The sequence below is a fragment of the Triticum urartu genome, chromosome 4A (assembly GCF_056163025.1).
Source record: "Triticum urartu cultivar PI428250 chromosome 4A, HENAU_Tu73, whole genome shotgun sequence".
NCBI lineage: Eukaryota > Viridiplantae > Streptophyta > Magnoliopsida > Poales > Poaceae > Triticum > Triticum urartu.
Window position 1 is genome coordinate 384236119 of NC_141876.1, and position 72089 is coordinate 384308207.

Consider the following 72089-nt stretch of genomic DNA (forward strand, 5'->3'; position numbering starts at 1 on the left):
CATTTAGCCTTTTTCTTCTCTGTTTCGTTTATTTTCGTCTATATTTAGTCCCACATTGCCTAGCCTTTAACCTATAAGCCTCTTTTCCACCTATAAATATAGACCCATAGAGCTTCCAAAAAATCATCCAATTTGGGTTAAATCAATATTTTTGGTTTGGCTAGATTCATTAAAGAAAAATATTTTGTTCCTCCGGTGGGACTTCTGAAAATTGTCACTTCTCTCCGAAGTCGTCTTTTCTCTACCTTATAAAGGTATCTTTCTTCGTTTTCTTTTTATACTTCCATAGTTTATTATTTTCTAGAATAGTATGGTAGAATAATTAGATTATTAATTAGTCTCTATATTGACATATTAGACACTGAATTCTTTTAGCCGTAGCTAATTTTCTTCCGTAAAATAGTTTGGCCCTGCTTTTTCAAATAATCATAACTTTTCACACGTTTATCCAAATTAGATGAAACCAACGCTTATAGATTCGTATTTTTTTCACCTATCGAGTGAACCTGTCACATCAACTTTTTGAAATTTTCGAATTTTGAAATTTGTTCAGATTCATATTTAAACTTCTTTTGAACATAACTTGAGTTTCGTAACTCCAATTTAGTTGATTCTTTTTGCAAATCGAAGCACTTGACCTAAACTTTCTGATAAGGCCAAATTCACATAATTTTGGTACTGTTAGAAATTGTTTTATGTTGCAAGAGTTATTTTCATGGTTTTGATGTTTTCCGAATTGTCTTCTTCGTTCTTCTGATCTTTTGAGTGATTGCTTATGTGTGGTTACTATTGCTTGCTTACGATGGATTGACCGAAGTGTGACGAGTAGAACTATCAGGAGTTATGAGTGTGAATCATCTTCATCTACTATACAAGGCAAGTTCACACTTTGATCATATCCCTTTTATAACTAGTTTTTATGCATTAGTTTCATCCTCAAACACTGCATGGTTAGGAATTGATAACATGTGGGTATTGGAAGTAGTTGATGTGGTAGGAACCTATTGTCCTGCATTCAAACATTGGGAGTTACTTCTACATTATACTTATACTACTATGCTATGCTTGTAGACGTGGATTGGTTGAGTGTATTCATGATAGATGTGAGAGTTATCATTAATGGTTCACTTAAGGTGGCTACTTTAATACACATCTGGGTGGATTGGTTGGGGCACCCTCGAGTACCCAGTGGTTTGCCCGGGAACCTGGAGAACCCAGTGCTTGCCCAAGGGGATCCCGGAGGACCCGTGTGATCACCCTATGGAATGCCACCCAGGCTCAAAGGGATCATAAGATTATTCATGCTAGAAACTTCCGTGTGCAGCCACAAGCCATTATGGGCTCTGGCATAGTTGAGTAAGTTCCATGAAGCTCTCGAAGAGGTAGACTAGCAGATGTAGTGGGTTGTAGGTGGTACTGTCTATCCAAAGTAGAGAGTTAATGCTTCAAAAAGACGGTGTCTCGAATCTCCGACCATGGATGTATTCGAGTCTTGTGGGGAGAAGTGCGCAAACCTTTGCAGATTGTATAAACTAATCATGGTTAGCCGTGTCCCCGGTTATGGACATCTTGAGTATCTGGTTCTTGGATTATTATGTTGATCTCATCACTTTACCTAAATAATTTGTTGGGTCATAATTATTACTTTGGGATTGATTTGGACGAACCTTCTCAATAATTTGCAACCAACTTTGTAGTTAAATAAAATATAATCCTTTGTTGTAGGGAAAAATTGGCTTTTCGCAAAAACATCATAACCATAGAGCTTTACCACCAGCCAAATATGCATATAGTGATAGCCATTATTCATCTTTATCCTATGGTGTGAAATTGCTAGTACATTCAATGTACTGACCCTTTGTGGCTGCAACATCTCATGTTGCAGGATTCTTACGACGAGTAAGTGATACGTTAGGGTTACGATTTCTACACTCAACTTTGTCGTTGGTGTTGATGGGAATCCACAACCTTGTCATTACTTCTGCTATTTTTGGATTGAGGTATTAGTTTTTGTGTTACTTTATACATGTGATTTACCTCGGTTATAAATCCTCGAGTACTGTGTGTGTCAGCATACCGATCCAGGGATGACACATAAGCACAGAGACTTGACCATCAGAGGTCGGGCGCTACAAGATGGTATCAGAGCAGGTTGACTATAGGACGTGACCCCTAGAAACTAGCAAGCCCATAGGAAAGATTTTTCTCTACAACTTCATTTTCAAAAAGATCTTTTCCTCTCTTCTTTTCTGAGCTTATTCAAATATTCCCTTTTAGTGAGACAAAATACCCTTTTCCCCTTTTGACCACACAAAGATTCGACCGATGAGACTACTCCAAGAAGTACAAGATATCAGACAACTAAGACCACTTCGGAATGAAGAGGATTTTACCGTGCATTATAATAATGGAAACTGCAACGGTTGAAGACTCTGAAGACTAGGAGAATTTGGAGGCTATGAAGAATTTCCAGAATTAGTATGACCTAGTAAGGCTACACTTATGGAACTTGACAGACTATGGAAGCTGTCAATACCCGAGATCAACGTGTGTTGGACAAAGACTAGAACATGGAGCATTAGAACTCAAAGTTTTGTCAAGAAACCCTAAGGCAGGAGATATCAACTACGGAATGATAGCTCATGGAAATGACAAGGGAAGAAACACAACTATCCATGATGTTATCGCCTGCTTACGCTATTGTCACTGTGCTGAGTTAAGCATGCATTTCTTCGGAAGGATTGCATGGTAGAAGGCTGATGGAGCATCTATTAGCAAGGGATGCACTTTTAACTCTAGCTGGTGTATCGCCAGGATCTGGAGTATTACATCAAGAATTTTAAGATGGACCTGCAAGAAGCCGTATATGACGAGGAAGCATTCTGTGAAGAACACGGGACCTAGAAGCTGAAAGTAGCCAAGCTGGAGCAGCAAAACCTCGAGATACCGGAGATTCGTCAAAAACTGAAGGATAGTAGGACCGTGGTTCATGCCAAGGATGTTGAAACCAAGAAGTTTGGAACGCAACTCCAGAACATTAAAGGACGTCACGAGAGACTTCACGTTAACAGAGTTGACCTGGCAAAAGAACTTGGGAAGGACAAGCACGATCGGAAGAAGCCATCGGAGACATGAACAAGACTTGAAGAGTTTGGCGGCGTTGACCCTTAGAAGACCAAACCCTTGTTATACACCTACGTTAGATGCGACGTTTGTGAGCTGTCATTTGTTTGATGTTTTTTTCGATAGCCACAAATAAAATCTGTCTTTTCAAAACTATTGTTTGCATTGTGTGTATCCCTCTCTGTCTCTCTCATCTCACCCCAAACCCATGGACCCAATAGAGGATGAATGGAGATGAACCCATATTCTTCTGGAACGATGGCTCAATTGGAGACGGGCCAATGGATTCGGAACATGGAAGATTTCATGAAGAATAGAACTATAGTCGGAAAGAATATGACCCAGCATGCTCTTGAGTGTTTTGAAAGAGGTGCTTCTACTTGGTGGAGGATGTACCAAACCATCAATGGATGGCAAGGAGTAACCACTTGGACAGATTTTAAGTTGACTTTGCTAAAGTCTCGGTTTGTGTCCCTGAAATTGAAGCCTTCTGGAAAGGATATGAAGAAACCTTGTGCATGCAAGATTTGTGGAGAAATAGGACACAACCATAAAGAACACAAGGATGAATGCCCTAATTGTGAAGGAAGTAACCTAGCTGAAGAATGCCCAACTAGGCAGATCACTTGTTTCTTATGTGAAGGGACTACCCACTACCCTTCTCAGTGTCACATTTACCCCATGGTACAAAGAACCATCCAACAGAAGAAGGAAGCAATGAAAGTAGCCCTCATGGAAATTTTAGAAGAATCTGTGATGAAGGAAGAGGTGGAGGACACACCCAAAGAAGACCCAATTAAGCCCTACACCAAGTCTTGCTATTCATGTGGAGAAGAAGGACACATCTCCCAGAATTGTATGAATGGGGATCTAGTAGAATTCCCGACGGAGGAAGTAGAGTATGACCCATAGGATATAGAAGCCCTGATTGGAACGGAAATAAAACCATAAAGGACCCAAGTATTGGAGGCTATATAATCATAAGGAAACCTCGGGACTTGTCAGAAGTAATATGTTTTCGTTGTAATGAAGCAGGGCACTTTGCCAGGGATTGTCCCAAGGAGAAGGAGACTTGTGATAATTAGTTGTGTCTGTGAGAAGTAATGTAGTAGTAGTAGTAGTAGAAGTAGTGGGAACAACTCTTTTGTATCAAGGTGTTGAGTTCAGACATGTAATGGAAAAGCGAGAGATTGTAATCATTGGAGAATAACTAAAGTTAGCATCGTTGGTACTGATATGGATTTTATGAGTTGTTACTCTATGAAGAAGATTTTGACCATTTTCAAGAATATGAGAAATATGGTCAATGGATGAATTTGTGCATTTCAAGGGTGGTAGTACCCTGCGAGGACAATTGACCCCTGGAAAAGATAAGGATATTCCACTGAGTGGATTTCGGACAAAATGAGTACGAGTTTTGTCTCGATATGTGTGATACCCCAAGTGTATGAAGGGATGAAGTACTATTTGATATCAAGGTGATATGATGCTGGTAATATGGAGCAATGATAATTCCAGGATGATTCTGAGTCTGAGTAATCACGTCTAAGTTTGGTGCCAATAGAAAGAAGGGAGACAGTATATTTGGATGGATTTAAGAATGCTAGGAAGCTGGATGTTGGAATAGTGATCAGTTGCCCCAATGATGAGTTCAAGGATTTCAAGTGATGAGATGGGCCATAACCCACAGGCCCCAGGACCTGCCAAGAATCAAGCACACTCTTGCTGAAGGAAAAACCCTGGAAGAAGTTACGACTTTATCAATAGACGATCTTATAGGAGTTTACGCAAAACCTGAGAGTTGTGAAGGAACGATAGATGTTTGTTCAGCTTGCAGAACTGATGGATTCATCCGAACTTGGTTCGTCGATAAGAGAAATTCTGCAACGCTTGTGAGGATGACCAAGTGTTAGATTGCGAGATTCGCTAAACCGTATACAAGGTAATGATTTGGGTGCGGGATGGATTGATCACCATACCGACTTACTCTTATTATTCGCCTTGCTATATGGGATGGTAAATCCGAGTGACTTACCCATAGTAGAGAGACGACAATCAAAACCTTGTTTAAACCTTAGAATGATATAAGTATTTTTCCCTTGTACAAGGCAGTTGTTGCCAATCGTAGGACATACGGTGAGGTTCAACCCAGACTCGTTTTCTGCAGGAGAAACCATAAATGGTTGACCACCATGAGATATCGACAGTTGATTAGTATTGGCGCCAGACCCGCCAGCTAAGAAGACCCAGTTATGGAAGAACCTTACCAAGATGAAAGGACAGAAGAATTGCGGTAAAGGTTATGCCACTACCGGAAGAGCCCAGAGAAGGAAATTTTTTTCCGAAAATCTGAGAAGACCGGCCCTGTCAAGAATAAGGATGGAGTATATGAGTATTGATGGGACCGTAACAACGTTTCTAAGGGTGGTAACACCCCAGACCCCGGAGATGATCGATGGATTTTGAGAAGACCCCAAACCTAACCTATTTCTTTCTAGCCTCTCCGAATCTCGAGGACGAGATTCATTTTAAGGGTGGAAGGTTTGTAACATCCCAAAATTCTAAATTTTGGAATGTTATAATAAATAGATAGATCTGATTGATTATTTGATTGTGGTGTGATTGCTTGAGTGAAATTGAGTGTAATTCGAAACTTTTTGAAAGTTAAAAGAGAGGGAATAAAAGGACTTTCCCAAGCTTTCATTTTGCATTTTATGATCTCCATGAATTCAAATACTTTTCATCACAAAATCCTGGAGAGAAGATAACACGACCTCTTCCATTTAAGTGAAAAGGGTATTTGAAAATATTTGAATTTCATTGGGAAATATTTCAAACTTAGAAACTTTATGCAACTCAATGATTTTCATGAGAGAAGATAAAATGCCTTCTTCAAAACATATCAAATATGAGTTGGAAGTTTTAAGAGAATTAAATTCAAAGTCCTTTTGAAATTATTTTTCAATTTGGAGTTATTTGGGTTTTATTTAAATTATTTTTCCTCAAAAATAAAATATATGGAAATAGGGTAAAATGATTCCCTGCATCAAAAAATTGGAGAGAAATAAATTTGAAATTATTTTGTTATTTTTTCAAAAGATTTTTATTGGATTTTATTAGAGCAGTAGTACTGTTTGATTTATTTGAATTTTTATGTATTTTATTTGACGTTAGAAAAATGTTCATGTTGTAAAAAAATCTTTTTCTGAAAACTGTAATATATAATATGCCTGTATATAATTTTATTATATTTTTGTTATTCGTTTTTCCTTCTGTTTTTATTTAAAAAAACTGTACGTGCGGCCCATATTTATTTATCGCCTACACGCGTAGCATAGTGGCAGTGGGCACCTCGTCTCTTTTCTTCTTCCTACATGGGCCAGGCCCAGCCAGCCTTTTCATTTTTTTTCTTAGGCCGAATTTTGTTTAAAAAAAACTACGGCGTGCGGCCGACCGAGTCCTTTAGGCCCGTGCGTGGCATTTAGCCGTTTTTTTCTCTCTTTCGTTTATTTTCGTCTACATTTAGTCCCACATTGCCTAGTCTTTGACCTTTAAGCCTCTTTTCCACCTATAAATATAGACCCATAGAGCCTCCAAAAAATCATCCGATTTGGGTTAAATTAATTTTTTGGTTTGACTAGATTTATTAAAGAAAAATATTTTTTTTCTCCGGTGGGACTTCTGAAAATTGTCACTTCTCTTCGAAGTCGTCTTTTCTCTACCTTATAAAGGTATCTTTCTTCGTTTTCTTTTTATAATTTCGTAGTTTATTACTTTCTAGACTAGTACGGTAGAATAATTAGATTATTAATTAGTCTCTATATTTATATATTAGACACTGATTTCTTTTAGCTGTATCTATTTTTCTTCCACAAAACACTTTGACCCTGATCTTTCAAATAGTTATAACTTTTCACTCGTTTATCCAAATTAGATGAAACCAGCGCCTATAGCTTCATCTTGTTTTCACCTATCCAGTGAACCTATCACATAAACTTTCTGAAATTTTCAAATTTCAAAATTTGTTCAGATTCATATTCAAGCTTCTTTTGAACATAACTTGAGTTTCATAACTCCGATTTAGTTGATTCTTTTTGCAAATCGAAGATCTTGACCTAAACTTTATGATAAGGCCAAATTCACATAATTTTGGTACTGTTATAAATTGTTTTATGTTAGAAGATTTATTTGCTTGGTTTTGATGTTTTCTGAATTGTCTTCTTCGTTCTTCTGATCTTTTGAGTGATTGCTTATGTGTGGTTACTATTGCTTGCTTACGATAGATTGACCGGAGTGTGACAGGTAGAACTATCAGGAGTTATGAGTGCGAATCATCTTCATCAACTGTATAGGGCTAGTTCACACTTTGATCATATACCTTTCCTACCCAGTTTTTATGCATTAGTTTCATCCTTAAACATTGCATGGTTAGGAATTGATAACATGTGGGTATTGGGAAGTAGTTGATGAGGTAGGAACCTATTGTCCTGCATTCAAACCTTGGGAGTTACTTCTACGTTATGCTTATACTGCTATGATATGCTCGTAGAAGTGGATTAGTTTAGTGTATTCATGACAGATGTGAGAGTTATCATTAATGGTTAACTTAAGGTGGCTACTTTAATACACATCTGGGTGGATTGGTTGGGGCACCCTGGAGTACCCTGTGGTTTGCCTGGGCACCTGGAGAACCCAATGCTTGCCCAAGGGGATCCCGGAGGACCTGCGTGATCACCCTATGGAATGCCACCCAGGCTCAAAGGGATCATAATATTATCCATGCTCGAAACTTCCGTGTGTAGCCACAAGCCATTATGGGCTCTGGCATAGTTGAGTATGTTGCGTGAGGCTCTCGAAGAGGGAGACTAGCAGATGTAGTGGGTTGTAGGTGGTACTGTCTATCCAGAGTAGAGAGTTAATGCTTCAGAAAGACTGTGTCTCGAATCTCCGATCATGGATGTATTCGAGTCTTGTGGGGAAAAGTGCGCAAATCTCTGCAGAGTGTATAAACTAGTCATGGTTACCTGTGTCCCCGGTTATGGACATCTTGAGTATCTGGTTCTTGGATTATCATGTTGATCTCATCACTTTACTTAATGAATTTGTTGGGTTATAATTATTACTTTGGGATTGAGTTGGAGGAACCTTCTCAATAATTTTCAACCAACTTTGTAGTTAAATAAAATATATTCCTTTGTTGTAGGGAAAAATTGGCTTTTCGCAAGAACATCATAACCATAGAGCTTTACCACTAGCCAAATATGCATGTAGTGATAGCCATTATTCATCTTTATCCTATGGTGTGAAAATGCCAGTACATTCAATGTACTGACCCTTTGTGTCTGCGACGTCTCATGTTGCAGGATTCTTACGACGAGTAAGTGATACGTTAGGGTTACGATTTCTACACTCAACTTTGCCGTTGGTCTTGATGGGAATCCACAACCTTGTCGTTACTTCTGCTATTTTTGGATTGAGGTAATAGTATTTACGTTACTTTATACATGTGATTTACCTCTGTTATAAATCCTTGAGTACTGTGTGTGTCAGCATACCGTTCCAGGGATGACACTGAAGCATAGAGACTTGACCGTCTGAGGTCGGGTCGCTACATAAATTCTGATGGCTCTCTTCATTAATGAAGAGTGGGTGGAGGGGTATATATAGCCTCCAGACAAAATCTAACCGTTACACACAAATCACGAAACTCGGTGGGACTGAATCATAAAACTCGGTCCGACCAATTTGGTTCATAATGTCACCGTTAGGCATTTCGGTGGGACCGACATGTCAACTCGGTGGGACCGATTCCATTAGGGTTGGGGCATAACGTAATCTCGGTGTGATCGATTACACAAACTTGGTGGACCGATTTTGGTAATAGACAAACAGATAGTTGGTCAGGCAAACTCGGTGGGACCGATTCGCTCATCTCGGTTAGACCGAAATGTTGCGAATGGGAAACAGAGAGTTTGCATTGCAATCTCGGTGGGACCGATCGCTCATCTCGGTTAGACTAAAACGTTATGAAGGGGAAACAGAGAGTTTGCAATCTCATCTTGGTGAGACCAAGATCCCTATCGGTGAAACCGAAGTGACTAGGGTTTCTGGCAGTTGCTATGTCAAGTGAACTCGGTGGTGCCAGATAGAAGATTTCGGTGGGTCCGAGTTTGACTTTTTGTTTGGGACACATGTGGATGTGAGAAAGTAGTTGAGGGTTTTTGGAGCATATCACTAAGCATTTTGAGCAAGTAACTCATTAAGAAACACCTCACCCCCTTTTAATGGTATTGGCTTTTCTAAGGACTCAATGTGATCTTGGATCACTAAAAGTAAAATGTAGAGTCTTGTGCTATGAGCTTGAGCCAATCTTTTGTCCTTAGCATTTTGAGGGGTCCACTTTATAATCCATGCCATGCCAATAATTGAGCTTTCCTGAAATATTTATCTTCAAATAGCATTAACTCAATGAGCTATATGTTGTTAGGAAATACCAAAACCACCCAGGGATAGTTGCACTTTCAAATGTCTGAACTAAGAACATGGTGCTGAATATTGTGTATATGATGTCTAAACTATGCAATGCAAGACACCATATGCATGTTATGAGCAGTATAACCATGCCAAGTTAGAGCATACACCTCGCTGGGTGAATAGGACTGGTCATCTGTCTCTGAATCCATTTAATGTGCAAACATTGTCGACAAATGGAAATGTAATGAAGAAAAGGATGGGCAAGATATCATTCAAATATAAGATGCCTGGTTAAACAGGATGGCATTGCATATTTCACATATATTATGGCTGGCTAAAAGAGATGAGACTTCATAATTCCCATATATGATATAGAAACTTGTTGGCGAACATAGCATGCAATTTCAAAAAAATTCCTACGATCATGCAAGATCTATCTAGGAGATGCATAGCAACGAGAGGGGGAGAGTGTGTCCATGTACCCTCGTAGACCGAAAGCGGAAGTGTTAGGTTAACACGGTTGATGCAGTCGAACATCTTCGCGATCCAACCGATCTAGTACCGAACGTACGACACCTCCGAGTTCAGCACATGTTCAACTCGATGACGTCCCTCGAACTCTTGATCTAGCAGAGGGTCGAGGGAGAGTTTCGTCAGCACGACGGTGTTGTGATGGTGATGGTGATGTGATCCGCGCAAGGCTTCGCCTAACCACTACGACGCTATGACCGGAGGAGTAAACTATGGAGAGAGATGCCATACACGGTTTGGAACAATTGGTGTGTCTCCAAGGGGTGCCCTACCCATGTATATAAATGAGGGAGAGGAGGAGGCCGGCCACCAGGGGCACGTCCAAGGAGAGGGGAGTCCTACTAGGACTCCAAGTCCTAGTAGGATTCACCCCCCCCCCCTCTTTTCCTTCTCATGGAGGGGGAAAGGGGGAAGGGAGAGGGAAGAGGAAAAGGAAAGGGGGGCACGCCCCCTCGCCTAGTACAATTAGGACTCCCTATGGTTAGAGGGCGCGGCCACCCCCTGTGGGCTGCCTCACCTCTCCCCTATAGCCCATGTAGGCCCAATACTTCCCCGGGGGGTTTCGGTAACCCCTCGGTTCCCCAAAATATACCAGAACCTTTCTGATACCATTCCGGTGTCCGAATATCATCATCAAATATATCAATCTTTACATCTCGACCATTTTCAGGCTCCTCGTCATGTCTGTGATCTCATCCAGGACTCTGAACAACATTCGGTCACGAAAACACATTACTCATAATACGGGTTCGAGAACGTTAAGCGTGCGGACCCTACGGATTCGAGAACTATGTAGACATGACCGAGGCTCATCTCCGGTCAATAACCAATAGCAGAACATAGATGCTCATATTGGTTCCTACATATTGTACGGAGATATTTATCGGTCAAACCGCAATGACAACATACGTAATTCCCTTTGTCATCGGTATGTTACTTGCCCGAGATTCGATCGTAGGTATCCACATACCTAGTTCAATCTCATTACTGGCAAGTCTCTTTACTCGTTCTGTAATGCATCATCCTGTAACTAACTCATTAGTCACATTGTTTGCAAGGCTTATCGTGATGTGCGTTACCAAGAGGGCGCAGAGATACCTCTCCGATACTTGGGGGGACAAATCCAAATCTTGATCTATGCCAACCCAACAAACACCTTCGGAGACACTTGTAGAGCATCTTTATAATCACCCAATTATGTTATGATGTTTGATTTCACACAAGGTGTTCCTCCGGTATTCGGGAGTTGCATAATCTCATAGTCAAAGGAATATGTATAAGTCATGAAGAAAGCAATAGCAATAAAACTTAAGGATCATTATGCTAAGCTAACGGATGGGTCTTGTTCATCACATCATTCTCCTAATGATGTGATCCGGTTCATCAAATGACAACACATGTCCGTGGTTAGGAAACTTAACCATCTTTGATTAACGAGCTAGTCAAGTAGAGGCATACTTGTCGGTGCACAAAAGGAGGGGTCCTATTTTGTACCCCTTTACCTGTGCGCGGGCAGTTGGAGCCACGCCCGCGGCCACAACTAGAGGGGTAGAGGAAGGAAGGAAAGCCGCAAGACAACCAGAGCAACACCAAGCCAGAAACACGAAGACCAGAAGGGCGAGGTGAACTCCCCCGACAAGGCCCTTGCCGGGGCGACCTCCACAGCTCGGGCAAGAACCTTGCCGGGGCAACTTGTCCAACACCAGCAGAGCCGCCACCCTTGAGACCAAGAGCTCCTACACCATCAAACACTTTGGAACCGAGGCTCGGGAGGAACCTCCATGGTGGCATGCAAATCTTTGTGGAGACCAGAAGCACACAAGACTAGATGATAACTAGAAGATGACGATCCTCGGCAAGATCCTTGCCAAAGATACACACGAGACACGTGGCATGACCCTTGGCAGGGATGACCACGATGCCATGGCAAGACCCTTGCCGGGTTCCCAGCAAGACTCTTGCCGGAGACATCCGCGGGGCCGCTGCCAGGCCCGCATCTCCTAAGACTTCACCGCCTTTCCAATGTAGTTGCCAGCCCACCAGCTAAGCAGGAAGCTGCGTGGCGACGTGTGGCCTCTAGGCCGACTCGGCAAGCACCTGCGTGGTGGCATGCAGATCTTCGTGAAGACTCTGCCTCCGCACCAACTCAGCAGCGAGCCAGTGTGGCGCTACACGCCTTGTCAGTTCGGACGCGTGTCAAAGCCAGGCGAAGCAGTGACATCTTGCACGAGCTTCCTTGTCATCCTCGATAAAGCAAGAAGGGCATGTCATCAGTGCATTAAATGTGTTTGTCCTATGATGCCAAGAGATAGACTTGACTACATTACAGCTTTCCACCTCCTGTGTGCCACTGTGGCAGCCCCTTTGACTATAAGAGGAGGCCTGTGGCGTACTGAGAGATGATTCAGATTTTTTGCACCCTGCATGCCTTGTAGATAGTCCAAGAACACCAGATAAACAGGAACTAGCAGGAGTAGGGTATTACGCATCACTTGTGGCCCGAACCTGGATAATCCCCCTGCGTTAATCTCTCAATCCCTCTCTTTCCACAGCCCCGCGCCCTCCAACCGTAGCAAAAAGGGATTCCTAGTGATCCCGTAGGTGTCGTTTCCCCCGACAATACTAGGGACACTTTGTTTTGTCAATGTATCCACACATGTGTCAAGTTTCCGGTTAATAAAATTGTAGCATGAATAATAAAAATTTATCATGATATAAGGAAATATGAATAACAACTTTTTTATTGCCTCTAGGGTATATTTCTGATACGTCTCCAATGTATCTATAATTGATGAAGTATTCATGATACTATATTATCCATCTTAGATGTTTAATGGGCTTTTATATGCTATTTTATATGATTTTTGGGACTAACCTATTAACCTAGAGCCCAGTGCCAGTTTCTGTTTTTTCTTTGTTTTGAGTATCGCAGAAAAGGAAAATCAAACGGAGTCCAATTGACCTGAAAATTCACGGAGATTGTTTTTGGACCAGAAGAAGCCCACGGAGTACCGGAGATGGACCCGGGGTGTCCCGAGGCCACCACTAGGGTGGGGGCGCGCCCCCTATCTCGTGGTCGCCTCCCCTGACTTGTTCCCGACTCCAACACCTCTTATTTATACCCAAACTTCCAGAAAGAAACCTAGATCGGAAGTTCCGCTGCAAGCCTCTATAGCCATGAGAAATCAATCTAGGCCCTCTCTGGCACCCTGCCGGAGGGGGCCATCATAACCGAAGGCTATGGAGGAGGATCCCGAAGGGTCCATCATCACCATGAAGGCCAAGGACCAGAGGGAGAACCTCTCCCCATCCAGGGGGGAGGCCATCGAGGAGGAGCACAAGGGGGAGAACATCTCGTCCTCTCTCTTGGTGGCACTGGAGTGCCGTCGGGAGGGGAATCATCGCCACGGTGATCTTCTTCATCAACATCACCATCCTCATCTCTTTTACGTGGTCCACTCTCTCGCACCCCGTTGTAATCCATACTTGAACATGGTGCTTTATGCCACATATTATGATCCAATGATGTGTTGCCATCCTATGATGTTTTTAGTAGATATCCTTTGTCTTTGGGTTGATTGATGATATAGATTGGTATGAGTTGTATGTTTTATTTTGGTGCTTTCCTATTGTGCCCTCCATGTCATGCAAGCGTGATGGATTCCTGTTGTACGGTGTTGCAATACGTTCATGATTCGCTTATAGTGGGTTGCTTGAGTGATAGAAGCATAAACCCGACTAAGGGGGTTGTTGCGTATGGGATAAAGGGGGCTTGATGCTTTAATGCTATGGTTGGGTTTTACCTTAATGATCTTTAGTAGTTGCGGATGCTTGCTAGTGTTCCAATCATAAGTGCATATGATCCAAGAAGAGAAAGTATGTTAGCTTATGCCTCTCCCTCATATTAAATTACAATGACGACCACCGGTCTTGTTAACAATTGCCTAAGACAATTCCGCACACCGACCCACCATTATTCCACACTCGCTATTTATAATATTTAGTAATATATCCTAACTCTATGATAGCAGCAGCTACTTTTATATTTTATCTCTTCGATACCATGCAAAGATACCCTCTTCATACCCACAACGTAGTTTTATTTCTCGTTTCTAGTTGGAAGCAAATGTTCGGTGTACGTAGAGTCGTATCAGTGGAAGATAGGACTTGAGAGAATATTGATCTTACCTTTAGCTCCTTGTGGGTTCTACACTCCATACTTATCACTTCCACCTTTCGGAATTGCTACGATGATTACCTGGACTTGGGGATTATCAAGTTCTTTTCTGGCGCCGTTGCCAGGGAGCAATAACATGGGGTTGATATTGTCGTGTGTGCTTGTTTGCTTTCTTCACTAAGTAGATTTTGTTTTTCCTTTTTTTTTCTTTTTATTTGTGGGTGAAACATACAAAAAAATTAAATAATGAAAATACCAAAAAATTACTTGCCTCTCATGCCTGAAAAGTTTTTAATAAGAGAAGTGATTGGAAGATTATGCATTGAAGAAATGAGGGTCGACCTCGAGCACTTGCGTTCATGCTCATGGAAACAATGTAAAAAATTTCATGGAAGCTTCTCTGAAAATAATTATCCCCTTGTATATATCCATTGTATTATAAAAATAATGTGCCAAGCTTCGGTTTTAGGGTGATTAGATTGCTTGTTTACTATGTTCAGTACAAAAACAGAAACTTTGGCTGTAGCGCGTGATTTTTAATTTTTTACTGAAAAGTGAAATGGGTCTGAAACATTTTTCACATTACTTCTGTACAAATTTTTTAAGTTTTCATATTTTTAAAGAATTTTTTGGAGTTACAGAAGTAGACTAAACTTCCAGATTACTACAGACTGTCCTGTTTTTGATAGATTCTATTTTCTATGAGTTGTTTGCTTATTTTGATGAATCTATGGGTAGTATCGGGGGATATGAACCATGGTGAAGTTGGAATACAGTAGATATAGTTCTAATATGAAATTGGAATAAGTTTGCCACAGTACCTAAAGGTAGCGATTTTCTTTATTACACTAACGGATCTCACAAAGTTTTTGTTAAAGTTTTGTGTGGATGAAGTGTTCGAAGATCGAGGAGCTATCAATATGAGAAGAATAAAGAGAGGCAAGATCTCAACCATGGGGATTCCCAAGGCACCCCAAGTAAATTATTTCAAGGATACTCAAGCATCTATGTTTGGGGATGCCCCGGTTGGCATCCCATCCTTCTTCTTCAACAATTATCGGTATACCTTGGTTTTTGTTTTGTTCACATAATTTGTGTCCTTTGTGTTTTTGTTTTTCCTTTAAGAACCATGCTAGTATGAGATAGACCTTTATTTATTTATAGAATACGTCCTGTGCTTCACTTATATCTTTTAAGTATGATCTTATAGAATTGCTCTTTATGCTTCACTTAAATCTTTTGAGTATGGTATTATAGAATTCTTTGTGTGCCTCACTTATATAATTTGAGCTTGTATATTGGTTAGTCTATATTAATTGTAGAATTCTCCATGAACTTCACTTATATCTTTGGAGTATGAATAATACTATCATCTAAAGTGGATTTAGAAGAAGTTTGCTCCCACTATTTCGAATGAGGAGAATTTTGCTTATGTGGAGAGTAGTAAAATTTCTATGCTCGTAGATCATGAAAAGAATGCTTTATGTGATGGTTATATTGTTGATCTCATTCATGAGGCTACTTAAAATTATTATGAGGGAGGAATACATGCTTGTAGGAGTTGCAATAATATCAAGTTTCCTCTCTATGTGCTTAAAGTTTTGAAGTTATACTTGTTTTACCTTCCTATGCTAGTTGATTCTTGTTCCCATAAATTGTGTGCTCACAAAATCCCTAGGCATAGGAATTGGGTTAGGTTTAGATGTGCTAGTCATATTCTTCATGATGCTCTCTTTATGTTTCAATTCTTATCTTTTATGTGAGCATCATTGAAATCATCATGCCTAGCTAAAAGGCATTAAAGAAAAGTGCTTGTTGGGAGACAACCCAATATTTACCCTTACTGTTTTTGTGTGTTCTCATGATTAAGATACTGTATTAATCATGTATTATATCTTTTGTTTCAGTAAAGTTCCAAGTAAGACCTTTGGGAAGACTTGGGTGAAAGTTAATGTGTTTTGCTGTAAAAAACAGAAACTTTGCGCTCACGAGATTAGCTCCCATTTTTTACAGAAGTGTGAGATTGAGTTGATTCTTTTTTCAGAAGATTAATAGGCAAATTCCTCACTTACACCAATTTATTTCATAATTTTTGGTGTAGCAGAAGTATGGTTGGTGTTCAGATCATTACAGACTGTTCTGTTTCTGACAGATTCTGTTTTCATTGCATAGTTTTCTTGTTTTCTAGTTTCTATGGCTTATATTTCTCAATATAAATTGTAGAAATGATATGGTACAGTAGGAATTGTGTGAGAAAAATTATGAACCTTGTATTTTACAGTACCAATGTGAATGGTTTACTCTTTATCATACTAACCTATCTCACGAAGTTCTGTTAAGTTTTGTGTGATTGAAGTTTTCAATCTTTGGGTGAGATATCGATATGAGGAGAATAAGGAGTGGAAAGACCCTAAGCTTTGGGATTCCCAAGGCACCCCAAGGTAATATTAAAGGAATACTCAAGCGCCTAATCTTGGGGATGCCCTGGAAGGCATACCCTCTTTAGTCTTCAAAAGTATCGGTATACCTTACTCGGAGCTATATTTTTATTCGTCACATGATATGTTTTTTGCTTGGAGAGTATTTTCTGTTTTACTTGCTGTTTGAATAAAATCATTGGATCTGAAATCTTGAATTAAAAATAATCCTCCCATGGCTATTTAATTATTTGACTACTCAGTACTCTTCACTTATATCTTTTTGGAGTAGTTTGTCATTTACTCGTGTGCTTCACATATATCCTATGAGTAAATGGTTGAATGAATTGAATATCATAAATCTGAATTTATATACGTTTCATATGCTTACAACATGGGGGTAATGACTTCACACATAATAAGTATAGGTACTAAACTTACTGGAAGTTAGCAAACGCAGAATTGGTCACTTGAACAATTCATGAAAGAATATTGATGGAAGAAATATTTCACATATAAATATGATATCTTGGTCATATTTTGCAATTGTGAGAACTCATTAAAATATGACATGCTAAAAGGTTGATGTTGGACAAGGAAGACAACTTAATGGGTTATGTTTTCCTATATCCGAAACGTTATATTGTCTTGGATCATCTAACATGTTGAGCTTGCCTTTCCCTCGCATGCTAGCCAAATTCTTTGCACCAACTAGAGATACTACTTGTGCTTCCAAACATTCCTTAAACCAGTTTTGCCATGAGAGTCCACCATACCTACCTATGGATTGAGTAAGATCATTCAAGTAAGTTGTCATCGGTGCATGCAATAAAAATTGCTCTCTAAATATGTATGGTCTATTAGTGCGAAGAAAATAAGCTTTATACGAACTTGTGATAGGGAAGAAATAAAAGCGACGGACTGCATAATAAAGGTCTTTATCACAAGAGGCAATATATAGTGATGTTCTTTTGCATTAAGATTTTGTGCATTCAACCATAAAAGCGCATGACAACCTCTGCTTCCCTCTACGAAGGACCTATCTTTTACTTTTATCTTCTACCCTTATACAAGATTCATGGTGATCATCACCTTTCCTTTTTACATTTTTTTTCTTTGGCAAGCACTTTGTGTTGGAGCGACCCGGATATATATGTCCACTTGGATGTAGGTTTTCATAAATTATTATTGTTGACATTACCGTTGAGGTAAAAGGTTGGGAGGCGAAACTATAAGCCCCTAGCTTTCTCTGTGTCCGATTAAAACTTTGAACCCATAAATATCACGTGAGTGTTAGCAATTGTGAAAGATTAAATGGTAGTTGAGTATGTGGAGTTTGCTGAACCAAAGCTCTTACATAGACCCTTCCAGAAAATAAGATGAATTGCAATTGTTTGATGACTAAGAGCATGGTTTGTTAGTTTTCAAGAAAGTTGACGATCTATACTTTAACATGTGAATAGCTTGTTGCTTGATCATGAGAAGTTTTATGAGTTGAGGTACTGTTATGATATATAATGATGCTAGAAAAAGTGATTGGAACTATCATTGATCAAACTCATGCACTTGCTAGCTTTCACACTTCATAAATTATTTCTTTTATCATTTACCTACTCGAGGACGAGCAAGAATTAAGCTTGGGGATGCTAATACGTCTCCAGCGTATCTATAATTTATGAAGTATTCATGCTATTATATTATCCATCTTAGATGTTTAATGGGCCTTTATATGATGTTTTATATGTTTTTTGGGACTAACCTATTAACCTAGAGCCTAGTGCCAGTTTCTGTTTTTCCTTGTTTTTGAGTATCACAGAAAAGGAAATCAAATGGAGTCCAATTGACCTAAAAATTCACGTAGATTGTTTTTGGACCAGAAGAAGCCCACGGAGTACCGGAGATGGACCAGGGGAGTCCCGAGGCCATCACGAATAAATACATGGTCTTAATTTGCCACGTCTTGAAGAAATACATGGTCTTAATTTGCCACGTCTTGAAGAAATACATGGTCTTGATAACCCGACATAGGTAGTAAAGGTAAATTCTCTCTATAGATATGATAAAGCTGAAATCCCTCCTACTAAGTTTGCTAGCCAATGCTTAGATGAGTTTGATAACTTTATGGTTAGGCAAGAAGATGTAACACCCACGATGCGGCTATATCTCCCACGTGTCGGAGCACGATTTAGAGGCATAACCGCATAGTAGGCATGTCGCAAGAGGGGTAATCTTCACACATCCCATGTATTGAGTAAGAAAGAGATAAAGAGTTGGCTTACAATCGCCACTTCACGCAATACATCAATATAGCAATACATCATCCACATACAATTAAGGTCCGACTATGAAACCAAATAAAGAAAGACAACCCCTAATGCAAAAGATCCCCGATCGCCCCAACTGGGCTCCACTACTGATCGTCTGGAAAGGAAACATAGTAACGTCCCGAATACTCGTCGAACTCCCACTTGAGTTCGGTCGCGTCCCCTGCACTGGCATCATTGGCACCTGCATCTGGTTTTGGAAGTAATCTATGTGTCACGGGGACTCAGCAATCTCACACCCTCGCGATCAAGACTATTTAAGCTTATGGGTAGGAAAAGGTAGTGAGGTGGAGCTGTAGCAAGCACTAGCATATATGGTGGCTAACCTACACAAATGAGAGCGAGAAGAGAAGCAAAGCACGGTCGAGAAGCTATAAAGATCAAGAAGTGATCCTGAAACTACTTATGTTCAAGCATAACACGAGAGCGTGTTCTCTTCCCGGACTCCACCAAAAAGAGACCATCACGGCTACACACACGGTTGATTCATTTTAATTAAGTTAAGTGTCATGTTTTCTACAACCGGACATTAACAAATTCCCATCTGCCCATAACTGCGGGCACGGCTTTCGAAAGTTCAAAAACCCTATAGGGGTGTCCCAACTTAGCCCATCACAAGCTCTCACGGTCAACGAAGGATATTCCTTCTCCCAGGAAGACCCAATCAGACTCGGGGTCCCGATTACAAGACATTTCGACAATGGTAAAACAAGACTAGCAAAGCCACCCGATGTGCCAACAAATCCCGATAGGAGTCGCACGTATCTCGTTCTCAGGGCACACCGGATAGGTCAAGCTACGAGTAAAACCAACCCTCGAGTTGCCCCGAGGTGGCCCCGCAGGCTACCCGTTTTGGAGCAACACTCAGAGGAGCACTGGCCCGGGGGGGGGGGGTTTAAAATAAAGATGACCCTTGAGTCTGCGGAACCCAAGGGAAAAAGGCTTAGGTGGCAAATGGTAAAACCAAGGTTTGGCCTTGCTGGAGGAGTTTTATTCAAGGCGACCAAGGGGTTCCCATTATAACCCAACCGCGTAAGGAACGCAAAATCAAGGAACATAACACCGGTATGACGGAAACTAGGGTGGCAAGAGTGGAACAAAACACCAGGCATAAGGCCGAGCCTTCCACCCTTTACCAAGTATATAGATGCATTAAAGTAAAGAAGATATAATAATAATGATATCCCAAACGATAAACATGTTCCAACAAGGAACAAACTCCATCTTCACCTGCAAGTAGCAACACTATAAGAGGGGTTGAGAAAAAGTGATAACATAGCCAAACAATGGTTAACTAGGAAAGGTGGGTTAGAGGCTTGACATGGCAATATGGGAGGCATGATATAGCAAGTGGTCGGTATCGCGGCATAGCAAAAGAGTGAGAAACTAGCAAGCGAAGATAGAAGTGATTTCGAGGGTATGGTCATGTTGCCTAAGATCCCGCAAGGAAGAAGAATGAGTCCATGAAGAAGACAAACGGACGTAGTCGAACGGATCCTCACAAACGCGATGTTTTTAGAACTAACCCAAAGAAGCAACACATAAGCATGGCATGATGCACAACCAACTATGATGCATGTCTGGTTTAAAAAGGCATGGCATGGCAAAGTGCACAAGCTATCCTACAAATTAAGTGGAGCTCAATATGCAACGAGTTGCATATTCACAAAAACACCACAACAAGTTATTTAGTTCGATCTCGTTTAGGTACTCAACAAAATTAAATGTGGGTTAGCATGGCAAGGGGTGAAGCAAATGAAAACTACCTATCTAGGCAAGTTTAAATGAGGCCGGAACAACAAACAACAATTCCGGTAAATCCTCATGTGCATACTTTAGGTTTGGTACTGTTCTTCCCTAAACACAAATTTAGAGTTATTAAACATGCAAAGCAAGTACACCATGTTAAACTAGGCAATTTTCTACCCCATTTACATATAAAGTTTATTAAATTCCGAGTTATGGTTATTTAGTTATTAATTCTATCATTTTAACATGGCATAAGAGCAAATTAATGCAAACAACAAGTTAAACATCTCAAACATGCATGAAAGTTGGATATTGTGAAACTAGATAAAAATCTAAGCATTTTACATATAAAATGTTTTTACAAAAGATGCACGATTGTGAAGTTATTAAATGCATGAAGTTTACGGGCTAAACTATAAAACTGCACTCTCTGGAAAAATTAGCTAAAACGTCCAGGAAAAAAACATGCGTTTGGGCCGAATCTTGCTGGCCCAACAGGAACAAGGGAGGGGCTGGGCGCATCTTCACCATGGGCCATGGCCCATAACTATGGAGAGGGGAGGCCTACAGGGGCGCGCAGCTGGGCCTGGTGCGGTGGGGGAGTGGCTGGAGCTGGGCCACGAGGTGCGACCGGTCAACGGGGAGGCTGGATGAGGCGGGGGCTCGCTCGTTCTCTTGCGAAACGACAGCAGGCGGGGGCGCGATGCAGCGGACTTGGCATGGCGGCACGGCTTGATGCAGAGAAGACGACGACGCGGGAGGATCTCGCCGGCGTGGATGAAATGACAGGGTGCGGGGATCCGGGCGAGGACGGCAAGAACCAAGGCAAGGAAGGGAATTGAGCGGGCGAGCTCAACGAAGACTCGAGCGCGGTTGTCTCGCTCGTCCACGGGCGAATCAGAGGACGGCAGAGACGCGATGCAGGTGCAGGGCGGAGGGGCGCCGCTCTAGGCTTGGGACAGCGACGGCTTGGACTCCGATGAGGCTTGCTGGAGTCGAGGAGGGAGGGATCCAGCGGCAGCTCATGGTGGTCCTGGACGGCGACGAAGCAGAGGAATGGCAACATGGCGCGGCGGCGGAAGCTCCTGCTGCTGCAGTTCCAAGAGAGGAAGAGAGGTCAGGGAGGCAGAGAGAAAGGGGTGAATCAAGGAGGCAAAGGAGGGCTGGCAGGGCTCATCTGATGGGGTCCTGGTAATCGGAGCTGGTGGAGGACCTCTAGCGCTGCTGCTAGTGGTTGCCGGGGGCGAGGTTCGCCGGGGGTCACGAGGTCGCGAGGTTGGAGGAGCTCGGCCTTGGGAGCGCTCGAGCGCGGCTGCTTGGAGGCTGGATCGAGGGAGAGGAGGCTGGGTCGGTTCGATGGAGAAATCGAGGAGGGGAAGGAGGCGTGGGTTGGCTCGGGATGGATCCCGATGAAGATGCGGTGGTGGCGGGTTAAGGGGACAAATGTCCTAGATTTTAGGGTTTTTGGTCTACAGATGGGCTATGGGACTATATATATACGAAAGGGGGGAAGATCTAGATCCTTCCATCGCGATCGGGCGGTCCGGAATAAAAGGGCTAGGGAGTCCAAAAGAAAAATGGATATGTTTAGGGGATATTTGGGCATGATCTGTAGGCAACGCTGACGACAAAGCGGGTCGGGTCCGGGACAGTTTCGGACGCGTGAGAGGGGTCTATGCACTGCGCAAAGAGGGGTAGGCTGGGCCTAGGTGGACTGTGTAGAAGGCCATGGGCTGAGAGAAGAGAAGAGAAAGAGGCCCGGCGACTGTTTCCGGAAACAGAAAACATCCGATGATAGACCAACTATACTTCCGCTATAGTTAATCGTTGGGGTGTCAAACGAACTCCGAATGCGATCAAACTTGGCAGACGGTCTTCCTACAACATAACAAGACCGCACGCCAAATCTCATCCCATTTTGAGAACATTTTCCAGCCACTTAGACATGCCGCGGGCGCGTGCGAGTGTCGTTGGGCTCAAAATGGACAACGGACGGAACCGGGGAACCCGGACGGATGCAAGTTTTGAAAACATGATGATGCAATGCGGATGATGACATGGCAAGATGCAACACGCAAGCGAAAGACATGGCAACGACAGCGAATAACTGGAAGACACCTGGCGCATCGGTCTCGTGGTGTTACAACACTCCACCACTACAAGAGGATCTCGTACCGAGATCTAGGATGGCACCGAAGGGAAAAGGAAGAGGAAGAGAAGAGGTAAAACTAAGTTGCTTCTTCGACAAACGAGTGGAACCACGAACCTTGAGAGTTTAAACAATTTTGAGAAGAGCATACAATGGAGATGAACGAAGTTGAAAACACTCCATTAGAAAAGGGGAACAAGGAACCTTACTAGAACCTTGTAGGTTGAAAGACATAATAAAAAGGGTTGCAATGGACAATAAGTACGTGCAAGCACTCCGGATGAAACGAGATGTACAAGGAACGATAAGTATTAATTACAACAGCACTTCAGTTGGAAAGGAAGGTAAAGAAAAATATGAGCTTGGCAAAATGAAAGCACTTGGATGAGACTCCAGTTAGAAGAGGAAAGATAGCCATAACACTCCGGTTAAAACAAAATAGAGAAGGAATAAGAATGATATAATTTCGACAGCACTCCGACTGTAAATGGAAGGAATTCAACATGAACTTGACAAGATAAGAGGATACTTGATGAGATCAACAACACACTGCCTCCGAAACAAATGTAAGAATGGAATCAAAAGAATGGAGGAGAAAAACAACATCTTCTACCTCAAATGAGCTCGAAAAAAACATCTTTAGGAGAAGGGTCGAACAGAGTTGTTGGAAACCATTAACGAAAAGAGTAAGCTTGTTGTGGGCTTATGGAAAACATCTCAAAACTGAGGTGAAATTCTGCCACCGAAAGCAATGATTGATCGGGAACAAAGAAGAGATGAAAACTTCTTCCACCAAGATGATAGAGAGATAACTTGAATCATTGATAAGCACCACAATAGCAATATTCCTTAGGGAAGGCTTTAGGTGAAATATGACACAAGATAACTCCAACAAAGAGATTAATGGATTTAAAATACCTCATTCTTGATAACTTGTGAATCATGAAACACGAAGGGAAATTATCAACAATGACATAGCACCACCTCAAAAGATAAGATAGAAAGAATTGCACTTCGGAATGCAAGATGAAGAATACTTGACCTCCTCAAAACAAAACATGTGTTGAGAACCATGTTTATCTTTGAGTATACCTTGGCGGATCATAATTTCGAGAGAAATCTTGAGGACAATTGAAGAATGAAAGGAATACTTGACGGACCACCATGTAGAGCCTCCATGAAGAACTCCGGTAATAAAAGAATGATCAAAAGAAAAGAAAGTTGAAAAGAACTCCTGGCGAATCCTTGGCATGATTTAGATGAAGCTTTGAAATGATATAACCAAGAAAACTTGGAACTCTAGAAAAATAAAGATGAACAATTGAAAATGAGAATTTGATTAGCCTCCGGAATAAGGAGTTGAATTCACTCGATGAAACAAGAATAAGAATTACATTATGCATATACTTCACCAATTAATTTTTTAGTGAAATTTGGGAAGAGAAGAGTCAAAACTCTACGTCAAGAGGCCTCACCAGAGCGACGAAGGGACTAAGGAGTAAAAAGAATCCTACTCTCTGATATATATAATCATATAAGACTCAAAACATTTTCTTCTAGACTCAACAACATCAGCGATTCGATCAAGCAGGGGGCTCCTAAGTCGGGGAAGGCTCTGATACCAACTTGTAACACCCACGATGCGGCTATATCTCCCACGTGTCGGAGCACGACTTAGAGGCATAACCGCATAGTAGGCATGTCGCAAGAGGGGTAATCATTACACATCCCATGTACTGAGTAAGAAAGAGATAAAGAGTTGGCTTACAATCGCCACTTCACACAATACATAAATATAACAATACATCATCCAGATACAATCAAGGTCCGACGACGGAACCAAATAAAGAAAGACAACCCCTAATGCAACAGATCCCCGATCGCCCCAAGTGAGCTCCACTACTGATCGTCTAGAAAGGAAACATAGTAACGTCCTGAATCCTCATCGAACTCCCACTTGAGTTCAGTCGCATCCCCTGCACTGGCATCATCGGCACCTACATCTGGTTTTGGAAGTAATCTATGAGTCACGGGGACTCAGCAATCTCACACCCTCGCGATCAAGACTATTTAAGCTTATGGGTAGGAAAAGGCAGTGAGGTGGAGTTGTAGCAAGCACTAGCATATATGGTGGCTAACTTGCGCAAATGAGAGTGAGAAGAGAAGAAAAGCACGATCGAGAAGCTATAAAGATCAAGAAGTGATCCTAAAACTACTTACATTCAAACATAACACGAGACCGTGTTCTCTTCCCGCACTCCGCCGAAAAGAGACCATCACGGCTACACACGCAGCTGATTCATTATAATTAAGTTAAGTGTCAAGTTTTCTACAACTAGACATTAACAAATTCCCATCTGCCCATAACCGCGGGCACGACTTTCGAAAGTTCAAAAACCCTGCAGGGGTGTCCCAACTTAGCCCATCACAAGCTCTCGCGGTCAACAAAGGATATTCCTTCTCCCAGGAAGACCCGATCAGACTTGGAGTCCCGGTTACAGGACATTTCGACAATGGTAAGACAAGACCAACTAAGCCGCCCGATGTGCAAACAAATCCCGATAGGAGTCGCACGTATCTCATTCTCAGGGCACACCGGATAGGTCAAGCTACGAGTAAAACCAACCCTCGAGTTGCCCTGAGGTGGCCCCGCAGGCTACCTGTTTCGGACCAACACTCAGAGGAGCATTGGCATGGGTGGGTTTAAAATAAAGATGGCCCTTGAGTCCGTAGAAGCCAAGGGAAAAAGGCTTAGGTGGCAAATGGTAAAACCAAGGTTGGGCCTTGCTGAAGGAATTTTATTCAAGGCGAACTGTCAAGGCGTTCCCATTATAACCCAACCGCGCAAGGAACACAAAATCAAGGAACATAACACCGGTATAATGGAAACTAGGGCGGCAAGAGTGGAACAAAACACCAGGCATAAGGCCAAACCTTCTACCCTTTACCAAGTATATAGATGCATTAAAGTAAACAAGATATAATAATAATGATATCCCAAACGATAAACATGTTCCAACAAGTAACAAACTCCATCTTCACCTGCAACTAGCAACGCTATAAGAGGGGCTGAGAAAAAGCGGTTACATAGCCAAACAACGGTTTACTACGAAAGGTGGGTTAGAGGCTTGACATGGCAATACAGGAGGCATGATATAGCAAGTGGTAGGTATCGCGGCATAGCAAAAGAGCGAGCAACTAGCAAGCAAAGATAGAAGTGACTTCGAGGGTATGGTCATCTTGCCTGAGATCCTGCAAGGAAGAAGAACGAGTCCATGAAGAAGACGAACGGACGTAGTCGAACGGATCCTCACAAACGCGACGTTATCGGAACTAACCCAAAGAAGCAACACCGGAAAGAACCAAACAACATAGTAAACAACCACCACATAAGCATGGCATGATGCACAACCAAGTATGATGCATGTCCGGTTTAAAAAGGCATGGCATGGAAAAGTGCACAAGCAATCCTACAAATTAAGTGGAGCTCAATATGCAATGAGTTGCATATTGACAAAAACACCACAACAAGTTATTTAGTTCGATCTTGTCTAGGTACTCAACAAAATTAAATGTTGGTTAGCATGGCTAGGGGTGAAGCAAATGAAAAGTACCTATCTAGGCAAGTTTAAATGAGGCCGGAACAACAAACAACAAATCCGGTAAATCCTCATGTGCATACTTTAGGTTTGGTACTGTTCTGCCCTAAACACAATTTTAGAGTTGTTAAACATTTAAAGCAAGTACACCATGTTAAACTAGGCAATTTTTTACCCCATTTACATATAAAGTTTATTAAATTCTAAGTTACGGTTATTTAGTTATGAATTGAATCATTTTAACATGGCATAAGAGAAAATTAATGCAAACAACAAGTTAAACATCTCAAACATGCATGAAAGTTGGATATTGTGAAACTAGATGAAAATCTAAGAATTTTACATATATAATGTTTTTACAAAAGATGCATGGTTGTGAAGTTATTAAATGCATGAAGTTTAGGGGCTAAACTATAAAACTGCACTCTCTGGAAAAATTAGCTAAAACATCCAGGAAAAAACATGCGTTTGGGCCGAATCTTGCTGGCCCAACAGGAACAGGGGAGGGGCTGGGCGCGTCCTCACCATGGGCCATGGCCCAGAACTGTGGAGAGGGGAGGCCTGCAGGGGCGCACAGCTGGGCCTGGTGCGGTGCGGGAGTGGCTGGAGCTAGGACACGAGGTGCGACCGTTCAATGGGGAGGCTGGACGAGGCGGGCGCTTGCTCGTTCACGAGCGAAACGACAGTAGGCGGGGGCGCGATGCAGGGGACCTGGCGCGGCGGCACGGCTTGATGCAGAGAAGACGACGACGCGGGAGGATCTCGCCGGCATGGACGAAATGACAGGGCGCGGGGATCTGGGCGAGGACGGCGAGTACCAAGGCACGGAAGGGAATCGAGCAGGCGAGCTCAATGAAGACTCGAGCACGGTCGTCTCGCTCATCCACGGGCAAAGCAGAGGACGACAGAGACGTGATGCAGGTGCAGGGCGGAGGGGCACCGCTCCAGGCTCAGGACGGCGACGGCCTGGACTCCGACGAGGCTTGCTGGAGTCTAGGAGGGAGGGATCCAGCGGCAGCTCATGGTGGTCCTGGACGGCGATGAAGCAGAGGAACGGCAACATGGCGTGGCGGCGGAAGCTCCTGCTGCTGTAGTTCCAAGAGAGAAAGAGAGGTCACGGAGGCAGAGAGAGAAAGGGGTGAATCAAGGAGGCAAATGAGGGCCGGGGGGCTCATCTGATGGGGTCCTGGTTATCGGAGCTGGTGGAGGCCCTCTAGCGCTACTACTGGTGGTTGCCGGCGGCAAGGTTTGCCGGGGATCGCGGGGTCGTGAGGTTGGAGGAGCTCGGCCTCGGGAGCGCTCGAGCGCGGGTGCTGGGAGGCTGGATCGAGGGAGAGGAGGCTGGGTCGGTTCGGTGGCGAAATCGAGGAGGTGAAGGAGGCGTAGGTGGCTCGGGATGGATCCCGATGAAGATGCGGCGGCGGGGGGGGGGGGGGGGGTAAGGGACAAATGTCCTAGATTTTAGGGTTTTTGGTCTACAGATGGGCTATGGGACTATATATATACGAAAGGGGGGAGATCTAGATCCTTCGATCGCGATCGGGCGGTCCGAAATAAAAGGGCTAGGGAGTCCAAAAGAAAAATGGAGATGTTTAGGGGATGTTTGGAGATTATCTGTAGGCAACGGTGACGACAAAGCGGGTCGGGTCCGGGACAGTTTCGGACGCGCGAGAGGGGTCTATGCACTGCGCAAAGAGGGGTAGGCTGGGCCTAGGTGGACTGTGTAGAAGGCCATGGGTTGAGAGGAGAGAAGAGAAAGAGGCCTGGCGACTGTTTCCGGAGACCGAAAATGTCCGACGATAGACCGACTATACTACCGCTATAGTTAATCGTTGGGGCATCAAACGAACTCCGAATGCGATGAAACTTGGCAGACGGTCTACCTACAACATAACAAGATCGCACGACAAATCTCATCCCATTGTGAGAACATTTTCCGGCCACTTAAAAAAATACTATTCGGACATGTCGTGGGCGCGTGCGAGTGTGGTTGGGCAAGGAACGGACAATGGACAGAACTGGGGAACCCAGACGGATGCAAGTTTTGAAAACATGATTATGCAATGCGGATGATGACATGGCAAGATGCAACACGCAAGTGAAACACATGGCAACGACGGCGAATAACTAGAAGACACCTCGCGCATCGGTCTCGGGGCGTTATAGAAGATTTTAATGCTTATGTGGGTAGACAATTGAAACATAATGCTTATATGATTGAACACTTGCGTGATTATATGGCTAATGTTAAAGGTGAACTCAAATTTATTAGTAAACATGCTTCTATGGTTACCACTCAAGTAGAACAAGTACTTAAAGCTCAGAATGATTTTCTAAATGAATTAAATAGTAACAAAAAGGATAATGTTGTTAGAGTTATGACTAGAGGTGGTAAAATGACTCAGGAACCTTTCTTTCCTGAGGGCCATCCTAAGGGAATGGAGCAAGATTCTCAGAGTAATAATATTGATGCACCTAGTCCTTCTAAGAGGAAGAAAAAGAGAAATGATAGGACTTTGCATGCTTCTAGTGAACCTGTTGATGATACACCTGAGAATCCCAAAGATATTTATATTTCTGATGTTGAAACACAAGCTGGTAATGAGCATGAACCTAGTAATAATGTTAATGATGATGTTCATGTTGATGCTCAACCTAGTAATGACAATGAAGTAGAGATTGAACCTGCTGTTGATCTTGATAACCCACAATCAAAGAATCAACGTTATGATAAGACAGACTTTTTTGCTAGGAAGCACAGTTAAAAAACCCATGCCTTTTCCTCCTAAACCATCCAAGAAAAAGGATGATGAGTATTTTTAGCGCTTTGCTGAAATGATTAGACCTATCTTCTTGCGTATGCGTTTGACTGATATGCTTAAAATGAATCCTTATGCTAAGTACATGAAATATATTGTTACTAATAAAAGAAAGATACCGGAAGCTGAAATTTCCCCCATGCTTGCTAATTATACTTTTAAGGGTGGAATACCTAAGCAACTAGGAGATCCCGGAGTACCAACTATACCATGCTCCATTAAAAGAAACTATGTTAAAACTACTTTATGTGATCTTGGAGCCGGTGTTAGTGTTATGCCTATCTCTTTATACCGTAGACTTGATTTGAATAAGTTGACACCTACTGAAATATCTTTGCAAATGGCTGACACAACAATAGCTATACCTGTCGGTATTTGTGAGGATGTGCCTGTTGTGGTTGCAAACGTTACTATTTTAATAGACTTTGTTATTCTTGATATTCCCGAGGACGATAGTATGTCTATTATTCTTGGAAGACCATTTTTGAATACCACAGGGGCTGTTATTAATTGCACCAAAGGCAATGTCACTTTTCATGTTAATGGTAATGAGCATACGGTACACTTTCCGAGGAAACAACCTCAAGTTCACAGTATAAACTCTATTGGAAAAATTTCAACAATTACTATCGGAGGTTTTGAATTTCCTCTTCCTACTGTCAAGAAGAAATATGATACTCTTATTTTTGGGGACATTCATATCTCTGTTGCGGTAACCTAGTGTTATTCGAAAATTCTCCGGTTCCACGTTACTCGGAATGAGTCTGTTAACAAGACTTGATCAACCTTGTTAGTGGATTCCTTTTGATGAGCATGAGATGGATGAATTTAGAAAACACAACTCTCTGTACCCTCTTTTTACTTTCTGTTATTTATATTAAATAAAGCAAAAATAGTATATTATGTCTGTTTTCTAACTTATCAATGCAATAAAAAATGCCCCGAAAATAAAATTTCTCCAATTGCCGTGAAATTTAAATATGATTTTTTCTGGAATATTTGAGAATATCTGGCACTGAGAACACAACAGGGGGAGCAAGCACCTGGCCAGGAGGTTGGAGGGCGCGCCCTACTCCCTGGGTGCACCCCTGCCTCGTGAGCCCACGGTGGCTCCCCTCCACTTATTCCAGCTAACACACACTCCTTCTTCCTCCCACAAACATCACTAGCCAGCTCAAACCCGAGTCCAAGCTCATCTTGCTGCCATTTTCGATCTCCTAGCTCAAAGCTCCACTCACAAAACTGCTTTGGGGGATTGTCCTTTGGTATGCGACTCCTCCAATGGTCCAATTAGTTTTTGTTCTAGTGCTTTATTCATTGCATATTTTTGCTGCTTAGGTGACCCCGTTCTTGAGCTTGCATGTCAAATTTATGTGGTCAAAAGTAGTTTTGATGCATGATTTGCCTCTAGGCACTTGTAGGAGTAGTTGCTATCAATTTTGTTGAGTTTAGTTCACTTTTCTTTTGAAGTTACTAAAAATTTCAGAAATTTTCCATAGGAAGAAATATGTTTAGGAAAATGTACCAAGGTGGTCCTTCAAGGAAGCAAGGACCCAGGCTCACAATACGCGATGCCGATGATGAACCACCGAGGGAAGCTCAGGTGCGGGCTTGTGAATGGCCGTCAGAGGACTTTATGGATCGAGCAGAAATCAAGGAAGAATTTAACGCGTATGTGCGTAATGCCGATCTTGAGAGCTTCGAGGCAGATAAGTGCCGGCAATACCACTATCTCACTGATTCCTTTGTGAGAAGGTTTGAATTTTCATCATCACGCAATTCTCAAACTGTCCTATTTGATCTTTATGAAAATTCTTGTACTATGGACTTAGAGGATATTAATACTTCTTGCAAACTTCCACAATGGGGCAGCACTAGTGAGCCTCACAAATCTAAGTTTAGAGATTTTCTTGCTAGTATAACCATGGGGGAATCTAGAGATATAACACAAGCTACCATAGGGAGCATTCATTTTCCTGCTATACATTATTTTGCTCTATTCATAGGTAGGTGCATAAATAGTAAGGATGAAGCATGTCACATGTGTGTCCCTGACCTCAGTGTTCTCAGGAGTGCTGTATTAGGAGATAAACATTATAATTTGGGAGCCATTGTTGCACGTAGGTTGCATAATAATAGATTTAATGGAGATTTCTTTGGTGGAATTTATGCAACCCGTCTAGCTAATTTTCTTGATATACCCATACATGGGTATGATATTGAGTTGCCTCCTGTTTATTTAGATTATGAGGCTATGGTTAGTCATCAGTTTGTTGAGAGGAACGATCAGTCTCTCCAGTACCGACTAATCTTTGACAGACGATGCACCTATCACATCGCTCTCCCTACTCCTACTTTCTTTGACTTTCAGGCAAAAGGAGATATGTTATATGCAGGGAGGAGGCATCCCAGTACGAGAGGAGGGCAGAGACAGCTCGCCTCCAAGCTGCAGCTCATCAGGCAATTGCCGTTGCATCTCAGTACGACTCTAGCTACAACTTTGGATATCCGCCAGGACAGCCGTGGCCATAGACCAACTTAGGCGAAAAGCCTAATCTTGGGGGAGTACGTATTTCACACCGACATTACATTCATGTTCACACACTCATGCTAGTTGTCGGTGCTCATACTTTTTCATTATATCATCCATGCTAGTTTATTTTCCTTTTTATGCTTTCTTCTTGTGTGTTTAACAAACCTTAAGAAAAACAAAAAAAAAATTAGTTGTAGCTTTTAATTAGTTTACTTTCCATGCTTTTAGTAGTAATTAAAAACAAAACCAAAAAAGATTTCTCGTTCTTCTTTTGCTTTTTGGGAGCTTCCTCGTGTAAATAGTTTCATTTATTTTCTTGTTCTTTGGGGGTCAAGAGAAGAAGACCATGATTAAAATGATTGAGTGGCTCTCGTATGCATTATTGTTGATCTAACAAAGAGCCCATATTACCTTGTCTTCTCTCTTGAATTGAATGCTTGTAGATTCCAGCTTAGTCCGATGCACGTGCACTACTATTATTATCCACACTATTCGGTCGTGCAAGTGAAAGGCAATAATGATGATTGTATGATGACCTTATTGAGAGGAGAAAAGTTGGTATGAACTCCACCTCTCTTGTTTTTGTAAATATGATCAGTTCATCGTTCCCGATTCAGCATATTATGAATAAACATGTTTGCAATGATAATTAGAGATTATAGTTGCTTATGCCATGCTTAATTAGCTAAGAGCTTATATTGGTTTACCTTGTGTTCCAACATGCTATTAAAATGGTTGTGATGTGGTATGATAGGGTGGTATCCTCTTTTGAACAATTCGAGTGGCTTGACTTGGCACATGTTCACGCATGTAGTTGAAACAAAATCAACATAGCCTCTACGATATTGTTGTTCATGGTGCATTATATCCTACTCATGCTTGTATTCGGTGTTGATTAATTTTAATTGTAGTGACCCGACCTCAAATGGTCAAGTCTCTGTGCTTCAATGTCATCCCTGGATCGGTAATGCTGAAACACACAGTACTCGAAGGATTTATAACAGAGTAGCAATCACACACTTATTACATCGAATATCTCAAAAGAGAACTTATTACAATAATATGGCTTAAGGCCATCTAATATGATAACAGCGGAAGGCTTGGAAGATAAAGTGAGTCCATCAACTCCAACGGCATAGCTGAGCTGCACGGCAACGACCTAACGAACCTTACTCCTCATTTGAAAAGTCTGCAACATAATACCTTGCAGCCCGAAAACGGGTCAGCACATGGAATATGCTGGCAATATAACACAGTAGAGCATGAACAAAGTAATGCTATATCTATATGCATATTTGGCTGGTGGAAAGCTCTATGGTTATAGTTTTTGCGAAAAGCCAAATTTTCCCTACCACAACGGAATAGATTTTAATTTAACTATCATGGTGGTTGAAAAATGTTGAGAAGGTACCCCCAACTCAGTCCCAAATTAAAAGTAGTTAACAACCCAACAATATTAATTAAGAGTGATGAGATACATGTGATAACCCAAGTACTAGATACTCAAAATTGTCCATAACTGGGGACACGGCTAACCATGATTAGATTGTACACTCTGGAGAGGTTTGCGCACTTTTCCCCACAATACTCGATCTCCTCCGTTGGATTTCTCGCACTACATGGTGTTTGAGAAATGGATGATCGAGACACAGTCTTTTAGGAACATTAACTCACTACTCCGGGCAGACCATACCGAACCTACAAAACCCACTACCTGTTGATCCACCTCTTCAAGAGCTTCACGTAACTTACTCAACTATGCTAGAGCCCATAATAGCTTGTGGCTGCACACGGAAGTTTCTAGCATGAATCACCCCAGTTCCCTTTGAGCCTGGGTGGCGGTCCATGGGAAGATCACACGGGTACCCCGGGATTTCCAAAAAAAATAGACAACACTGGGTTCCCCAGGTGCCTCAATCCACCCAGATGTTAATTTAAGTTGCCACCTTAAGTTGAACCATTAATTAACAATCTCACATCTATCATGGATTTCACTCAAACCCAAACCACGTCTACGAGCATAGCAAAATAATATAATCAACGCATAGAAGTAACTCCCAAGGGTTTGAATGCAGGGCAATAGGTTCCTACCTCATCAACTACTTCCCAAAACCCACATGTTATCAATCCTACTTATGCAATGTTTGAGGGTGAAACTAATGCGTAAAAACTGGGTATAAAAGGGATATGATCAAAGTGTTACTTGCCTTGCCGACGATCCACGAATCCTAGGGACCCATAGTAACACGCTTCGCACTCCGGGAATTCTATCGCAAATAAACAATAACATACATAAGAAACAAGCAAAGATGCACAAGCAAAACTCAAATAAGAGAGGTTGACCAGAAAGTTCAACTTAAGAACTCCGGTTTGCAAAAAGAATCAAATCAAACGGAGCAACGAAACTCAAACGGTGAAAGAAACAAGATCTGTTTACTAATCGGAACTAAGGTCAAATTTTACAGTACCAAAATCTTGTTTAAGTTGATTAAACAGAAAGAGGGTCTCGAGACGAAGATGTAGGCGCTTCAATCGCCTGATTCCGACTAACGAGCGAAAAGATAAACATAAACTAAGATCGGATCAGAAATCGTGATCGAAAATAATCACAGATAAATCCGATAAAAAGAAAACTGACGAACAGACTAACGAACGAGCGTTGGTTAACTGTAACTAACGGTCAAAAACCGTTCATTAAAATAAACGTACGGACGAATGTCTGCTATTTAGAAGAACCGAGAAAAAACCGGGGAACCGATCTAAAAAAACGAACTAGGGTTTTAAAAAAACCGAACGGTTTTTTAAAAAAAGCTGGCGGCTCGGATCCGGCGTGGTACCTCCGGCGAGGGGCTCCGGCGAGGCGGGGTTGGGCGGCGGGGAGGCAGAGGCGCGGCAAGCGGCGGCACGCGCGACGGGGAGGCGGTGGCACGGGCGGTTGGGCCGGCGGCCTGGCTGGGTTTCGGCCCAGCCGGTGGAACCTCTTTAAAAAAAAAATTCGCCGACAGAAATAAAATCCTAGAAAATAAAATAAAAATCTAAAAATGCCAAAAGAAATTTTCACCGCCTAAATAAAATATTTAGGACGAGATGAACATTTTCTTGGCCCTAAAATGCAATTTTGAAAACGTGCAATTTTTCTAATGCAAATAAAAATCAAATAAAATCAAAAAAATGATTTTAATATTTTTCCTCCAATATTTCCATTATTTTGGAGAAGTCATATTATCTCCTCTCATTTTTTTAATATGAAATATTTTTCGGAGAGAAAAATTATTAAAATAAAAAATCCTCGTTTCATTATTTGATAAAAATCAAATATGAAAACCGGGAAATCCCCAACTCTCTCCGAGGGTCCTTGAGTTGGTTAGGATTTCGAGGATTGCAGAACAAAAATGCAATAAAATATGATATGCATGAATGACCTATGTATAACATTCCAAATTGAAAATTTGGGATGTTACAAACCTACCCCCCCTTAAGATGAATCTCGCCCTCGAGATTCGGGTTGGCTAGAAAATAGGTGTGGATGGTCTATGCGGAGATCATCCTCTCGTTCCCAGGTGGCTTCATCCTTGGTATGGTGGCTCCACTAAACTTTGCAAAACTTGATAACCTTGCTGCGGGTGACTCGGCTGGCAAACTCAAGAATCTTAACTGGCTTCTCCTCATAAGTCAAATCACTGTCCAACTGAATCGCCTCCAAGGGTACTGTATCTCTTGACGGTATATCGGCCATCTCAGCATGACACTTCTTCAACTATGAAACGTGGAACACATCGTGAACTCCTGACAATCCCTCAGGTAATTCCAACTTGTAGGCGACTTCTCCCATTCGTTCCAAAACACGATACGGTCCTACAAATCTCGGGGCTAACTTTCCCTTAACTTCAAAATGTTTCACTCCTTGCAAGGGTGATACTCGCAGATATGCTCTATCTCCAATTTCATAGGTTACTTCCTTGCGTTTCGAGTCCGTGTAACCCTTCTGCCTGGATTGAGCAATCTTCAGTCTATCATGAATCAATTTAACCTTCTCCTCAGACTCCTTGATCAAGTCTGGTCCAACAACTACTAGTATCCTACCTCATCCCACATCAAAGGTGTTCTGCACCTGCGTCCATACAGAGCTTCAAACGGTGCCATCTTCAAACTGGCTTGGTAGCTATTGTTGTACGAGAACTCTGCGTAAGGCAAATTGTCATCCCAGCTAGATCCATAATCTAGCGCGTAGGCTCTCAACATGTCCTCCAAAATCTGATTGACTCTCTCGGTTTGTCCATCCGTCTGCGGGTGAAATGATGTAATGAACTCCAATCTTGTTCCCAAAGTCTGGTGTAACTGATGCCAAAACTTTGAAGTAAACCGTGTTCCTCTATCTGGTACAATGGTCCTCGGAACTCCATGCAGACATACGATCCTGGACATATATATCTTGGCCAACTTCACACTTGTATAGGTGGTTTTCACTAGGATAAGGTGAGCCACTTTGGTCAAGCGATCAACTACTACCCATATAGAATCATATCCTGCTTTGGTTCTGGGCAATCCGGTGATAAAATCCATGCCAAGTTTATCCCACTTCCATTCGGGTATCGGCATAGGCTGTAACAGTCCTGCTGGTTTCTGATGCTCTGCCTTTACTCTTTGACAAACATCACATACGGCTACATACTCGGCGATATCCTTCTTCATACCAGTCCACCAAACGTTCCTTCAAATCCAAATACATATTGGTGTTTCCGGGGTGTATCGAGTATGGTGAGTCATGAGCCTCCTGAAGTATTAACTTCCTGATCTCTGGGTTATTGGGCACATAAACTCGGTCCTCAAACCATAAGGTATCGTGCTCATCCTCATGAAAACCTTTGGCCTTCCCTTTGCTCATCTTCTCCTTTATCTCGTCAATCTCTTTCTCATCCTTCTGAGCTTCTCGAATCTTGCCCAATAATGTAGACTGAACCTCCATTGTTGCAACGAAACCTCTTGGAACAAACTCCAATCGGAGTTCCATGATATCCATTGCTAACTCCCTCGGCAATCCCTTACTTTCAAGGATATTGGCATAACTCTTTCGACTCAAAGCGTCTGCTATGACATTGGCCTTTCCGGGATGATGGTGTATCTTCATATCATAATCATTTATGAGCTCCAACCATCTCCTCTGCCTAAGTTTCAGCTCCTTTTGGGTGAAAATGTACTTCAAACTCTTATGATCCGTGTACACATCACAACGGTTTCCAATAAGGTAATGTCTCCAAGTCTTCAATGCATGCACTACGGCTGCTAGCTCCAAATCATGCGTGGCATAGTTCAACTCATGAGGTTTTAGTTGCCCTAAGGCATACGAAACAACTCTTCCGTCCTACATAAGCACACATCCAAGTCCTAAGCGAGAGACGTCACAATACACTTGGAACTCCTTATGTATATGTGGCAGTGTTAGCACTTGGGCTTTAGTTAAACGTTTCTTCAACTCCTGGAAACTTGCCTTGCAATCATCTGTCCATTTAAACTTAGTGTCCTTCTTCAATAGTTCAGTCATTGGCTTCGCAATCTTGGAAAAATTCTCAATGAATCTCCGGTAGTATCCTGCGAGTCCAAGGAAACTACGGATCTCGCTAACTGAAGTGGGTGCCAACCATTCAGTGACTGACTAAACCTTGCTGGGGTCTACTGCTATACCTTCTCCTGATATAACATGTCTAAGGAATCCAACTTCCTTCAACCAAAATTCGCATTCGCTGAACTTAGCATACAACCGGTGTTCCCTGAGTTTCAAGAGAACTAACCGCAAATGCTCCTTGTGCTCCTCTTCATTCTTCGAGTATACCATAATGTCATCAATGAACACCACAAAAAACTTGTCCAAATATTCCATGAACACCTTGTGCATCATGCTCATAAAATAGGCAGGGGCGTTAGTCAGTCCAAACGACATGACGGTATACTCGTATAATCCATATCGCGTGGTGAACGCTGTCTTTGGTATATCCTTCTCTCGAATTTTCAACTGATGATATCCCGATCGTAGATCGATCTTTGAAAACACTTTAGCTCCTTGCAGCATATCAAACAGATCATTGATCATCGACAGTGGATACTTGTTCTTAATCGTCACTTCATTCAAGGCTCGATAATCAACAACCATCCTTAGGGTTTTATCCCTCTTCTCAACCAAAAGTAATGGGGCTCCCCAAAGTGATGAACTTCTTCGAATGTAACCTTTCTCCAATAACTCCTTGATGTGTTTCTTAATTTCCTCCAGATCATTTGCGGGCATCCGATAGGGTCTCTTGGATATTGGCCCTGTACCTGGCAATAGCTCTATCGAAAACTCAATGTCTCTTTCCGGTGGCATGCATGGTAACTCTTCTGGAAAAACATCCGGGTAGTCCTTCACTACAGGCACTTCCTCCTGAACAACTCCCGTGAGGGCATTCACTTGGCTCCTCCTAGGCACATGCCTAGATACATACTTAATCCTTTTTCCCTCCGGGGTGGTGAGATAAATCGACTTACTAGCACAGTCAGTACTTCCTCCATACTTTGACATCCAGTCCATACCTAATATCACATCCAATCCTTGTGACTCCAAGATAATTAGGTCGAACGAAAATACATGTGTGCCAATGGTTAGGGGTATCTGGTCACACCATCGGCTAGCCATGTACTCTGCTCCGGGTTTGGGTTGGTAGTTTAAACTCACTAGGAGAGGGGTCCTAAGGGTTTGGGTTGGTAGTTTAAACTTTTCCACGAATCCCCTTGATATGTATGAATGCGATGCACCAGTATCGAAAAGAACAAGAGCGGTAAATGACTTAACCAAAAACTTACCTATTACCGCGTCCGGTTGCTCTTCATCCTCCTCCACGTTAACGTGGTTCACTTGTCCTTTGTTGAATGGATTAGGCTTCTTCCCAGCGCTCCCATTTCCGTTTCCATTCCTTCCTTCAGGGCAATCATTGGCATAGTGCCCAGTCTTCCCGCACTTAAAGCAAGTAACTTGACTTAGGTCTCTTTTGGCGGGTGTGGCTGGGTTGGAGCGGTTCTGATTGTTGTTAGCTCCGTTCCCATTTCCATTCTTAGCACCATTGTGGTTATGCGATCCTCCTCCAGTGTGGTTGTGACCTCCTTGGTTATGAAGAAGTCCTCCCGATTTTGGGGTTAGGCGAGGCTTCTGCTGAGCTCCTGAGTTATACTTCCCTAGTCCGTACTTCCTCTTACGGCTCTCAATCTCTTGCTGCTTCCCTTCAATCATAAGAGCCTTATCTACCAACTCCCGGTAGTTGTTGAAGGTTGCTACCATCACCTGCATGCTGATCTCATCATTCAGCCCTTCCATAAACTTCTCCTGCTTCGCGGCATCTGTGGCCACATCATCAGGGGCATAGCGTGATAACTTGCTAAAATCATCCACGTACTAAGCCACAGTACCGGTTTCCCTGGCGCAAGTTGCGGAACTCCCGCTTCTTCATCTGCATAGCTCCGGTTGAGACATGGGCTGTGCGGAATGCTTGCTGAAACTAGTCCCAAGTGACATTGGCTACAGGAAAAGTGGCCATGTAATTCTCCCACCATGAGGCTGCTGGTCCATCCAATTGGTGTGCGGCAAAGCGCACCCTCTCAGCATCTGTGCAACCTGCGGTGGTCAACTCCCTTCCAATACGGCGTAGCCAATCATCAGCAACTATAGGCTCTATGCTACTGGAAAACACCGGCGGCTATAACCTTAGAAAACGGGCTAGGTTGTCCACTCGCGGCGGGTTGTTGTTGTTGTTGTTGGCCTGGTTCTTAACTAGCAATTGCATCAAGGCATTCTGCTGCTGGATCAACTAGGTGAGCTCTGGCGGGAAAGCAAAACCGGTGTCACGTCTCGGTGGCATCTGATGGGTTTAGATGGAAGAGATCAGAATAGAACAAAAGGTCTAGTGAGAAAGCACTACCCATATGCATACGAGACAAACACAATCATTTCACTCAATCAATCAAGCAAGGGCATACAAGCGGTCTAGAACTATCGCAAAAGTGCTCAACTACTAATAAATACATGGGGGAATACTAATAATATATGGTGGTCATCTAGAAATTTTGATCAGTGGAAGACTCCATTATGTCTGCTCCAGCTTCGTCTTCTAAGTCATCCTCACTAGGATCGGAATCGGTGTCGTCGATGATAATGTAGTTGTCTGGGCAAGTGGAATCGTCGTCTTCTACTTCCGGTGCTGGACCTCCCATGAATACTCCGATCTTCTTAACTAGGTCGTCATTCTTCTCCAGTAGTGTCTTGATTTCCTCCTCATATCCATCGCATGTAAACTTGAGTTCTTCCTCCAGCTCGATGATCCTAGTCTTCGCCTTCTTCAAGTCCATCATGTTCGCGCACATCTGGTTCTCTTGACATCGAATGTGCTGTTTTAACTCCTGGATGAAAGCTGCAATGGATCTATCCTTCTTGGTGCTGATTACTTCCCATTGGTCGTCTCGGCGCCCACATATTTGGCAGATAGTGTCCTTGAGTTCCTTGTTGTAGACCTCTCCAATGCGTCCCATGGTAATGTGGGCTGCCATGCTCTTGCCTAGACTCCAGGTGGGTGCTTTGAAAGAAAATTCTATGGGTTTAGAGGTTGGCGAAAACGTCCTTCCTCGAACTTGTACTTGAATCATCCAGCGCTCCTCTTCTGGTAAGGTGGCATTGTACGTTTCGGTGAAGCTTGGTATTCCAATGTTCACGTACCTACTGACTTCCTTCAAGTGGCGTCCAAAAGGTGTGTCTTCATCCGGTTGTGCAAACTTGTTCTTCATCTCCGTCATCCTAAAGAGTAGAAAATGGAGAGGAGTCAGAAATGAGTAGAGAAGTGTGACCTATGGTTTATCTTAGTGGTCGTGTCCTACACTCAGCGTGTCCTCTGATACCATCTTGTAGCGACCCGACCTCAAATGGTCAAGTCTCTGTGCTTCAGTGTCATCCCTCGATCGGTAATGCTGACACACACAGTACTTGAAGGATTTATAACCGAGTAGCAATCACACACTTATTACATTGAATGTCTCAAAAGAGAACTTATTACAATAATACGGCTTAAGGCCATCTAATATGATAACAGAGGAAGGCTTGGAAGATAAAGTGAGTCCATCAACTCCAACGGCATAGCTGAGTTGCACGGCAACGACATAAGAACCTTACTCCTCGTCTGAAAAGTCTGCAACATAGTACGTTGTAGCCCGAAAACGGGTCAGCACATGGAATATGCTGGCAATATAACACAGTAGAGCATGAATAGAGTAATGCTATATCTATATGCATATTTGGCTGGTGGAAAGCTCTATAGTTATAGTTTTGCGAAAAGCCAATTTTTCCCTACCACAACGGAATAGATTTTAATTTAACTATCATGGTGGTTGAACAATATTGAGAAGGTACCCCCAAATCAATCCCAAATTAAAGTAGTTAACAACCCACCAATATTAATTAAGAGTGATGAGATACATGTGATAACCCAAGTACTAGATACTCAAAATTGTCCATAACCGGGGACGCGGCTAACCATGATTAGATTGTACACTCTGCATAGGTTTGCACACTTTTGCCCACAAGACTCGATCTCCTCCGTTGGATTTCTCGCACTAGAGGGTGTTTGAGAAATGGATGACCGAGACACAATCTTTCAGGAACATTAACTCTCTACTCCGGGCAGACCATACCGAACCTACAAAACCCACTACCTGTTGATCCACCTCTTCAAGAGCTTCACGTAACTTACTCAACTATGCTAGAGCCCATAATAGCTTGTGGCCGCACACGGAAGTTTCTAGCATGAATCACCCCAGTTCCCTTTGAGCCTGGGTGGCGGTCCATTGGAAGATCACACGGGTACCCAGGGATTTCCGAAAAAAACAGACAACACTGGGTTCCCCAGGTGCCTCAATCCACCCAGATGTTAATTTAAGTTGCCACCTTAAGTTGAACCATTAATTAACAATCTCACATCTATCATGGATTTCACTCAAAACCCAAACCACGTCTACGAGCATAGCAAAATAATATAAGCAACGCGTAGAAGTAACTCCCAAGGGTTTGAATGCAGGGCAATAGGCTCCTACCTCATCAACTACTTCCCAAGACCCATATCTTATCAATCCTACTCATGCAATGTTTGAGGGTGAAACTAATGCATAAAAACTGGGTATAAAAGGGATATGATCAAAGTGTTACTTGCCTTGCCGACGATCCGCGAATCCTAGGGACTCATAGTAACATGCTTTGCACTCCGGGAATTCTATATCAAACAAATAATAAAATACATAAGCAACAAGCAAAGATGCACAAGCAAAACTCAAATAAGAGAGGTTGGCCAGAAAGTTCAACTTAAGAACTCCAGTTTGCAAAAAGAATCAAATCAAACGGAGCAACGAAACTCAAACGGTGAAAGAAACAAGATCCGTTTACTAATCAGAACTATGGTCAAATTTTACAGTACCAAAATCTTTTTTAAGTTGATTAAGCAGAAAGAGGGTCTCGAGACGAAGATCTAGGTGCTTGAATCGCCTGATTCCGACTAACGAGCGAAAATATAAAGAAAAACTAAGATCGGATCAGAAATCGCGATCGAAAATAATCGCAGATAAATCCGATAAAAAGAAAACTTCAAACAGACTAACGAACGAGCGTTCGTTAACTGTAACTAACGGGCGAAAACCATTCGTTAAAACGAACGTATGGACGAACGTCCGCTATTTAGAAGAACCTAGAAAAAACTGGCGAACCGATCTAAAAAAACGAACTAGGGTTCTAAAAAAACCGAACGGTTTTAAAAAAACCGGCGGCTCGGATCCGGCACGGTACCTCCGGTGAGGGGCTCCGGCGAGGCGGGGTTGGGCGGCGGGGCGGCGGCTCGCGGGGTGGCGGGTCTCGGCGGCGGCTCGCGGGGTGGCGGGTCTCGGCGGCGGCGCGGCAAGCGGCGGTGGCAAGGCGCGGGCGGCGGCTGCGGGGTGCGGGCGGCGGCGGCTCGGTGGCGGGGCTTCGGTGGTGGTGTTGGCTCGGGGCGGTGGGGTATATAAAGCGGGGGGGGCGGCGACTTGCGGGAGGGGCCAAGGTGGGGCGGCAGAGTCCGGCATGGACTCCTCGTCCGAGTCGGCGGCGGCGTGCGCGACGGGAAGGCGATGGCACGGGCGGTTGGGCCGGCGGCCTGGCTGGGTTTCGGCCCAGCCGGCGGAACCTCTTTTTTTGAACAATTTCGCCAACAGAAATAAAATCCTAGAAAATAAAATAAAAATCTAAAAATGCCAAAACAAATTTTCACCCCCTAAATAAAATATTTAGGACGAGATGAACATTTTCTTGGCCCTAAACTGCAATTTTTGAAAACGTGCAATTTTTCTAATGCAAATACAAATCAAATAAAATCAAGAAAATGATTTTAATATTTTTTCTCCAATATTTCCATTATTTTGGAGAAGTCATATTATCTCCTCTCATATTTTTTTTAATATGAAATATTTTTCGGAGAGAAAAATTATTAAAATCAGAAATTCTCATTTCATTATTCGATAAAAATCAAATATGAAAATCGGGAAATCCCCAACTCTCTCCGAGGGTCCTTGAGTTGCTTAGGATTTCGAGGATTGTAGAACGAAAATGCAATAAAATATGATATGCATGAATGACCTATGTATAACATTCCAAATTGAAAATTTGGGATGTTACATTATTGCATGTTCATGACTGTTGTCACTCTCTAGCCGGTCGCTTCCCAGTCTTTTTCTAGCCTTCACCTGTACTAAGCAGGAATACTGCTGGTGCATCCAATTCCATAAACCCCAATGTTGTTCCATATGAGTCCACCATACCTACCTATATACGTTATCTACCTGCCGTTCCAAGTAAATTTGTATGTGCCAAACTCTAAACCTTCAAATAATCATCCTATTTTCTATGCTCGAATAGCTCATATATCAACTAGGGCTGTCTATATCTTCCATGCTAGGCGGGTTATTCTCAAGAGGAGTGGACTCCGCTCCTCACTCACGAGAAAAGGGCTAGTCACCGGGATGCCCAGTCCCATGCTTTATGCAAATCAAATCAAAATAACTGCAAACAAAACTCCCCTAGGACTCTTGTTAGTTGGAGGCACTCATTGTTTCGAGGAAGCCATGGATTGATGCTTGTTGGTGGAGGGGGAGTATAAACTTTACCATTTTGTTTGGGAACATCGGAATCTCTCGGTTGTTATGTTGACAATGAAAGTATACCGCTCAAAACATTATTCATATCTATTTCAAAACCGAGATCTGGCACCTCTACAAATCCCGGTTTCCCTCTGCGAAGGGCCTATCTATTTACTTTTATGTTGAGTCATCATCCTCTTATTAAAGAAGCACTAGTTGGAGAGCACCGCTGTCATTTGCATTCATTACTGTTAGTTTACATTGAGTATGACTTGACTGGATCTCTTTTACCATGAATTACAATGTCTAATCAGTCCTTTATCTTTAAAGGTGCTCTGCATTTATGTTTTGCGATCTCAGGAAGGGCTAGCGAGATACCATCTTGTTATATCATATCATGATTGTTTTGAGGAAGTGTTGTCATCCAAGATTTATTATTATTGCTCGCTAGTTGATTATGCCATTGATATGAGTAAACATGAGACCCAAATATTGTTGTGAATATGGTTAGTTCATAATCTTTGCTGAAAACTTGAATGTTGGCTTTACATATTTACAACAACAAGAGCAAACAGAGTTTGTAAAAGTTTTTCTTTATCACTTTCAGTTTACCAACTGAATTGCTTAAGGACAAGCAAAGGTTTAATCTTGGGGGAGTTGATACGTCTCCATCGTATCTACTTTTCCAAACACTTTTGCCATTGTTTTGGACCCTAACTTGCATGATTTGAATGGAACTAACCTGGGCTGACGCTGTTTTCAGCATAATTGCCATGGTGTTATTTTTGTGCAGAAATAAAAGTTCTCGGAATGACCTGAAAATGAAAGGAGAATTATTTTGGAATATATAAAAAATACTGGAAGGAAGATCCACGTCAGGGGGGCCTCCACCAGACCACGAGGGTGGGGGGCGCGCCTGCCCCCCTAGGCGCGCCCCCCTGCCTCGTGGGCCCCCTAACGCTCCACCGACCTCAACCCTGACTCCATATATTCACTTACGGGGAGAAAAAAATCAGAGAGAAGGATTCATCGTGTTTGACGATACGGAGCCGCCGCCAAGCCCTAAACTCTCTCGGGAGGGCTGATCTGGAGTCCGTTCGGGGCTCCGGAGAGGGGAATCCGTCGCCATCGTCATCATCAACCTTCCTCCATCACCAATTTCATGATGCTCACCACCGTGCATGAGTAATTCCATCGTAGGCTTGCTGGACGGTGATGGGTTGGATGAGATTTATCATGTAATCGAGTTAGTTTTGTTAGGTATTGATCCCTAGTATCGATCATGTTCTGAGATTGATGTTGCTATGACTTTGCTATGCTTAATGCTTGTCACTAGGGCCTGAGTGCCATGATTTCAGATCTGAACCTATTATGTTTTCATCAATATATGAGAGTTCTTGATCCTATCTTGCAAGTCTATAGTCACCTACTATGTGTTATGATCCGGCAACCCCGAAGTGACAATAATTGGGACCACTCCCTGTGATGACCGTAGTTTGAGGAGTTCATGTATTCACTATGTGTTAATGCTTTGGTCCGGTACTCTATTAAAAGGACCCCGCTGCCACGGGAGGGTAGGACAAAAGATGTCATCCAAGTTCTTTTCCATAAGCACGTATGACTATATTCGGAATACATGCCTACATTACATTGATGAACTGGAGCTAGTTCTGTGTCACCCTAGGTTATGACTGTTACATGATCGATCGCATTCGGCATAATTCTCCATCACCGATCCATTGTGTACGAGCTTTCCATATATTGTTCTTCGCTTATTTAATTTTCCGTTGCTATTGTTATCATCACTATAAAACACCAAAAATATTACTTTTGCTACCGTTACCACTACTATCATATTATTTTGCTACTAATACTTTGCTGCAGATATTAAGTTATCCAGGTGTGGGTGAATTGACAACTCAACTGCTAATACTTGAGAATATTCTTTGGCTCCCTTGTGTCGAATCAATAAATTTGGGTTGAATACTCTACCCTCGGAAGCTGTTGCGATACCCTATACTTGTGGGTTATCACTGTCCTATTGTGCCCTCCGTGTCACGCAAGCGTGAGGTATTCCCACTGTAGGGTGTTGCAATACATTCATGATTCGCTTATAGTGGTTGCTTGAGTGATAGAAGCATAAACCCGAGTAAGGGGGTTGTTGCGTATGGGATAAAGGGGACTTAATGCTTTAATGCTATGGTTGGGTTTTACATTAATGATCTTTAGTAGTTGCGGATTCTTGCTAGAGTTCCAGTCATATGTGCATATGATCCAAGAAGAGAAAGTATGTTAGCTTATGCCTCTCCCTCATATGAAATTGCAATGACGACCACCGATCTTGTTAACAATTGCCTAAGACAATTCCGCACACCGATCCACCATTATTCCACACTCGCTATTTATAATATTTAGTAATATATCCTAACTCTATGATAACAGCACCTACTTTTAAATTTTATCTCTCCAATACCATGCAAAGTTACCCTCTTCATACCCACAACGTAGTTTTATTTCTCGTTTCTAGTTGGAAGCAAATGTTCGGTGTACATAGAGTCATATCAGTGGCAGATAGGACTTGAGAGAATATTGATGTTACCTTTAGCTCCTTGTGGGTTCGACACTTCATACTTATCACTTCCACCTTTGGGAATTGCTACAATGATTCCCTGCACTTGGTGATTATCAATTTCCTTCTGTCTCCCACTTGCACTAGAGTCAGTAATCTAGTTCACTTCGCCAAGCGGTTTAACACCAATAGTTCACATCTTTATGTGATTAACACCCATAGTTCACATCGCCATGTGACCAACACACAAAGGGTTTACTAGAGTCAATAATCTAGTTCACATCGTCATGTGATTAACAGCCAAAGAGTAATAAGGTGTGATCATGTTTTGCTTGTGAGAGAAGTTTAGTCAACGGGTCTGCCACATTCAGATCCGTATGTATTTTGGAAATTTCTATGTCTACAATGCTCTACATGGAGCTACTCTAGCTAATTGCTCCCACTTTCAATATGTATCCAGATCGAGACTCATAGTCATCCAGATCGGTGTCAAAGCTTGCATCGACGTAACTCTTTACGACGAACTCTTTATCACCTCCATAACTGAGAAATATTTCCTTAGTCTTCTAAGGATAATTTTGACCGCTGTCAATGATCTACTCCTGGATCACTATTGTACCCCCTTGCCAAACTCATGGCAAGGTAATCAATAGGTCTAGTACACAACATTGCATACTTTATAGAACCTATGGCTGAAGCATAGGGAATGACTTTCATTATTTCTCTATCTTATGTCGTGGTCAGGCTTTGAGCCTTACTCAACTTCTCACCTTACAATACAGGCAAGTACTCCTTCTTTTACTAATCCATTCTGAACTTATTCAAAATCTTGTCAAGGTATGTGCTTTGTGAAAGTCCTATTAAGCGTCTCGATCTATCCCTATAGATCTTGATGCCCAATATATAAGCAGCTTCACCGAGTTCTTTCATTGAAAAATTCTTATTCAAGTATCCGTTTATGCTATCCAGAAATTCTATATCATTTCCAATCAACAATATGTCATCCAGATATAATATTAGAAATGCTACAGAGCACCCACTCACTTTCTTGTAAATACAGGCTTCTCCAAAAGTCTGTATAAAACCATATGCTTTGATTACACTATCAAAGCGTATATTCCAACTCCGAGATGCTTGCACTAGACCATAAATGGATCGCTAGAGCTTCCACACTTTTTAGCACCTTTAGGATCGACAAAACCTTCTGGTTGCATCATATACAACTCTTCTTTGAGAAATCCATTAAGGATTGCAGTTTTGATGTCCATTTGCCAGATTTTATAATCATAAAATGCGACAATTGCTAACTTGATTCGGACAGACTTAAGCATCGCTACGGGTGAGAAGGTCTCATCATAGTCAACTCCTTGAACTTGTCGACAACCTTTCGCAACAAGTCGAGCTTTGCAAACAGTAACATTAAGATCAGCGTCAGTCTCCTTCTTGAAGATCCATTTATTCTCTATGGCTTGCCGATCATCGAGCAAGTCAACCAAAGTCCATACTTTGTTCTCATACATGGATCCCATCTTAGATTTCATGGCCTCAAGCCATTTTGTGGAATCTGGGCTCATCATCGCTTCCTAATAGTACGTAGGTTCGTCATGGTCTAGTAACATGACTTTCAAAACATGATTACCATACCACTCTCGTGCAGAACATACTCTGGTTGACCTACGAGGTTCTGTAGTAACTTGATCTGAATTTTCATGATCATCATCATTAACTTCCTCACGATTTGGTGTAGGCATCATGGGAACATTTTTCTATGATGAGCTACTTTCCAATTCGAGAGATGGTACAATTACCTCATCAACATCTACTTTCCTGCCACTCACTTCTTTCGAGAGAAACTCCTTCTCTAGAAAGGATCCATTCTTAGCAACAAAGATCTTGCCTTTGGATTTGTGATAGAAGGTTTACCCAGCAATTTCTTTTCGGTATCCTATGAAGACGCACTTCTTCGATTTGGGTTCCAGCTTATCAGGCTGAAGCTTTTTCACATAAGCATCACAACCCCAAACTTTAAGTAACGACATCTTTGGTTTCTTGCCAAACCATAGTTCATACGGTGTCGTCTCAACGGATTTAGACGGTGCCCTATTTAAGATGAACGCAACTGTCTGTAATGCATAACCCCAAAACAATAGTGGTAAATTGGTAAGAGACATCATAGATTGCACCATATCTAATAAAGTACGGTTACGACGTTCGGACACACCATTATGCTGTGGTGTTTCAGGTGGCGTGAGTTGTGAAACTATTCCACATTGTTTTAAATGAAGGCCAAACTTGTAACTCAAATATTAGCCTCCATGATCAGATCATAGAAAATTTATTTTCTTGTTACGATGATTTTCCACTTCACTCTGAAATTCTATGAACTTTTCAAATGTTTCGGACTTGTGTTTCATTAAGTATATTTAGCCATATCTGCTCAAATCATCTGTGAAGGTTAGAAAATAACGATACCCGCCGCGAGCCTCAACACTCATCAGACCGCATACATCGGTATGTATTATTTCCAGTAAGTAAGTGGCTTGCTCCATTGCTCTGGGGAACGGAGTATTAGTCATCTTGCCCATGAGGCATGGTTCACAAGCATCAAATGATTCATAATCAAGTGATTCCAAAAGCCCATTTGCATGGAGTTTCTTCATGCGCTTTACACCAATATGACCTAAACGGCAGTGCCACAAGTATGTTGCACTATCATTATCAACTTTGCATCTTTTGGCATCAATATTATGAATATGTGAATCACTACGATCGAGATTCAATAAACCATTCACATTGGGTGTATGACCATAGAAGGTTTTATTCATGTAAAAAGAATAAAAATTATTCTCTAACTTAAATGAATAACTGTATTGCAATAAACATGATCTAATCATATTCATGCTCAACGCAAACACCAAATAACATTTATTTAGGTTCAACACTAATCCCGAAGGTAGAGGGAGTGTGCGATGGTGATCATATCAACCTTGGAATCATTTCCAACACACATCGTCACCTCGCCTTTAACTAGTCTCTGCAAGTCCTGTTTCGAGTTACTAATCTTAGCAACTGTACCAATATCAAATACCTAGGGGTTACTACAAACACTAGTAAAATACACATCAATAACATGTATATCAAATATATCTTTGTTCACTTTGCCATCCTTCTTATCCGCCAAGTACTTGGGGCAGTTCCACTTCCAGTGACCAGTCCCTTTGCAGTAGAAGCACTCAGTTTCAGGCTTAGGTCCAGACTTGGGATTCTTCCCAGGAGCAGAAACTTTCTTGCTATTCTTCTTGAAGCTCCCCTTCTTACCTTTGCCCTTTTTCTTGAAACTAGTGTTCTTGTTAACCATCAACACTTGATGCTCCTTCTTGATTTCTACCTCCCAGCCATCGCGAAGAGCTCGGGAATTGTCTTTTCCATCCCTTGCATATTATAGTTCATCATGAAGCCTTTATAGCTTGGTGGTAATGATTGAGGAACTCTATCAATGACACTATCATATGGAAGATTAACTCCCAGCTGTGTCAAGTTATTATGATACCCAAACATTTTTGAGTATATGTTCACTAACAGAACTATTCTCCTCCATCTTGTAGATATAGAAGTTGTTGGAGACTTCATATCTCTCAACTCGGGCATTTGCTTGAAATATTAACTTCAACTCCTTGAACATCTCATATGCTCCATGACGTTCAAAACGTCTTTGAAGTCCCGATTCTATGCCGTAAAGCATGGCACACTGAACTATCGAGTAGTCTTAAGATTTAGCTTGCCAGATGTTCATAACGTCCCGTTGTTGCTCCTGCTATATGCCCTTGCACCCAGTGGTGCTTCAAGGACGCAATTCTTTTGTGCAGCAATGAGGATAATCCTCAAGTTAAGGACCCATTCCATGTAGTTGCTACCATCATCTTTCAACTTAGCTTTCTCTAGGAATGCATTAAAATTCAAGGGAACGGTAGCACGGGCCATTGATCTACAACAACATAGATATGCAAAAACTATCAGGACTAAGTTCGTGATAAATTTTAGTTCAATTAATCATATTGCTTAAGAACTCCCACTTAGATAGACACCCCTCTAGTCATCTAAATGATCACATGATCCATATCAACTAAACCACGTACGATCATCACGTGAGATGGAGTAGTTTTCAATGGTGAACATCTCTATGTTGATCATATCTACTATATGATTCATGTTCAACCTTTCGTTCTTAGCGTTCTGAGGCCATGTATGTACATGCTAGGCTCGTCAAGTTTAACCCAAGTATTTTGCACATGCAAAACCGGCTTGCACCCGTTGTATGTGAACGTAGAGCTTATCACACCCGATCATCACGTGGTGTCTCGTTACGACGAACAGTCGCAATGGTGCATACTCAGGGAGAACATTTATACATTGAAATTTACTGAGGGATCATATTATAATGCTACCGCCATACTAAGAAAAATAAGATGCATATAAGAAGAACATCACATGCAATCAAAATATGTGACATGATATGGCCATCATCATCTTGTGCCTTTGATCTCCATCTCCAAAGCACCGTCATGATCTCCATCATCACCGGCTTGACACCATGACCTCCATCATAGCATCGTTGTCGTCTTGCCAACTATTGCTTCTACAACTATCGCTACCGCATAGTGATAAAGTAAAGAAATTACATAGTGATTGCATTTCATATAATAAAGCGACAACCATAAGGCTCCTGCCAGTTGCCGATAATTCATACAAAACATGATCATCTCATACAATAACGTACATCACATCATGTCTTGACCATATCACATCACAACATGCCCTACAAAAACAAGTTAGATGTCCTCTACTTTGTTGTTGCAAGTTTTACGTGGTTGATACGGGCTTCTAGCATGAGCCGTTCTTACCTATGCATCAAAACCACAACGATTTTTTGTCAAGTGTGTTGTTTTAACCTTCAACAAGGACCGGTCGAAGTCAAATTCGATTCAACTAAAGTTGGAGAAACAGACACCCGCCAGCCACCTTTATGCAAAACAAGTTGCATGTCTGTCGGTGGAACCGGTCTCATGAACGTGGTCATGTAAGGTTGGTCCGGGCCGCTTCATCCAACAATACCGACGAATCAAAGTAAGACGTTGGTGGTAAGCAGTATGATTATTATTGCCCACAACTCTTTCTGTTCTACTCGTGCATATCATCTATGCATAGACCTGGCTCAGATGCCACTCTTGGGGAATGTAGCATGCAATTTCAAAAAAATTCCTACGATCACGCAAGATCTATCTAGGAGATGCATAACAACAAGAGGGGGAGAGTGTGTCCATGTACCCTCGTAGACCTAAAGCGGAAGTGTTAGGTTAACACGGTTGATGTAGTCGAACATCTTCACGATCCAACCGATCTAGTACCGAACGTATGACACCTCCGAGTTCAGCACATGTTCAACTCGATGACCTCCCTCGAACTCTTGATCTAGCAAAGGGTCGAGGGAGAGTTTCGTCAGCACGACGGTGTTGTGACGGTGATGGTGATGTGATCCGCGGAAGCCTTCGCCTAAGCACTACGACGCTATGACCGGAGGAGTAAACTGTGGAGAGAGACGCCGCACACGGCTTGGAACAATTGGTGTGTCTCCAAGGGGTGCCTTGCCCACGTATATAAAGGAGGGAGAGGAGGAGGCCAACCACTAGGGTCGCTCTAAGGAGAGGGGAGTCCTACTAGGATTCCTAGTCATAGTAGGATTCGCTCCCCCCTCTTTTCTCATGGAGGGGGAAAGGGGGAAGGGATAGGGAAGAGGAGAAGGAAAGGGGGGAACGCCCCTCCCCTAGTCCAATTTGGACTCCCTATGGGAGGGGGGCGCGACCACCCCTTGTGGGCTGCCTCCCCTCTCCCCTATGGCTCATGTAGTCCCAATATTTCCCCGGGGTGTTCCGGTAACCCCTCTATTCTCCAAAATATACCCGAACCATTCCGAAAACTTTCTGGTGTCTGAACATCATCATCCAATATATCAATCTTTACCTCTCGACCATTTCGAGACTCCTCATCATGTCCGTGATCTCATCTCAGACTCCGAACAACATTCGGTCACCAAAACACATAACTCATAATACAAATCGTCATCGAACATTAAGCGTGCAGACCCTACGGGTTCGAGAACTATGTAGACATGACCGAGACTCATCTCTAGTCAATAACCAATAGCGGAACCTGGATGCTCATATTGGTTCCTACATATTCTACGAAGATATTTATCGGTCAAACCACAATGACAATATGCGTAATTCCCTTTGTCATCGGTATGTCACTTTCCCGAGATTCGATCGTCGGTATCCTCATACCTAGTTCAATCTCGTTATCGGCAAGTCTCTTTACTCTTTCCGCAATGCATCATCCCGCAACTAACTCATTAGTCACATTGCTTGCACAGCTTATCGTGATGTGCATTACCGAGAGGGCCCAAAGATACCACTCCGACACTTGGAGTGATAAATCCTAATCTCAATATTTGCCAACCCAACAAACACCTTTGAAGACCCCTGTAGAGCATCTTTATGATCACCTAGTTACGTTGTGACGTTTGATAGCACACAAGGTGTTCCTCCGGTATACGGGAGTTGCATGATCTGGTCACATCATTCGAAAGGACAACACATGTCTATGGTTAGGATACTCAACCATCTTTGATTAATGAGCTCTTCAAGTAGAGGCATACTAGGGACACTTTGTTTTGTCTATGTATCCACACATGTATCAAGTTTCCGGTTAATACAATTCTAGCATGAATAATAAACATTTATCATGAGATATGGAAATATAAATAACAACTTTATTATTGCCTCTAGGGCATATTTCCTTCAAAACTAAACAGGTGGCATTACAAAACATGTCTAAACTAAGAAGATGACACATATGATGTCGAAAGTAGGCACTGCAAGGCAACATATACATGATATGACCAACATCATCATGCCAAGTTAGAGCAAACACCTTGGGGGTAAATATGAGTGGTCATCTGCATCTGAATCCACCTCAGAACAGATATCTTCCTCTGGATTACAATCTGGAGAGGGGGGAGGGTTTGTCATTGAACCACCATGGAGCGATGTCCGCATGACATTGTATTATCGCGCAAAACTCTTCTCTTTTTCTCTACATGTTCAACATGACTGTGTATAATATCTGACATGCATATGAAAAACATATAGTGAGATTATGTAATGAGAGCATGCAGAAATCTAGAGTGATGGTAATAACCAGTGGATGGATCCAAAAATAATGATAGTAGGCTTATGATAGCTTTACTTTCATAAAAAGACAGATGATGATTGCTTTACTATTTGTTTTCCACCCAAGATGAACAACATAGGCATACCCTAGTTGAACCAGATAATAGACAGAGATACTATTCATAGTTGCCTCGATATGTGCCTCACATGTAATTTTAGACTCAAGTTTGAACATTAATTTGGACCTGGCTTGGAGTCTAAGAGGTGAACATGACGATAAAGTAGAAGGTAATATTAAGCAATGCATAACATAAGCAGAAACAAAAGAGTGCGACCTCTTTTATGGACCCGTGTACTCCTCAGGTTCATCTACTGAGTCGATGATGGTGATGTAGTTGCGGTGGGCGCCGGCAGCATGGAAGGAGATCTTAGGCGGCGATAGATGGTTAGGATTCATGATGTCTAGTTTGGTGGATGCTTCTATCGAAGGAGCAGCTCAGGTGAGGTGGACGACGTCGCGGCAGGAGCAGGACAAACCACACAAAGTTTTCTTCGACATCTACCTGTAACTGAAGTAATTCTGTAAGGGCTCCTTTGGCTTGCAGGATTCTAAAAACACAGGGATAGGAAAAACACCTGAATAGGATAGAATGCACATGGGAAATAGAGCATTTGTAAACACAAGATTTCTATCAACTTGGGTGTTTGGTTCACAGGAATTGGAAGAGCAGTGGAATGCAAAGAAACATGACCAAATTAAAGTGATACCATATGAAAGCGTGTATAGTTAGAATGTTATTCTGCCACTAATGCACTTGGTCTTGTTTTCATGCATAGGATTTTGAAAAGTAGGTCCAGGTGGATGTTTAGCTCCATTCCTTTCAACAAAATGCATGAATAATTGAATATTAGAGTGCCACAGGAAAATTTCCTATTGCTATGTTTTTCGTTGAACCAAAATAGCCCTAATGGATCGAGATGAATGTAGAGTAATAAGTGATGCGACAAGTGTACAACCTCTTTGTGGTAGCCTTGTCGACCTCAACATCATTGGGTTGGTCGCTGAAGAAGTTGAGGAAGAGGTGGTTGTCAGAGGTGTGGAGGAAAATTTGAGGAATCTGTAGACGGCGTCCAGGGCACTGCTCTATCGTGATGCATGGTTCTGTCGTTGGAGCAGCTCCGGCGAGCCGTAAGACGTCGAGGCTGAAGTAGTACAAGACAGACATCGTTAATCTCAAGTGGGATTCTAATAGCATCTCCAATAGATGATGGAAAATACATTACCAAAAAGTGATAGATGTAAAATTTACATCACCAAAAAACACCTGACTACAACAGATGAGGTAAAAAGTGTTGACTCTGAACTTAACCATCGAAACTGAAATTTACTATGGAATCTGAATGTTACTGTCGAAACTGAACGTGCTAGTAGCAGAGAGGCACTTCACATGTAGTTCAGGCCGCTCGAGCACTAGTAGTAGAGAAACAGTGATCTAAATCAACATGCGATCGAAGGGGAACACAGTAGCAGATAGCAGCCGGAGCAGCAGCGCCTGGAGGAGCAACGCGAACTAGTGCCAGAGCAGCAACTCATGTAGCTGCAGCAGCCCGTGTACTAGCATCAGCAACAAGAGCGAGAGGAAGAGGAGAGCAGCAGCACGAGCGAGTGGGGAGCAGAGCAGAAGCACGAGCAAGGGGAGAGCAGAGCAGCATCGCGAGCGAGCAAGAGCTGGAGCAGCAGATCCGGCTGGTATGGACGCCACCACCGAAGGGGCCTTGCACTGGGGGAGAGCCGCCGTGGAGATGTCGCCCGTGGTGCCGACTTCGAGGTAGCCGTGCCATGGGGGTGCAGGATGGAGCACCGTTAGTGCCGGGAGGTTGAGTTAAGGAGAAGGTGCGATGCGATGAGTGTACAACCTCTTTGGTGGCCCCAGTAGGCCTCGACTTTGTTCGAGCAGTCGGTGAGGATTCTACGGTTCTGGTGGAGCAGGTTAAGGCGGCGATGTGGGGATGGAGCAGCCGCGATAGACCAGGCAATCGTCAGAGCATCTCCTTGGAGGTGGAGGACGGGGCGGTTGAACCGGCCGGACGACGACATGGATGACGGATCCTCATCCGGGGATGTGGATGAGGGACGTCGAGCTGTTGCGGTGGACGATGTCGTCGGGGAAGAGGCTCCGGCTAGGCAGCGATGAGGTGGAAGATGGAGGAGGGAGGGGTTTCATGGCTGGAGCAGAGAGGTTATGGCGGCCTGGGATTTCGAATGGCTAAAAGGAGGCGATGGGAGGGGGGAACCATGACTTAGGGACGCGCTTGTCCAAAATGAGGGTGTGTTACAAAAGTACCCCCACCGATTTGAACTAGCGGCCCTTTCAGCTCAGGGTTAGAAGGGGGATTTCGCATGTTGGGATTTGGCAGCTGGAGGGAGTTTTCGCGTGCGTTGTAATTTCGGGATAGCATGGCACGGGTTGGGAAGGTGCGAGTTTTGGGAGCACGATATATGAATTTTTGGGATATAAGAAGGCGCGGGTTGAATTTTAGGGACAAGCCTAACGTGTAATATTGTACGTACGAAACAAATTTGCAATTCCCTCAATGAAAAACGAAAAAAATAAAACTATTCACACCACACAATGAGAGAGTCTTGTTCCGTTTTATTATACAAATGCTATTCAAAGCTATGAATCCATGTTATGTCCAATTAAATTTTTTTGCTAGCTGTATAATGCATGTAACCTACTCGTACCAACATTTTAGTGCATTCCAAATGTCTATGCTACCCCTGCAATTCGAACTAAATTTGAATTCATTTCTCTATTTGAATAAGAATCTACAATCATGATTGTTGCCAACTTAAACCATCATTCGTGTATTACCTTAACAACACACCACATGATTACTATAGAGATAGATATGAACTATGTGTACTATATGAACTCGAATTCAAATTTTGAATACACTTGATGTTGATTCCAAATAATAGGACATTTGATGTACTAACTAGATACTCATAATATAAACCATGTGCCATATGTACAGCGTGTTTATCACACAAAGTGTAGTGCCCCCCTACATTATGACAAGTATTTAGCCCTGAGTTGCAAAAGCCACACATTATCCCAAATTATAATCAATGTTCTATATATTATGTGTAGTATAACATGTTCATAATCACACCATTTGTATCACCATTATATATATTCATTCACGCATAAGTCAGTTTAAAACACTATGAATTCTTCTTCAAATATCTGAATCCACTTTTATATAGTGAATTATGATCTCCGTTCGTCTTTGACACCTTCACGATCCTCTTCTCTTTGTAGCTAGCTAGCGCTCACTTTCTATCATGCATGCACATGCCCGCCCACCTCTCACCCTCCCTTAGCGTCCCCTCCATCATGCACATTCATTATTTCTCTTTAGATCTTTCATCCACGGTGTGTGTAGGCCCCCCGACTCCTTCTTTACGGAACACACCGGTCGATATACCTCTCTAGCCAAGTGTGCCTGCCACAAACACACACTTTCTCTCTTCTCTTCTCACCGTCCATGCCCCCTATATCCAATATGGTTTCATGCAGGTGCACACGCCCTCCCCTCTTTTCATCAATCTCATACTCGCACACTCCTCCCCCCTCCACATAGTAGGCCTCTCGCACCACCTCCTAGCCGCACCCCTCTCCCCCTGTCTGTCTCTCCAGACCTTATTTGCTTCTAACACATGCATGCATGTATACGTACCGATCTACCTACATATAGCTAGGTCGACTATAATTCTTTTTTACCACGCACTGATCAACTTACCTCGCTAGTTATGTCTCTCCCTTTCTTGGACGCACGACGATTGATCTTCCTATGTTGTTACGTCTGCTTACCACAACCATATCGCCCCCCCTCGTCATCCTTGAATACCTCCTGACCCGTCTCTCACACGCACATGCATAGAAAGGCAGACAACCCCTCTCTTATTGATATTGCACTCGTACCCTCCGTTTAACTAGCATGCCTCTCCCATCATTTGTGAGAAGCAACTCCACCACCAACCCTCTGACACTCTACCTTTGTCTTTCTCCCAACCTTATTCCTCTGCTACACATATGCATGGATGCCGATCGATCTCCCTCAATACATAGATAGGTCTCTCTCCTTCTCCACAAATATACTAGTCGATCTACCTCTCTATAGTTAGGTATCTGTCCCCCACACACACTGATAGTCGAACGTTGTAGGTAGGTATCCATGCCATAGAGAAAAACTGCACCTCTACCCTCTCACATTCTAGTAGGCCAGCCGCCCTGTATCTTTGAAGTGGGAAAACATAAACTCGATGGAACTCTTTCTCGATCGCGCACCCACACACTTCATCCATGTTTTCAATTTTATCGAGATCTCACACCGATGATCCCTCCACTCTCTTCTCGTGGATCGTCCCCCTCTATATATGATATATCCATGACTGTTTCACACACATTGCATGTGTTACATTTTTTGTTTGGGATATCATCGACACATTGCCTCTGTTTCACATAAATCATCTCTCTCACACCCACCCACGTATGTACCTCCACCTAAAGAAGAGGTGCACACACGACGCATGTACTCACATCTCGTTCCCGGCCACACCCGCGCGGGTACACGGTGGAGTTCATTTCTATACGAAAAGGCAGCCCACGTGATAATTTGACGCGTGTAGCAGTTGTTTACTCGAAGGAGGGTCGTGTACCACGCGTAGATGGAACAAAGTTCGACTTGACGCGTTATTATTAAATAAAGTTGTATTCCTCAATGGCACGTACAACATATAAAACGAGTATCATCGGGAAAAGGAAAAATTCACTCCACTATATACAATGGAGCCTTCCTTCCAGGATTTGTCTCTCATCACACTATCTCACACAAGGCGCCGACGGAAAGGGAGGATGTGCATCGTTTCTCCGTTCGATGGCGTTGAGGCAGCATGTCCCGATCTATGGTACTTGCCATTCTCTCCGACCAACCTCCGGCGCAGTAGTGCCTTCGCCACTTGCTCGCTGCCACAATATGGGCAGATCCCGGGCGCTGGTGCCCTACTAGTTATATCCCGATGACCCTCAGGTACAGCTTGATACGTCTCCAACGTATCCATAATTTTTTATTGTTCCATGCTATTATATTATCTATTTTGGATGTTTTTTATGAATTAAAATGCTATTTTATATGATTTTTGGGACTAGCCTATTAATCTAGAGCCCAGTGACAGTTTCTTTTTCCCTTGTTTTAGAGTTTCACAGAAAAGGAATACCAAATGGTGTCCAAACGGAATAAAACTGTCGCGTGATTTTTCTTGGCCCAGAAGACATCCAGAGGACTTGGAGTGCAAGTCAGAGAAGCCACAAAGCAACCACAAGGAAGGAGGGCGCGCCCCACCCTTGTGGGCCCCCCGTGACTCCACCGACCTATTTCTTCTGCCTATATATTCCCATATATCCCAAAAATATCTAGGGGAGCCATGAAAACACTTTTCCACCACCACAACCTTCTGTACCTATGAGATCCCATCTAGGTGCCTTTTCCGGCATCCTGCCAAAGGGGGATTCGATCACGGAGGACTTCTACATCAACACCATTGCGCTTCCGATGAAGCGTGAGTAGTTTACCACACACCTACGGGTCCATAGCTAGTAGCTAGATGGCTTCTTCTCCCTCTTTCGATCGCTTTCTTGTTTGCTATCTTTGCTTGTGTTTCCATGAGCCCTCTATTTGCTTGCATCTTCGCTTGATAAAAATCTGTTGATATGGATCCTCATCCACTTGCTAATCCTTTTAAGAGATCCAATTATTATGAACCAATTGCTAGTGAGTTGAGTGCACTACATTACTTTTATGAGGTTTTGCTTGAAATTGGTGAATCTGAAAATTTTGGTGAAGACTTGAAACAAGAAATTTATTAAGTGATTCATGATAGCTCTTTGCATGAAAAGCGTGATTGCAATGATATTATCATAAATCCTATTAATTTTAATTGTATTAATGATATGCAAAACCCTAAGCTTGGATATGCTAGTTTTGCTATGTCCAATACTTGTTGCAATGATCATGATTGGGGTGATTCTTCTTATAATCTTGAAAATTTATTAATGATATTCTTCTTATACTTTTAATTGTATTAATGATATGCAAAACCCTAAGCTTGAATATGAGAATGACAATAATATTTTCAATAATACTGAAAGTGATTTTGGAAGAGTTTCAACTTTAGATCCCACATATTTGGATAATGTTCAATCTTATGAAGTTTTTGATAAAAGTGGGCTTGGAGAGGTCATGACTTTATTTGATGATAATCTCACTATTTTGGAAGTGTGTCAACTTTGCATGCATGTGGGTCATGTTGAGAATATTTTTTTTGATATTTATATTGTTGAATTTGATTATGATCCCACATGTAATTATTATGAGAGAGGAAAATATGGTTGTAGAATTTTCATGTTACAAAATTACCTCTCATTATGTTGAGATTGCTATTGTTTCTTTCTTCTTCCTTGCATATGGCAGTTTTTGCTTGTCTTGATAATTTATTTTGTTATAAAATCCCTATGCATAGGAAGCATGTTAGACTTAAAAGTGTTTGTCACATGTTTCATTATGCTCTCTTCATGTTTCAATTGATATCTTTCATGTGAGCATCATTAAAATTATCGATGCCTAGCTTAATGGATTTAAAGAAAAGCGCTTGTTGCGAGACAACCCAATATTTTTCCTTGATGTTTTGCAATAAATAATTCATCTAGACTCTGGTCAGATGTGGTTTTATGTTTTAATTAGTGTTTGTGCCAAGTAAGACCATTGGGATAGCTTAAAGTGATAGTTGATTTGATCTTGCTGAAAAACAGAAACTTTTGTGCTCAGGAAAACAATTCTCTTTTTTAACAGAAGCATCATAAACTATTGATTATTTCTACAGAAGATTAATAAACAAATTGCTTAGGTTTTCCTATTTTTTCAGAATTTTTTGAGTTACAGAAGTATTCGAAATATCCAGATTGCTACAGACTGTTCTGTTTTTGACAGATTCTATTTTCTTTGTGTTGTTTGCTTATTTTGATGAATCTATGGCTAGTATCGGGGGGTATGAACCATAGAATTTTTTTAAAATAGTATATATTATACCAATATAAATAAATAATGAGTTCACAACAGTACCAAAAGTGGTGCTTTATTTTTCTTATACTAACGGCGCTTATGATATTTTCTGTTAAGTTTTGTGTTGTGAAGTTGTCAAGTTTTGGGTAAGGATTTGATGGACTATGGAATAAGGAGTGGCAAGAGCCTAAGCTTGGGGATGCCCAAGGCAGCCAAAGATAATTTTCAAGGACAACCAACAGTCTAAGCTTGGGGATGCCCCAGAACGCATCCCCTCTTTCATCTTTGTCGGGGCTCAGGAATGACACCTATGGGATCCCTCGAGGAGTCCCTTCTACGGTTGGCGGGGTGTGGGGCTGCGCACAGAGAGGGTCTAGAAGATCAACGCGGTGGGATTTTTACCCATGTTCAGGTCACAAATGATGCGTAAAACCCTAGTCCTGATTTGTGTGTATTTAGTGTTCTTGAGCTCTTGAACTAGCGGCGGTGCATGCCCAGTCCAAAAAGTCTGAATCCTTCCTCAGTACACCACATGCCTCCTTTAATATATCAAAGGGGTTTCCACAGTGGCACACATGAGGTGAAAGTATGTATAGTGTACAAGTCTATCGCCTGGCACCATAGGACAAACACATTTAATGCGCTGCCGACGTGCCCTCTTGCTTTATCGGGGACAGCAAAGAAGCTCATCCCTTCCGTCGCCGCCGTCGCTCTGACGCGCGTCCAAGCTGACGAGGCATGCAGCGCCAGGCTGGCTGGCTGCTGAGCTGGTGCGGTGGCAAGGTTTTCACAAAGATCGACATGCCACCACGCAGGTGCTTGGCTAGTTGTCCTAGAAGCTGCATGCTGCCATGCAGGCGCTCGCCTATTTGGTGGCCTGGCCGCTACGTTGGAACGGGCGCGGGGCAGCAAAACTCTGGCAAGTGCGGGCTTGGCCTCGGCCCCGCAGACACCCCCGACAAGGGCCTTGCCGGGATCTCGTGGGCGTCCCCGGCAAGGGTCTTGCCGGGGCTTGTGAGCGTCCCCGGCAAGGTTCTTGTCGGGGTTCTATGGTCGTCCCGGGCAAGATCTTGCTGGGGGTCTTCATCTTCTGGTTCTCATCTAGGCTTGCAGGCCTTTGGTTTCACAAAGATCTACGTGCCACTACGCAAGGCACCCCTGAGTTTTGGTCTTGACGCTGTGAGTGGTGTCGGAGTTCTTAGGCTCAAGGGTGGAGGCCTTGCTGGTGTTGGGCAAGTTGCCACGGCAAGGCTCTTACCGAGGCCACGTAGGCCACCCCGTCAAGGGTCTTGCCGGGGGAAGCCCATCTTGTCCCTTTGCTGTTTATGCTTCTGGCTTGAGTGCTGCCATGATAGCCCTGTATCTTTTATTCTTCTGCCCTGCCAAGCCCGGCTGCAGGTGCGGCTACGACTACCCGTGCATAAGTAAAGGGGTACAGAAAGGCCCCTACTTTTGTACACCGACAGTCTTCGTCTATCGGTAACTTTACTTGAGGCTATATTTTTATTCACCACATGATATGTGTTTTGCTTGGAGCGTCTTGTATGATTTGATTATTTTCTTTTTAGTTTGCCACAATCACCCTTGCTGTACACACCTTTTGAGAGAGACATGCATGAATCGTGGTTTATTAGAATACTCTATGTGCTTCACTTAATCTTTTGAGCTAGGCAATTTTGCTCTAGTGCTTCACGTATATCTTTTTAGAGCACGACAGTGGTTTTATTTTATAGAAATTGAAGAACTCTCGAGCTTCACTTATATTATTTTGAGAGTCTCTAAACAACATGGTAATTTGCTTTGGTTATAAATTTAGTCCTAATAAGATAGGCATCCAAGAGGGATATAATAAAAACTTACATATAAAGTGCATTGAATACTATGAGAAGTTTGATTCCTTATGATTGTTTTGAGATATGAAGATGGTGATATTAGAGTCATGCTAGTGAGTAGTTGTGAATTTGAGAAATACTTGTGTTGAGGTTTGTGAGTCCCGTAGCATACACGTATGGTGAACCGTTATGTAACGAAGTTGGATCATGAGATATTTTTTGGTTGTCTTCCTTATGAGTGGCGGTCGGTGACGAGCGATGGTCTTTTCCTACCAATCTATCCCCCTAGGAGCATGCGTGTAGTACTTTGTTTTGATGACTAATAGAATTTTCCAATAAGTATGTGAGTTCTTTTGACTAATGTTGAGTCCATGGATTATACGCACTCTCACCCTTCCACCATTCCTAGCCTCTCTTGTGCCACGCAACTTTCGCAGGTACCATTAACCCACCATATACCTTCCTCAAAACAGCCACCATACCTACCTATTATGGCATTTCCATAGCCATTCCGAGATATATTGCCATGCAACTGTAGCGACCAGACCTCAAACGGTCAAGTCCCTGTGCTTCAGTGTCATCCATGGATTGGTAATGATGACACACATAGTACTCGAAGGATTTATAATAGAGTAGCAATCACACACTTATTACATCGAATGTCTCAAAAGAGAACTTATTACAATAGATATGGCTTAAGGCCATCTAATACGATAACAACGGAAGGCTTGGAAGATAAAGTGAGTCCATCAACTCCAATGGCATAGCTGAGGTGCACGGCAACGACCTAACGAACCTTACTCCTCGTCTGAAAACTCTGCAACATAATTCGTTGCAGCCCGAAAACGGGTCAGCACATCGAATATGCTCGCAATATAACATGGTAGAGCAAGAACAAAATAATGCTATCACTATATGCATATTTGGCCGTTGGAAAGCTCTACTATTAAAGTTTTGCGAAAATCCAATTTTCCCTAAAACAAAGGAATAGATTTTATTTAACTATCATGGTAGTTGAAACATCATTGAGAAGGTTCCTCCGACTCAATCCCAATTAAAAGTAATTATCAACCCAACAAATATTAATTTAGAGTGATGAGATACATATGATAATCCAAGCACTAGATTCTCAAGATGTCCATAACCGGGGACATGGCTAACCATGATTAGTTTGTACACTCTGCACAGGTTTGAGCACTTTTCCCCACAAGACTCGATCTCCTCCGTTGAATTTCTCGCACTACATAGTGTTTGAGAAACGGATGACCGAGACACAGTCTTTCAGAAGCATTAACTCTCTACTCTGGATAGACTATACCACCTACAACCCACTACATCTGCTAGTCTACCTCTTCAAGAGCTTCACGCAACTTACTCAACTATGCTAGAGCCCATAATAGCTTGTGGCTGCACACGGAAGTTTCTAGCATGAAATATCTCAGTTCCCTTTGAGCCAGGGTGGCGGACCTTAGGATTATCACATGGGTACTCTAGGATATCCTAGGACAACACTCGATTCTCCAGGTGCTCGACAAGCAATCCACCCAGATGTGTATTAAAGTTGCCACCTTAAGTTGAACTATTAATTAACAATCTCACATCTATCATGGATTCACTCACCCAAACCACGTCTACGAGCGTAGCATGGCAATATAAGCAATACGTAGAAGTAACTCCCAAGGGATTGATAATAACAAGGCAATAGGTTCTACCTCATCAACTACTTCCCAAACCCACATGTTATCGAGTCCTAACCATGCAATGTTTGAGGGTTGAAACTAATGCATAAAAACTTGGTGATGAAGGGATATGATCAAAGTGTTACTTGCCCTGGTGATGATCCGCAAAACCTAGAGACTCGTAGTAGCACGCTTCGCACTCCGGGTGTTCTATCGCAAACAAACAATATCATAGATATGCAATCAAGCAAAGACGCATGGGTAAAGCACGAGTAAGAAGATCTAACCAGAAAGTTCAACTTAAGAACTCCAGTTTGCAAAAAGAATCAAATCAAACGGAGCAACGAAACTCAAACGGCGAAAGAAACAAGATCCGACTACTAATCTGGACTAAAGTCAAATTTTACTGTATTTAAATCTTGTTCAAGTTTGTTAAACGGGAAGAGGGTTTTGAGACGAAGATCTAGGCGCTTGAATCGCCTGATTCTGATAAACGAGCGAAAAGATAAACTAAAACGAAAACCGGATCAGAAATCACGATCAAAAATAACTGCGAGAATTCCGAGAAAAGAAAAACTGACGAACAGGCTAACGAATGAACGTTCATTGTCTGTGGCTAACGAGTGAATACCGTTCGTTAAAACGAACATATGGACGGACGTCTGCTAAGTAACTAAACCGAGAAAACCAACGAACCAATCTAAAAAAACGAAACTAGGGTTTAAGAAAACCAACGGTTTTTACCTAAACCGGCGGCTCCGGATCGGATCGGCGGCAGCTCCGGCGGCTTCCGCGGCGGCTCTGGCGAGGTGGGGTGGGGCTGCGGGTGGTGCGGTGGGGCGACGGTGGTGCGGTGCGGCGTCGGGGAAGGGCAGCGGCGGCCCGGCTGGCGGCGGGACGAGGCGCAGTAGGCGGCGGCGGCGGGGCGGCTTGCGGCGGCGGCTATGGCTTGGGGCTCCGGAGGGGGCCCCGGGCTTGGCTTATAAAAGGGGGAAGGGGTGGCTTGCGGGAGGGGGCGGGAAGGTGTCCCGGGCGGCGACGACGGCGGCTACCGAGTCCTGGCCGGACTCGGGCACGACGGAGGTGGTGGCGCGGCACGGGCCGGCGGCCTGGCTCGGCTGGGCCTTGGCCCAGTCGGGCGCGGAAGAAGTTTTTTTTAAAAACAGATTCCACCGAAAATAAATCCTAGAAAAATAAATAAAAATCTAAAAATGCCAAAACAAATTTTCATCGTCTAAATAAAATATTTAGAACAAGATGAACATTTTCTTGGCCCTAAAATGCAATTTTGAAAACTTGCAATTTTATCTAATCCAAATAAAATAGCAATAAAATCCGAATAAAATCAAATATTTGATTTTAATATTTTTCCTCCAATATTTCATTTATTTTGGAGAATTCATATTATCTCGTCTCATATCTTTTAACATGAAATATTTTTGGAGAGAAAAATAATTAGAACAAAAAATCCTCGTTTCAATATTTGATAAAATTCAAATATGAAAATAGTGAAATCCCCAACTCTCTCTCCGAGGGTCCTTGAGTTGCTTAGGATTTTAAGGATCAAGACAAAATGCAATAAAAATGATATGAAATGATGACCTACTGTATAACATTCCAAATTGAAAATTTGGGATGTTACAAACCTACCCCCCTTAAGATGAATCACGCCCTCGAGATTCGGGTTGGCTAGAAAATAGGTGTGGGTGGTCTTTGCGATGATCATCCTCTCGTTCCCAGGTGGCTTCTTCCTCGGTGTGGTGGCTCCACTGAACTTTGCAAAACTTAATAACGTTGCTGCGGGTAACCCGGCTGGCAAATTCGAGAATCTTGACTGGTTTCTCCTCATAAGTCAAATCATTTTCCAACTGGATTGCTTCTAGCGGTACTGTATCTCTCAGAGGAATGTCATCCATCTTTGCGTGGCACTTCTTCAACTGAGAAACGTGGAACACATGATGAACTCCTAACAATCCTTCGGGTAATTCCAACTTATAAGCAACTTCTCCCATACGTTCCAAAACTCTGTATGGTCCCACAAAGCGTGGCGCTAACTTTCCCTTAACTCCAAAGTGCTTAACTCCTTGGAGTGGTGATACTCGTAGATACACTATGTCTCCGATTTCATATACTAGCTCCTTGCGTTTTGAATCTGCATAACTCTTCTGTTGGGACTGAGCTACCTTCAGTCTATCTCTAATCAACTTAACCTTGTCTTCTGATTCCTTGAACAAATCTGCTCCAAACAACTGACGGTGTCCAACTTCATCCCACAACAACGGTGTGCTACACCTCCTTCCATACAAGGCTTCGAAAGGTGCCATCTTCAAACTGGCGTGGTAACTATTGTCGTATGAGAACTCTACGTAGGGCAAGTTTTCATCCCAACTAGATCCATAATCTAGTGCACAAGATCTCAACATATCCTCCAGAATCTGGTTGACTCTCTCGGTTTGTCCATCTGTTTACAGGTGAAAAGCTGTACTAAACTCCAGTCTGGTTCCCAAAGTTTCATGCAACTGATTCCAAAACTTTGAGGTAAACTAGGTTCCTCTATCTGATACAATGGTCCTTGGAACTCCATGCAAACATACGATCCTGGTCATGTATATCTTGGCCAACTTGGCACTTGTATAGGTGGTTTTCACGAGGATAAAGTGGGCTACTTTGGTCAAGCGATCAACTACTACCCATATAGAATCATATCCTGATTTGGTCCTGGGCAATCCGGTGATGAAATCCATGCCAAGCTTATCCCACTTCCATTCGGGTATCGGCATAGGCTGTAACAATTCGGCTGGCTTTTGATGTCCTGCCTTCACCCTCTGACATACATCACATACGGCTACATACTCGGCAATATCCTTCTTCATTCCAGTCCACCAGAAATGTTCCTTTAAATCCACATACATCTTGGTGTTTCCAGGGTGTATCGAGTATGGTTAGTCATGAGCCTCTTGATGTATTAACTTCCTAATCTCTATGTTATTGGGCACATAAACACGACCCTCAAACCACAAGGTGTCGTGTTCATCCTCACGAAAACCTTTAGCCTTTCCTTTTCTCATTCTCTCTTTTATCTCAGCGATCTCTTTGTCATCCTTCTGAGCTTCTCGGATCTTTCCTAACAATGTAGAATGAACTTCCATTGTTGCAACAAAACCTCTAGGGACAATCTCCAATCGAAGTTCCGTGAGATCCTCTTCCAACTCCTTTGGCAACCCTGGGCTTATGAGTGTGTTGGCATAACTCTTCCGGCTCAAAGCGTCTGCTAAGACGATGGCCTTGCCTGGATGATAGTGAAGCTTCATGTCATAATCCTTTATAAGCTCCAACCATCTCCTCTGCCTAAGGTTAAGCTCCTTCTGTGTGAAAATGTACTTCAAACTCTTATGGTTAGTGGATACATCGCAATGGTTTCCAATAAGATAATGTCTCCAAGTCTTCAACGCATGCACTACGGCATCCAACTCCAAGTCATGCCTGGCATAATTTAACTCATGTGGTTTCAGTTGTCGCGAGGCATACGAAAGAACTCTTCTGTCCTGCATCAGTACTCCTCCAAGTCCTAAGCGAGAGGCGTCGCAATACACTTGGAAATCCTTGCTTATATCCGGTAGAATCAGTACTGGTCCTGTAGTCAGACGTTTCTTTAACTCCAGAAAACTCGCTTCACATTCTTCCGTCCATTTAAATTTGGTATCCTTCTTCAATAGCTCTGTCATTGGCTTGGCAATCTTGGAAAAATTCTCAATGAATCTCCGGTAGTATCCTGCGAGTCCAAGAAAACTGCGGATCTCGCTAACTGAAGTGGGTGCGAACCATTCAGTGACTGACTGAACCTTGGTGGGGTCTACTGCTATACCTTCCCCTGATATAACATGTCCAAGGAATCCAACTTCCTTCAACCAAAACTCACATTTGCTGAACTTGGCATACAACTGATGTTCCCTGAGTTTCTCGAGAACAAAACGCAAATGCTCTTTGTTCTCCTCTTCATTATTCGAGTATACCATTATATCATCAATGAACACCACAACAAACTTATCCAAATATTCCATGAACACGTTGTTCATCATGCTCATGAAATAGGCAGGGGCGTTAGTCAGTCCAAATGACATGATCGTATACTCATATAACCCGTACCTTGTGGTAAATGTGGTTTTAGGTATATCCTTTTCCCGGATCTTCAGCTGGTCATATCCTGATCGCAAATCGATCTTCGAAAACAACTTAGCTCCTGGCAACTGGTCAAACAAATCATTGATCCTCGGCAGTGGGTATTTGTTCTTGATCGTTACCTCATTCAATGCACAATAATCAACAACCATCCTTAGAGACTTATCCTTCTTCTCAACCAAAAGCACTGGGCTCCCCATGGTGATGAACTCCGTCGGATGTAACCTTTCTCCAATAACTCCTTGATCTGCTTCTTAATCTCCTCCAGATCATTTGCGGGCATCCGGTAGGGTCTCTTTGATATTGGCCCGGTACCTGGCAATAGCTCTATCAAAAACTTGATGTCTCGATACGCTGGCATGCCTGGTAACTCCTGTGGAAAAACATCTGGGTAATCCTTCACTACAGGCACTTCCTCCTGAACAACTCCCGTGAGGATATTTACTTGGCTCCGCCTAGGCGCATGTCTAGATACATACTTGATCCTTTTTCCCTCTGGGGTGGTGAGACAAATTGATTTACTAGCACAGTCAATGCTTCCTCCATACTTTGACATCGAGTCCATGCCTCATATAATATCCAATCCTTGTGACTCCAAAATTATCAGGTCTGACAGAAAAACATGGCTACCAATGGGTAGGGGTATCTAGTCGCACCATCTGCTGGCCATATATTCAACTCCAGGTGAACTTACTAACATAGGGGTCCTAAGGGTTTGGGTTGGTAGTTTAAACTTATCCACGAATCCCCTTGATATGTATGAATGTGATGCACCAGTATCAAAAAGAACAAGGGCGGCAAAAGACTTAACCTAAAACTTACCGATGACTGTGTCTGGCTGCCCTTCAACCTCCTCCACGTTAACGTGGTTCACTTGTCCTTTGTTGAATGGATTGGGCTTCTTCGCAGCGCTCCCATTACCGTTTCCATTCTTTGCTTCAGGGCACTCTGTGCCATAGTGTCCAGTCTTCCTGCACATGAAGCAAGTAATGTGACTTAGTTCTCTCTTGGCGGGTGTGGCTGGATTGGAACGGTTCTGATTGTTGCCTACTCCATTCCCAGTCCCATTCTTGGAACCATTGTGGTTATGTGAACTTCCTCCGTTGTGGTTATGACTTCCATGGTTATGAACAATTCCTCCCGAGTTCGGGGTTAGACGAGGCTTCTGCTGAACTCCTAAGTTGTACCTTCATTGTCCATACTTCCTTTTGCGGCTCTCAATTTGCTGCTACTTTATTCCAATCATAAGAGCCTTTTCTACCAACTCCTGGTAGTTGTTAAATGTTGCCACCATCAATTGCATGCTCATCTCATCATTCAGCCCTTCCATAAACTTCTCTTGCTTCGCGGCATCTGTGGCTACATCGTCAGGGGCATAATGAGACAACTTATTAAATTCATCCACGTACTACCCCACAGTACGGTTCCCTTGGCGCAAGTTGCAAAACTCACGCTTCTTCATCCTCATAGCTCTTGTTGCGACATGGGCGGTGCGGAATGCTTGCTGAAACTGATCCCATGTAACAGTGGCTATAGGGTAGGTGACTATGTAATTCTCCCACCATGAGGCTGCTAGTCCATCCAACTAATGTGCGGCAAAACGCACCTTCTCAGCATCTGTACATCCTGCAGTGGTTAAGTCCCTTCCAATCCTACAGAGTCAATCATCTGCCACTATCAGCTCGGTGCTACTGGAAAACACCGGCGACTGCAACCTCAGAAAGAGGGCTAAGTTGTCAACTGGTGGTGGTGGATTGTTGTTGTTGTTGTTGTTGTTGCCTTGGTTCTGAACTAACAACTGCATCAGTGTATTCTGTTGCTGGATCAACTGAGTGAGCTCCGGTGGGAAAGTAAATCCGAGGTCACGTCCTGGAGGCATCTGAGGGTTTAGAGGGAAGAGAATAGAATAGAATGAGTTCTAGTGAGAAAAACACTACCCATATGCACATGAGACAAACACAATCATATCACTCAATCAATCAAGCAAGGGCATACAATCGATCTAACTATCGTTACAAAAGTGTTCGGGCTATACTATATACATGGTGGAATACTACTACTGATGTGGTGGTCTACTAGAAATATTGATCGGTCGAAGACTCCATGATGTCTGCTCTAGCTTCGTCTTCATAGTCATCATCGCTATCGTCGGGGTCCGAGTTGGTCTCGTCGATGATGATGTAGTCCTCAAAATGGATCACCTTGGGTTCATCGTCTTCTCCTCCTAGAGCGGGGTCTCCCATGAATACTCCTAGCTTCCTTTCCAGATCGTCATTCTTCTCCACTAGTACGATGATTTCCTCCTCATAATCTTCGCGATTAGCCTTGAGTTCTTCCTCCAGTTCCGTGATCCATGTCGTTGCCTTCTTTAGATCTATCATGCCTGCGCACATCTGGTTCTCCTGGCGACAAATGTGCTGGTTTAACTCCTGGATGAAAGCTGCGATTGATCTATCCTTCCTGGTCCTGATCATCTCCCATTTCTCATCTCGGCGCCCACAAATCTGGTAGATAGTATCCTTAAGCTCCTTATGGTTCTCCAATGCGTCCCATGGTGATGTGAGCCGCCATACTCTTTCCTAGACTCCAGGTTCGTGCATCAAAGGAAAACTCTATGGGTTTAGTGGCTGGCGCGAATGTCCTTCCTGGAACTTAAACTTGAATCATCCATCACTCCTCTTCTGGTAAAGTGGCGTTGTAAGTCCCGGTGAAGCTTGGTATTCCAATGTTCAGGTACTTAGTGACTTCCTTCAAGTGTCGTCCAAAAGGTGCTTCTTCATCCGGTTGTGCAAACTTGTTCCTTGCATCCACCATCCTAAAGAGTAGAAAATGGAGAGGTGTCAGAAATGAGAAGAGAGTGGTGATCTAGGGCTTTAGCTTAGTGGTCGTGTCCTACACTCAGCGTATGCTCTGATACCATCTTGTAGCGACCCGACCTCAAACGGTCAAGTCTCTATGCTTCAGTGTCATCCCTGGATTGGTAATGCTGACACACATAGTACTCGAAGGATTTATAACAGAGTAGCAATCACACACTTATTACATCGAATGTCTCAAAAGAGAACTTATTACAATAGATATGGCTTAAGGCCATCCAATACGATAACAGTGGAAGGATTGGAAGATAAAGTGAGTCCATCAACTCCAACAGCATAGCTGAGCTACACGGCAACGACCTAACAAACCTTACTCCTCATCTGAAAAGTCTGCAACATAATACGTTGCAGCCCAAAAACGGGTCATCACATGGAATATGCTGGCAATATAACACGGGAGAGCAAGAACAGAATAATGCTATCACTATATGCATATTTGGCTGGTGGAAAGCTCTACGATTAAAGTTTTGCGAAAAGCCAATTTTTCCCAACAACAAAGGAATAGATTTTATTTAACTATCATGGTAGTTGAAACATCATTGA